This window comes from Culex quinquefasciatus, chromosome 2 (genome assembly GCF_015732765.1).
Source record: "Culex quinquefasciatus strain JHB chromosome 2, VPISU_Cqui_1.0_pri_paternal, whole genome shotgun sequence".
Taxonomy (NCBI): Eukaryota; Metazoa; Arthropoda; class Insecta; order Diptera; family Culicidae; genus Culex; species Culex quinquefasciatus.
Genome location: NC_051862.1, coordinates 112,595,950 through 112,660,709, shown reverse-complemented (window position 1 = coordinate 112,660,709; position 64,760 = coordinate 112,595,950). Strand labels below are relative to the sequence as shown.

General features: G+C 42.8%; 1 protein-coding gene and 1 long non-coding RNA gene across 2 annotated transcripts; both read right to left on the bottom strand.

The window, feature by feature from the left end:
• Positions 1 to 13,010: 13,010 nt before the first annotated feature.
• Positions 13,011 to 14,112, bottom strand: LOC119767971. Its single transcript, XR_005277823.1, has 2 exons — positions 13,668 to 14,112; positions 13,011 to 13,610 (listed from the first exon to the last, which is right to left on the bottom strand). It is a non-coding gene; the product is annotated as an uncharacterized LOC119767971 (long non-coding RNA).
• Positions 14,113 to 20,862: 6,750 nt separating this feature from the next.
• Positions 20,863 to 23,195, bottom strand: LOC119768049. Its single transcript, XM_038258386.1, has 2 exons — positions 23,136 to 23,195; positions 20,863 to 23,069 (listed from the first exon to the last, which is right to left on the bottom strand). The coding sequence occupies exons 1-2, from the start codon at positions 23,174 to 23,176 to the stop codon at positions 22,772 to 22,774; spliced, it is 339 nt and encodes a 112-aa protein (XP_038114314.1). The 5' UTR covers positions 23,177 to 23,195; the 3' UTR covers positions 20,863 to 22,771.
• Positions 23,196 to 64,760: the final 41,565 nt, after the last annotated feature.

Genomic DNA, 64,760 nt, shown 5'->3' with positions numbered 1-64,760 from the left:
TTAAATTCTTAAATTCTTAAATTCTTAAATACTTAAATTCTTAAATTCTTTAAATTCTTAAATTTAAATTCTTAAATTCTTAAATTTTAAATTCTTAAATTCTTAAATTTTAAATTCTTAAATTTTAAATTCTTAAATTCTTAAATTCTTAAATTCTTAAATTCTTAAATTCTTAAATTTTAAATTCTTAAATTCTTAAATTTAAATTCTTAAATTTTTAAATTTTAAATTTTAAATTCTTAAATTCCTTTAAATTCTTAAATTTTTAAATTCTTAAATTTTAAATTCTTAAATTCTTAAATTTAAATTCTTAAATTTTAAATTCTAAATTCTTAAATTCTTAAATTCTTAAATTCTTAATTTTAAATTCTTAAATTCTTAAATTTTAAATTCTTTTTTAAATTTTAAATTCCCAAATTTCTTAAATTCTTAAATTCTTAAATTTAAATTCCCTTAAATTTAAATTTTAAATTCTTAAATTCTTAAATTCTAAATTCTTAAATTTTTAAATTCTTAAATTTAAATTCTTAAATTTTAAATTCTTAAATTTAAATTTTAAATTCTTAAATTCTTAAATTCTTAAATTCTTAAATTCTTAAATTTTAAATTCTTAAATTTAAATTTAAATTCTTAAATTCTTAAATTCTTAAATTTTAAATTTTAAATTCTTAAATTCTTAAATTTAAATTTAAATTCTTAAATTCTTAAATTCTTAAATTCTTAAATTCTTAAATTCTTAAATTCTTAAATTCTTAAATTCTTAAATTCTTAAATTCTTAAATTCTTAAATTCTTAAATTCTTAAATTCTTAAATTCTTAAATTCTTAAATTCTTAAATTCTTAAATTCTTAAATTTAAATTTTTAAATTCTTAAATTCTTAAATTTTAAATTCTTAAATTTTAATTTAAATTCTTAAATTCTTAAATTCTTAAATTCTTAAATTCTTAAATTCTTAAATTCTTAAATTCTTAAATTCTAAATTTTTAAATTCTTAAATTCTAAATTCTTAAATTTTTAAATTCTTAAATTTTAAATTTTAAATTCTTAAATTCTTAAATTTTAAATTCTTAAATTCTTAAATTTTAAATTCTTAAATTTTAAATTCTTAAATTCTTAAATTCTTAAATTTAAATTCTTAAATTCTTAAATTCTTAAATTTTAAATTTTAAATTTAAATTTTAAATTCTTAAATTCTTAAATTCTTAAATTCTTAAATTCTTAAATTCTAAATTCTTAAATTCTTAAATTCTTAAATTCTTAAATTCTAAATTTTAAATTCTTAAATTCTTAAATTCTTAAATTCTTAAATTCTTAAATTCTTAAATTCTTAAATTCTTAAATTCTTAAATTCTTAAATTCTTAAATTCTTAAATTTTAATTTTTAAATTCTTAAATTTAAATTCTTAAATTCTTAAATTCTTAAATTCTTAAATTCTTAAATTCTTAAATTTAAATTCTTAAATTTTTAAATTCTTAAATTCTTAAATTTTAAATTCTTAAATTCTTAAATTCTTAAATTTAAATTCTTAAATTCTTAAATTTTAAATTTAAATTTTAAATTCTTAAATTCTTAAATTCTTAAATTTTAAATTCTTAAATTCTTAAATTCTTAAATTTTAAATTCTTAAATTTAAATTCTTAAATTCTTAAATTCTTAAATTTTAAATTCTTAAATTCTTAAATTCTTAAATTCTTAAATTCTTAAATTTTAAATTCTTAAATTTAAATTCTTAAATTTTAAATTTTAATTTAAATTTAAATTCTTAAATTCTTAAATTCTTAAATTTTAAATTTAAATTTTAAATTTTAAATTCTTAAATTCTTAAATTTTAAATTCTTAAATTCTTAAATTTTAAATTTAAATTCTTAAATTTTAAATTCTTAAATTCTTAAATTCTTAAATTTAAATTCTTAAATTCTTAAATCTTAAATTCTTAAATTCTTAAATTTCTAAATTCTTAAATTCTTAAATTCTTAAATTCTAAATTCTTAAATTCTTAAATTCTTAAATTCTTAAATTTTAAATTCCCTTAAATTTTAAATTCTTAAATTCTTAAATTCTTAAATTCTTAAATTCTTAAATTCTTAAATTCTTAAATTTTAAATTTAAATTCTTAAATTCTTAAATTCTAAATTCTTAAATTCTTAAATTCTTAAATTTTAAATTTTAATTCTTAAATTCTTAAATTTAAATTCTTAAATTCTTAAATTCTTAAATTCTTAAATTCTTAAATTCTTAAATTTTAAATTCTTTAAATTTTAAATTCTTAAATTCTTAAATTCTTAAATTTTAAATTTCTTAAATTCTTAAATTCTTAAATTTAAATTCTTAAATTCTTAAATTTAAATTCTTAAATTTTAAATTTAAATTCTTAAATTCTTAATTTTAAATTCTTAAATTCTTAAATTCTTTTAAATTCTTAAATTCTTAAATTCTTAAATTCTTAAATTTTAAATTCTTAAATTTTAAATTTAAATTTAAATTCTTAAATTTTAAATTCTTAAATTCTTAAATTTAAATTTTAAATTCTTAAATTTTAAATTCTTAAATTCTTAAATTCTTAAATTTAAATTTCTTAAATTCTTAAATTCTTAAATTTAAATTCTTAAATTCTTAAATTTTAAATTTAAATTCTTAAATTTTAAATTTAAATTCTTAAATTTTAAATTCTTAAATTTAAATTTTAAATTTCTTAAATTCTTAATTTAAATTTAAATTCTTAAATTCTTAAATTCTTAAATTCTTAAATTCTTAAATTCTTAAATTCTTAAATTCTTAAATTCTTAAATTCTTAAATTTTAAATTCTTAAATTCTTAAATTTAAATTCTTAAATTCTTAAATTCTTAAATTCTTAAATTCTTAAATTCTTTAAATTCTTAAATTCTTAAATTCTAAATTCTTAAATTTAAATTCTTAAATTCTTAAATTCTTAAATTCTTAAATTTAAATTTAAATTCTTTAAATTCTTAAATTCTTAAATTCTTAAATTTAAATTCTTAAATTCTTAAATTCTTAAATTCTTAAATTCTTAAATTTAAATTCTTAAATTCTTAAATTCTTAAATTTAAATTCTTAAATTTTAAATTCTTAAATTCTTAAATTTAAATTCTTAAATTTTAAATTCTTAAATTTAAATTCTTAAATTCTTAAATTTAAATTCTTAAATTCTTAAATTCTTAAATTCTTAAATTCTTAAATTCTTAAATTTAAATTCTTAAATTCTTAAATTTTAAATTTTAAATTTTTTTAAATTTTAAATTTTAAATTTTTAAATTCTTAAATTTTTAAATTCTTAAATTTTAAATTTAAATTTAAATTCTTAAATTCTAAATTCTTAAATTTAAATTCTTAAATTTTAAATTCTTAAATTCTTAAATTCTTAAATTTAAATTCTTAAATTCTTAAATTCTTAAATTCTTAAATTCTTAAATTCTTAAATTCTTAAATTCTTAAATTCTTAAATTTTAAATTCTTTAAATTTTAAATTCTTAAATTCTTAAATTCTTAAATTTTAAATTTAAATTTTAAATTTTAAATTCTTAAATTTTAAATTCTTAAATTCTTAAATTCTTAAATTCTTAAATTTTAAATTTTAAATTTTAAATTTAAATTCTTAAATTTTTAAATTTAAATTCTTAAATTCTTAAATTCTTAAATTCTTAAATTCTTAAATTCTTAAATTCTTAAATTCTTAAATTCTTAAATTCTTAAATTCTTAAATTTAAATTCTAAATTCTAAATTTTAAATTTTAAATTCTTAAATTCTTAAATTCTTAAATTCTTAAATTCTTAAATTCTAAATTTTAAATTCTTAAATTCTTAAATTCTTAAATTCTTAAATTCTTAAATTTTTAAATTCTTAAATTTTAAATTCTTAAATTTTAAATTCTTAAATTCTTAAATTTTAAATTCTTAAATTTAAATTTTAAATTCTTAAATTTTAAATTCTTAAATTCTTAAATTTTTAAATTTAAATTCTTAAATTTAAATTCTTAAATTCTTAAATTTAAATTCTTAAATTTTAAATTCTTAAATTCTAAAATTCTTAAATTCTTAAATTCTTAAATTCTTAAATTCTTAAATTCTTAAATTCTTAAATTCTTAAATTCTTAAATTTAAATTCTTAAATTCTTAAATTCTTAAATTCTTAAATTTTTTAAATTCTTAAATTCTTAAATTTTAAATTCTTAAATTCTTAAATCTTAAATTCTTAAATTCTTAAATTTAAATTCTTAAATTCTTAAATTCTAAATTCTTAAATTTAAATTCTAAATTCTTAAATTCTTAAATTCTTAAATTTTTAAATTCTTAAATTCTTAAATTTCTTAAATTCTTAAATTTTAAATTTTTAAATTCTTAAATTCTTAAATTCTTAAATTCTTAAATTCTTAAATTTTAAATTCTAAATTTAAATTCTTAAATTCTTAAATTCTTAAATTCTTAAATTCTTAAATTCTTAAATTCTTAAATTCTTAAATTCTTAAATTCTTAAATTCTTAAATTTAAATTTAAATTCTTAAATTCTTAAATTCTTAAATTCTTAAATTCTTAAATTCTTAAATTCTTAAATTTAATTTTAAATTCTTAAATTTTAAATTCTTAAATTTAAATTCTTAAATTTTAAATTCTTAAATTCTTAAATTTAAATTCTTAAATTCTTAAATTTAAATTCTTAAATTTTAAATTTTAAATTCTTAAATTTAAATTTTAAATTCTTTTAAATTCTTAAATTTTAAATTCTTAAATTCTTAAATTCTTAAATTCTTAATTTTAAATTTTAAATTCTTAAATTCTTAAATTCTTAAATTTTAAATTCTTAAATTCTTAAATTTTAAATTCTTAAATTCTTAAATTCTTAAATTCTTAAATTTAAATTCTTAAATTTTAAATTCTTAAATTTTTAAATTTTAAATTCTTAAATTTAAATTTAAATTTTAAATTCTTAAATTTAAATTCTTAAATTTAAATTTTAAATTCTTAAATTTTAAATTCTTAAATTCTTAAATTCTTAAATTCTTAAATTCTTAAATTCTTAAATTCTTAAATTCTTAAATTCTTAAATTCTTAAATTTAAATTCTTAAATTCTTAAATTCTTAAATTCTTAAATTCTTAAATTTTAAATTCTTAAATTTAAATTTAAATTCTTAAATTCTTAAATTTTAAATTCTTAAATTCTTAAATTTTAAATTCTTAAATTCTTAAATTTTAAATTTTAAATTCTTAAATTCTTAAATTTAAATTTAAATTCTTAAATTTTAAATTCTTAAATTCTTAAATTCTTAAATTCTTAAATTTTAAATTTTAAATTCTTAAATTCTTAAATTTAAATTTTAAATTCTTAAATTTTAAATTCTTAAATTTTAAATTCTTAAATTCTTAAATTCTTAAATTCTTAAATTCTTAAATTTTAAATTCTTAAATTTTAAATTCTTAAATTCTTAAATTCTTAAATTTAAATTCTTAAATTTTAAATTCTTAAATTTTAAATTTAAATTCTTAAATTCTTAAATTTTAAATTCTTAAATTTAAATTCTTAAATTTTAAATTTAAATTTTAAATTTTAAATTCTTAAATTCTTAAATTCTTAAATTCTTAAATTCTTAAATTTAAATTCTTAAATTCTTAAATTCTTAAATTCTTAAATTCTTAAATTCTTAAATTCTTAAATTCTTAAATTCTTAAATTCTTAAATTCTTAAATTCTTAAATTTTTAAATTTTTAAATTGTTAAAATTATTAATTTTTTAAATTCTTTATTCTTAAATTTTCATTCTAGATTTTTTAATTTTGGAAGAAATAGAGTTTTCGATTGTTATAATTTCGAGGTTTTCGTAAATTTGTATTTACGAATTTCTATAAATCGATTTTTTAAACTTTTGGAATTTCGACTTGTACATTCGTATCGAATTTTAACATTTTTGATCCTTTGAATTTATAAACAACTTTAATATTAAAATTATTATTCAATTCTGCATATTTTTAATTTTGATTTTCCTAATTTCAGATTTTTGTTGAGATTTTCTTTATTATTTAAAAAAAGGTATTTGAAATTTCTGAAATGTTTGTTTTTTTTTCATTTTTTTGAATTTGTTGTTTGGTTGGATTTCAAAATTTCAGATTATTATTGTATTTTCAGTAAGAATATAGATATTTGTATGATTATTGTCAAGTTTAATTTCACTCTGATTTACTTCATTTTGGTCCCGCGAGTGTGGATAAATCGGACAGTGCAGGGGACTCGTAATCCAGAGGTAGCTGGTTGGTACTAGCAATAAATTGTTGGTGACACGATGGCCGACATCTATAAAGACAACTTCTTTTTTTACTCCATTTCGACCAAAAAACTTAATCTGTCCTTTTAGTTTCGATATTCTGCTTTTTGAGATTCGTCGAGAATTTTAAATATTATTATATCCAATACAAAATTATTAAAACGTTTGTAATTATCAGCTGCTGCTCGGTGCGGACTGTAGATTTTGCACTTCAAACTTCCGGCGGACTTGGGGAACCAGTTCGGGAGGGTCGGAAATTTCGCAAACAAGCAAAAACACTAGAAGTTTCTCTTAATAATCTATTTTACTAAACTAATTTAAAGAATTCTAGCTGTTTCTTCCGACGATCGCGACGAGGTGACTTTACGTCCGACCGGTTCGGCTGCTTGCGATGAACTTGTCTCGACGCGCTCACTTCTGCTCGCTGATCTCCGTTGCGCGCCAAAATCCTTCACGAACGTCTTCGTGCGCCGTTCGTTCTCCCTCTCTTTCTCTCAACGGCGCGATGTTCTTCTTCTCTTCGGGCGTCGTCGTCGACGCGCTGTTGCTAGCCGCGCGCACGTCGTTGCGCGCATTTTTCGCGTTGTTGGCAACGACGCAGACTGGGTTGCCAACTTCTTTCTCGTTTGGTCGCAGCAAGCGCAGTGCTGCCAAATCAAAACCAAAAATTTCTTCGAGCTGACAGATTCAGGCTCGAACAGCTGCATTCAAAAAGAAAAATTACAATTCTTTGATTTTTTCATCAAAACATATTACAAACAAGCACCGCGCGAAGAAACGTCAAACGCAATCTTTCCGTTTCTGTTACTTTTCAGCTGCGTACTGCTTAAGAAAAATCTTGACCGTTTCTTGGGCGTTTTTTTGTATGGAGTTTTGCGTTCCTTCCCATCTGCGTATCAGCCTTCAAGATGGAATGACCCATTTACTATTTTTGAAATTTGCTCGCGTTATCTAAATTGTACAAACAATAAAATATAGTGATAAGTCCAGCCCATAGCACTACTGCTCGGTTGGCACGCGTTCGATTCAAAAACTTTTTAAATAATCAATTATTTATCTTTCCGCAGCCGGCTGCCTAAGATTTAAAAAAATCAACCGATAAACAAAATTATCATGGTCACATCACTGCCACTCGTGAATCCTGACCTCATACCCATCTACTAACCCGCTCAAAACTCATGTGATACTTTGTCGGAGAAGCAGTCGATTGGGCGGTCTCTATCACTCAAGTATCGGACTATCATTCCCATCCACTTCCCCGTGACCCTACCACTGGTCGTGGCCGGCGCCGGTATTGATCAGCATGATAGGGGCCTTTGAGAAGTTGCGAAGCGAGGAAAGATAGCACCCACTCATCTTCCACGGCTCGTGGATGTAACTTCTGAGCAATTCTCTACCAAAACCGGAAATGGATTTTATTTGTATTTTTTTATTTATCTCAAACTTTGTGGGGGCCTTCCCTATGACCAAAGAGGCCATTTTGCATCATTAGTTTGTCCATATAAATTTCCATACAAATTTGGCAGCTGTTCATACAAAAATGGTACGTATATATTCGAAAATCTGTAACTTTTGAAGGAATTTTTGATCAATTTGGTGTCTTCGGCAAAGTTGTAGGTATTGTTAAGGACTATTTAGAAAAAATAGGTACACGGAAAAAAATTTCCCGATTTTTACTAACTTTTTCACAAAACTCAAATTCCCAAAATACGTATTTTCGATTTTCGAGATTTTTGATATGTTTTAGAGGACAAAATCCGCAACTTTTGAGCTATAGAGAAACATGGTCAAAAATCTGCCGCCGAGTTATGATTTTTGAAAAACTGGTGATTTTGGAAAAATCGAAATTTCATACATAAAATTTTTTGACCTCATTTTTTTATGCAAAATTGAATTTGCAATCGAAAATTACTTTACAGATTTTTTGATAAAGGGCCCCGTTTTCAAGATATAGCCACCGAAAGTTTGATTTCAGCGAAATATTTGCAGCTTTTCGATTTTTAAAAATAATGACCATGAGTGACCATTTCTAAAAATATTTTTTTGAAAAGTTCAGAAAATTTGCTATAAAATTGTCCAAGAGACATTGAAGATTGGACCTCTGGTTGTAAAGATACAGCGGCTTAAAGAAAAAGAAACACGAAAATTGAAGTTTTCTAAGTCTCACCCAAACAGCCCACCATTTTCTAATGACGATATCTCAGCAATTAATGGTCCGATTTTCAATGTTAATACATGAAACATTCGTGAAATTTTCCGATCTTTTCGAAAAAAATATTTTGAAAAAGATTAAATCAAGACTAACATTTTAAAATGGCCAAACATTGAATATTATCCCCATTAAAAATGCTAGTATTGATTTAATTTTTTTTAAATATTTTTTTCGAAAAGATCGGAAAATTTCACGAATGTTTCATGTATTAACATTGAAAATCGGACCATTAATTGCTGAGATATCGTCATTAGAAAATCGTGGGCTGTTTGGGTGAGACTTAGAAAACTTCAATTTTCGTGTTTCTTTAAGCCGCTGTATCTCAACAACCAGAGGTCCAATCTTCAATGTCTCTTAGACAATTTTATAGCAAATTTTCTGAACTTTTCAAAAAAATTTTTTTTAGAAATGGTCACTCATGGTCACTATTTTTAAAAATCGAAAAACTGCAAATATTTCGCTGAAATCAAACTTTCGGTGGCTATATCTTGAAAACGGGGCCCTTTATCAAAAAATCTGTAAAGTAACTTTCGATTGCAAATTCAATTTTGCATAAAAAAAATTAAATCAAAAAAATTTTATGTATGAAATTTCGATTTTTTCCAAAAATCACCAGTTTTTCAAAAAATCATAACTCGGCGGCAGATTTTTTGACCATGTTTCTCTATAGCTCAAAAGTTGCGGATTTTGTCCCTAAAACATATCAAAAATCTCGAAAATCAAAAATACGTATTTTGGGAATTTGAGTTTTTGTGAAAAAGTTAATAAAAAATCGGGAAATTTTTTTCCGTGTACCTATTTTTCTAAATAGTCCTTAACAATACCTACAACTTTGCCGAAGACACCAAATTGATCAAAAATTCCTTCAAAAGTTACAGATTTTCGAATATTTACGTACCATTTTTGTATGAACAGCTGCCAAATTTGTATGGAAATTTATATGGACAAACTAATGATGCAAAATGGCTTCTTTGGTCATAGGGAAGGCCCCCACAAAGTTTGAGCCAAATCAAAAAATACAAAAAATAAATATGGTCGAAATCGGCCGGTTTTGTAGAGAATTGCTCTTCTGGAACCTGTGCTTATGTGCTTACAAATCAAAATAGCATTGATACAATTGAACTTAAAAATGGCTGTATGTTTGTCTTTTATGTATCGAATTTAACTCTTCGTTTGTCGCTAATTGGACTATTAATATTTTGATTCAATATTTATAAGTATCAAAATTCCCGGAAGTCTCAACCAAATTTCTCGGGAATCGAGAGGCTTAAAAATGGCCAATGTCCCGGGAATTCCCGCTCGTCACCCTCGGGACTCATTTGTTGGTTTGTTTCACTTGTCTTCATTTGAATCCCACGAGTCGCTAGGGAAATACGGTCCGCTGCGCCAGTGCCCTGCCGTCACGCAGTAAGGGTGAATTACGTGTGGGGTGCGCCCCTGTGCCCCACACGCTCCGTTAGCGACTAGGAATTTGTTGAACCCCCCAGCCATGCATCGCTCGACACGGGTCGCGTCATATCTTGGATTCTACAGTTAGTTGATTAGAATTATCGCTAATCGATTCGTGTATTCCTGCCTTTTCACTTTTATCTTGGGCTGACGAACAAACATCAAAATATCACAACATAGCAAAATTCCTCGTGCTTGTGGCCGTTTGACAAATGTAAGGCAACCAAAGTGGCCAACCTGGTTCTGAAACCTATTGCCCACAGATTGCCAATTGGAGTACGATGGTGTTATCGAGTAGGTGTGCAAACGACTGACGAATTTACAGGGCAGCAGGTTATGCGTAATCGGACCGATCCGGCGGTAAAGTTGCGGCGTGGAAATTTTGAAAAATAGATTCCGTCGCCGGGAACAAAGGAGCCTACGCCAACAGGTGTTTTCCTGAGCATTCTGAGTAGCAGTTTATGTCGGAGGACACGTCCCAATGAAGATCCTCTCGGGGGCGTAGTCGACGCGATCCTCGACGGCGTCGTTACCAGGAGACAGATTATTTGCAGCAGATGACGGTGCAGGTCCTCTAGAAATCTTTCACCTTGAGTAGTAACGTTTGTGAGCACCTTCACGTTCGAGCCAATCGGTGCTCCGTCCTCTTCACGACTGTTCCCCCGCCCAGCACCACATCTCTCAACAATTAGATGTAAATGCAAAAGAAAAGTTTGAGCTCCAGGTGCTCATGGATAATACAGCCAATTAGAAACCAAATCCATCAACTTGTCCAAGCTGACCATGTAGAACGTAAGCTCATCCGCGTATCCCAAACTTGAAACTCCGAATGCTTCGGCTTCACTTTCTGTGGTCATATTGCCGTTCCGCGGTGTTGTGGCCAACCGGATTCCGTTTTGTCTAACGGCTAAGCCTATCGAAAATGTCATCATCAACGCAACGGAAGCATTCAGCCCCCACCCCTACCCCACCTAAGTAAAACACAACCAAAAGAACGGTTTTTATTAAAATTCATCACATAAAGTTTTACAGTACTATTGTGAAAAATTTAAAAAAAAAAACAAGTGAAAATAAATTCTTATAAGAAATCAGTGCGACGAACAGGTCGAACTGGGTCCCCTAGATCAATATTTCGTTAAACCACTTCGACAGGCACATTCCACGTCAACCACCGCATGTTCACTCTCGACACCTGGAATGTTGAGCACCATTGGCCGGCTGACAGCTGGACAATGTCCTTTTCTGACTCACTTGCTGCCACGGATGGGATGTCCGATTGCGTCGATAAGGATTCACTGGCTAGGCGATAGGAACCGGTTCGACATAGGGCGAGCTACTATGTAGTTCCTTCTTCGCAACTTCCGAGGATTGTTCCGGTTCGGCTGATGACACATCCCTAACGGACCACCACAACCTAGGCTGGTACGTCAGCTGGCGGAGGTGAGTCGAAGTGGGCAACGTGGTTTCCCCGTCGATCGAATCTACCCGCTAGATTGGCTTGTCCGATTTTGGCTGAGGTTGATTGCTGTTGTTGTAGAAACTGGGCTCCTGTCGAAACTTTTCCATACCGCTTGCGATCAGTACTTTGCCCTTGCCCGTGTCCTTGACCATCCTGAACCGGATCAATTCCTTCAACTTTTGGGGCGAAATCTTAATCACTCAGGTTTACGGATGAAGTGGTGGGACGGTGAGACGTTAGGAGAGCGCCCTTGGATGTTGCGGACAGTGGCTTGCTTTTCGTTGAATTGAACAAACATTCAGCAGTAGTTCCAAGCTTGGTTCGAAGTCATCGTGGTGTCGAGTTTGCCGCATATTTGGGGAGCACTTTTGTCGCTGTTTCTACTGGTGACGACGATCTGGCCGAAGCAGCTGGCTCGAACGAGTTGTGCCGATCGTTACCCGGATGCAGCCGGGAGGAATCTGGAATTGAAAACATAACCTTACTGTTCTATTTATTAAATTTCATCTGTTCCTCTCAACATCCGACTTTTCGATATCCAGAGGGTCCCTTCACGACAGTATGTAGACTGGACACGAGTTCTTGGCCAGATTGACCAGTTAATGCACACAAATTTTGCCAGCGGTCATCGAGAAAAAAAATAAAAACATTGAACTGACAGAACCAACCGTCTGGCACCACTGTAAATGGCTAGAACGTTTGACAGTCACCAAAACCTCGAAGAGCCCACGTAGTAGTATTAGTGAAGCGCCCAAGTTGTTTATCGTGGGCTCTTCACTAATACTACTGCGTGGGCTCTGTGAATGTAGCAGTATTGGTGTTGTCTGTTTGTTTACACCAAAGCTTCAAGAAACATCACTTTTTGTGTGTGCAAATCTGTTACGAAAAAAGATGAGAACTGTTGCTTCCGATTGACCGGGAAGATTTGCCGGGTAGTACTGGACCGGGGACTGGCCAAGTCCCGCTGTTGATCCTTCCGAACAACTCGCTGCAATCTCCGGCAGGGAGTAACCGATTATGTGCAGAAACATCCGTGATTCCGGCGATTGTGGCGGAGCTGGTCTTTCCGAGCATCCTTCGATAACCTTCTCCGAGGACTGGCCTACTCCCGCTGTCGACTCGCACAGGGAATCTAAAGAATCGCGTGCTTGTGTAGAATCCGACCTTTTGTGGACTCACAAAAAGTTCATCGTGAAGTGGTCCGAACAAATCTGAACTTTGAACTTGCCAAGCCGTCTTCATCGCCACTTCGCGGGGCATTTATCCATAGTCTCTGGCGGATAGGGTCCTTCGGGAACTTGTGTTTGGAAATCCGTCCCGTGTCGTTATTTTTTTATGGAAATCATTTAAAAATTATGAAATTATGCCTTTTTTACCACGCGGTTTGTTTATTTTCAAATTTTGACAGCAAATGCGTTCTTCATCTTCTTGGTTGTCTTCATGTTCGCTCCGAACATTTAGGTTTCATAAACATGGCCATCATGACAGAGGGCCGAACGGAGTTTGTTCACACGTTAAGATCATTTGGTACGAGGTGTGGATACTCTGTCAAATAATCAATTAGCTAATCAACAACAAATCAGCGCTAATTAATTAGCGAAAAAATAATCGATTAGGTGTGTCCTGCCCCTGGATTCAGTGGCTATTTATTAACTTAATGTTAACATGTTAAGGTTAATTTTAACATTCTATAGGTCGCCTTCCCTAATGTGTAGTTGTTTATTGTTGTTTATTTATTTGTATCATCCGACAACTTGGGGTCTGGAGCATAAAACTCTATCGAAATCGAAATCCAGCAGGGAATAGATCTCCAGTTGTGTTGGTCCGAACCGGGATTTGAACCCCGATCTACCACTTACGAGGCGGAAGCGTTACCACTGGGCTACGTGGATCGGTGCCTTTCGTTTGGTAGGTAAAACATAAAGATTGCTTGATTTTGTTTGAAGATATAAATGTTTGAACGATTACACAATTTTGTTGCACTTTCGCTTCGCGAAATTCTGATTTGACACCGTGGGGCGTAGACAGTGCTTGTAGGACACAGTTCATTGTCAATACGTCGGTGCATATTCTTAATTTACCTCTACAATATACAATTGCTATGGTTGGGCTTTCAGTGTGGCTCTCATTCTGTCCTTCTTACCCATTCCCTACGCGCAAGTTGTGTAATTTAGTGTGTCATCCGGGTCATCCTCATCCGACATCCTTGGGTTTCCTATGACGATAGGACCTTTTGAGAGTGTAATCTAGAATTAACCACACTGATGCATACGACTTTTTGTATAATCCATAGGTGCATACGCTCCATCATCAAATTTTCCACAAAGGGCGCAACCAGCTGCCAATATCAATACGGGTTCATTATCATCTTCAAGTGGACTCCACGAATCATCGTCACGCCAATCATTCACTTTTGAACCTGTAAATGCTGAAGATCAACCAGTGGAATCTCCTACAGCTCCATCAGAAAATAACGGGAATGTTACGGTTGATGCTGAATGTTCAAGTGAATTTAGTGGTCTAGTAAGCTATTTTAGTTCTCAACAAAATGAGTTGAATGCATAAATAAAAACATCGGTACAGTTTGTAAAAGTTGGTTAGTTTTTTGGCTTTTGAGAAATCATACAGCAGAGCAACTCTCTACGAAATCGGCCGATTTCGACCATTTATATTTTTGTATTTTTTTTATTTGACTCAAACTTCGTGGGGGCCTTCCCCTTGACCAAATAAGCTATTCTGTGTCATTGGTTCACCCATACAAGTCTCCATACAATTTTGTCAGCTGTCCATACAAAAATGGTAAGTAAATATTCAAACAGCTGTAACTTTTGTGTGAAATTTCTGATCAAAGGCAAAGTTGTAGGTATTGCTGAGGACTTTTGAGAAAAAATAGGTACACGGAAAAAAAATTTTCTTTGAACAAAATTTCCCAAAATACGTATTTTTTGATTTTCGAGATTTTTTGATATGTTTTAGGGGACAAAAATCCGCAACTTTTGAGCCATAGAGAAACATGGTCAAAAAATCTGCCGCCGAGTTATATTTTTAAAAATCGAAAAACTGCAAATATTTCGCTAAAATCAAACTTTCGGTGGCTATATCTTGAAAACGGAGCCCTTTATCAAAAAATCTATAAAGTACTTTTCGATTGCAAATTCAATTTTGCATTAAAAAAAATGATGTCAAACTTGTTTTTGCATAAAACTTCGATTTTTGTTCCAAAAATCACTATTTTTTCAAAATTCATAACTCGGCGGCTGATTCCTTGACCATGTTTTTCTATGGCTCAAAAGTTGCGGATTTTTGTCCCCTAAAACATATCAAAAAATCTCGTAAATCAAAAGTATTTTGAAAAATTGAGTTTTAGTGAAAAACAAGTTGATCAAAAAATCTGCAAATTTTTTTTCCGTGTACCTATTTTTTCTCAAAAGTCCTCAACAATACCTACAACTTTGCGGAAGACACCAAATTGATTAGAAAATTCACTCAAAAGTTGCAGCTGTTTGAATATTTACAGTCATCCCACATATTCGGAACACCCACAAATTCGGAACACTTTTATGATAATTTGTTAAAAGCATGCCAAATGCATCTTTTCTGTGTACCCTACTATTTTTAGGACCTTTATTTGGACATTCTTTTGCTATTTCATTAATATAAGTAGAACTTTTAAACAAAAAACTGCATTTCGAGACCATTTTATTCAGAGCAGCAAAACGCTGCTTCCAAATTGCCTGTTCCATAATTGTGGGATATTATTGTGCCTCCCACAATTGTGGAACACCTGAATTTAACTGATATTTTCACAAAAAAAGTTAGCATACCATTCATAAAACATTACTAAGCATGAGTTTTATTGGTTTCAGAATGTGAAGTCATTTTTTTTAATATGTGCCCCAGGAGCGATAAAAAAGATTGTTTACATCGTAAGAAAAAAGTGTTCCGAATTTGTGGATTTCAAGGGTCAAAGTTTTTCTTCAAAAACTTGATATAAAATGTTAAAATTTGCAGTTGTTCAATACAGCATTCGAAAGATCGCAAAAACAGCTTTCAAATGAAGGTAAAAGCGAATCATTATGTTCAATTATCGATTTTCTATGATTTTTTGAACATTGGCCGATCTGTAAACTGTTCCGAATATAAGGGATGGTACATACCATTTTTGTATGGACAGCTGGCAAAATTGTATGGAGACTTGTATGGGTGAACCAATGACACAAAATAGCTTATTTGGTCATAGGGGAGGCCCCCACAAAGTTTGAGTCAAATAAAAAAATACAAATAAAATCCATTTCCGGTTTTGGTAGAGAATTGCTTAGCAATTCCATTTGAAAAGGGCCTAAACCGAAAAAAAGTTCACCGATCGGGCTCAATTTTGTTCTGGTGGTTCCTTGGCCAAAATAATTAGACCCGTATTTTTTTTTTTGCTTGGCCATTCCCAGTCACGACGTTCTCACAGGATTCTTACAGAATTCTAGCAGAGCGAAAATATTCTTACTAGAACTGTGCCATCATCCTGCCAGAACTTTGCAAGAATTCTCAAAGATGGCATGGCTCGGCGCAGAGGTCTGGAGGACAAGTCTGGCTTCAACGTAGAGAACTGGCTCGACGAAGATCTTAATGCAAAGTGATATGATCGTGCGCGTAAAAGTTAAGAGTGTTACCGCAAAAATGTAATCTTTAAAAAGTGTAATATACAAATAAGTGAAGTTTACTGATCTGTTTTGACTCTGCAAGTAAATATCACAAAAATCCTGAAAGCCTAAACCGCTCGGGCACGTTCAATAGATCATTTTGGTAATAACCAATCATTTTAAAAATATTCAATTTAAATAAACAACACAAAAGAATCAACATCAATTTATTGTACACTCACTTTTAATTAGGTAGGGTAGAGTAGTCATCAATGAGACACGGGGAACAATGATAAAATGGCTCTCACAAGTCGTAGTTTCAACCAATCAGGCTCATAATTTGAGGAAAGGTGTGTCTACTGGATACACTTCTGCCATAATAGTGGCGTTGGTTGTGGACGCTCCCTTGCAAAGTTATTCATAAATGTTTGATTTTGGGGTGTAAAAGTAAATTATGACTGAAAATTAAATTTTCGCTCATAGGATGCCAATAACACAAAAACTAATATTTATCCAAATTTCTTTCGTCATTTCATAGGGCATGAGTTGGGCTACAATGGCCTTTCATTAGATTTGACCAAAATTATGAATATACCCAGAATCCAGGGCTGTCTCATTGTTCCCCACTCTTTTCAGCCCATGGGTAACAATGAGACACTTTGATTTTTCTTCATTAAACTTTTCAAAATCTAGGGAAATCTTTCAAAATATGAATTGGAAGTGATTTTTGGCATATTTATTGAGGTTTGACTTCATTTAGCCAAAAATATAAAGTTATTTGGTATAAATAAATGGATTTTACTAAATTTATTTACTTTTTAGTTTAACTTTTGTTAATTAAAGTTTCAAGTTGGCAAAATTGCTTTAAAATGTTCAAGGTAAGTCACCTGCAATGGAACAATACAAAAACATGATGTTTTACTAGAAAAGTATTGATTTTCGTAGAGTGTCTCATTGTTCCCCACCTGTCTCATTGTTCCTGCCAAGAGCGTCTACAATGAGACAGTTGGATAGCTCTGGCTGTAGAGGTCGGATCGATCTCATATTTTGATCAATGTTAGAACACATTAAAAGAAAGAAAATGCAACAAAAAGCTCATTAAAACATGCTGATGAAAAAAAATACAAAAATCGTTGAAAGTTGAAAACCAAAAGTGTCTCATTGATGACTACCCTACCCTATCTTTGCTTACACTTAAGTCTCTTAATATTAAATTAAACATTTTTGTTGAGTTGAAGACTGCGTGCAATCAAGTAGGCACTGTGTGCCGGCAGCTTGGTTACAATTATTAGTTAAAATAAACTTCTACCGATTGGACGTATTTGTAATCCACTGCGTTTCTCATTACTCTAACAAGAGGTTATAAGCCAGGACGTGCGCGAGCCAGGACTAGCGGAAGATGTCCGATTGGAATTACGGGATCGAACGACTGGTCGTTCGGGAGAACTGGTCCGACTGGAAGTTCGCGGTCCAAACCCACCTCGAAGTTGAAGACCTGTGGGAAGCCGTCGAACCGGAGGTAAAGGCGGATGGAACGGTGGAAGCGGTCGACCCGGCCAAGAGCAAGCTTGCGTGAGGGAAGATCATCCAGTTCTTGGAACCGGTAAACTATTACCATGTACGCGAAGCGAAGACGGCGCAAGAAGCTTGGAAGAACCTGGTCGACGCGTTCGAGGAGAGCGGACTCACGCGGGAGGTCGGATTGCTGCACAAGCTCATCAGGACCGATCTGGACAGCTGCGGAACGATGGAAATCTACGCGAATTAGATCATCTCGGCGTGCCACCCGCTGAAAAGCATTGGATTCCCGATTCCAGACAGGTTCGTTGGTGCGTTGCTGTTGGCGGGGCTGCCGGACCGGTTCAAGCCCATGGTGATGGCGCTCAAGAACTCTGGAATGGCGATCACGGGGGGCTCCGTGAAGACGATTCTACTGCAGGAGGAGGACGAGCTGTTGCCAGGTGAAAAAACTTTCGTTGCTAAGCGGCGAGTCAACAAGCCAGGTGGTTACCGACGCAACACCCAAACAGCGGGCGGTTTCCATGGCGACGACCAAACAGCGAGCGGCTCTCGTAGCAACCACGGTTCGCGAAAAAGTCAGCCGAAGGAACGCGGCCCACGGTGCCGGAAGTGTAACAAAATTGGCCACATTGCGAAGCACTGCCCCGAGAAGGATGCCGTGCGTGGGAAGCAAGCGTTGTGCACGGTGCTGTCAACATTCAAGTCGGCCGGGACGGACGACTGGTACCTGGACTCAGGTGCGACACAGCACATGACGCGGAACCTGGAGCTATTGGAGGACGTGCGGGACAGGAGCGGAACGGTTGTAGCTGCTAACAAGGAGTCGATGGAGATCCAGGCATGCGGAACGGCCACGCTCTTCCCGTCGTGTTTCAATGGGGAGGAACCTGTTCCGGTAAGCGATGTGCATTTTGTCCCGGATCTTTCGACAAATTTGCTGTTGATCGCACAAATCGTACGGAAGGGCAACACGGTGCTGTTCAACGCGGACGGCTGCATTATCCGGAACGCTGATGGCGGCGTCGTTGCGACCGGTGTTATCGAGGATGGCCTGTTCAAGGTGGACCAGCGCAAGAACAAGGCGCTGGCGTGCTCGCGCGTGGATACCCTCGAGACTTGGCACAAGCGCCTGGGTCACCTGAACGTGAGCAGCATCAAGAAACTGGCCAACGGTGTAGCCAGCGGTGTGCAGATCAGCGGAGACGGCATGGACGATTGCCAGATTTGCCCGATGGGGAAACAAGCTCGACTGCCGTTCAGCAAGAGTGGTTCCCGCGCCGAGGAGTTGCTTGATGTAATTCATTCCGATATTGCTGGTCCGATGGAGCGGCCGTCTCTCGGCCACGGTGCTCAAAATACCGTTATTATGAAAAAAAATATGCACTCCGAGATTTTGGGGTCTATCGATTCCTTACACCATAGCGCATCTCTGTGCAAAAAATAAAAACATTCGCTGATGTAGTTTTCGAGATACAGCCCTTTTAAGATGTTACATCCGATTTTTAATAAGAAAACCAAAACAATCAATACAATTTCAGCACTTTAAAGAATATGCATTTCGAAATAATGATGTTTTTTGCATATCATATTCTTTAAAATGCTGAAATTAAATTGATTTCATAGATTTTCTTTGAAAAAGTCGGAAATAACATTTTAAAATGGCTGTATCTCGAGAACTACATCAGCAAACCTTCTGAAACTTGTCCCAGAGATACTTGACAGTCATATGAAGCAAAAAACACCTTTATCTCGAAATGCATATTCTTTAAAGTGCTGAAATTGTATTGATTTTATGGATTTTCTTTGAAAAAATCGGAAATAACATTTTAAAATGGCTGTATCTCGAGAACTACATCAGCAAACCTTCTGAAACTTGACCCAGAGATACTTGACAGTCATATGAAGCAAAAAACATCATTATTTCGAAATGCATATTCTTTAAAATGCTGAAATTAAATTGATTTCATGGATTTTCTTTGAAAAAATCGGAAATAACATTTTAAAATGGCTGTATCTCGAGAACTACATCAGCAAACCTTCTGAAACTTGGCCCAGAGATACTTGACAGTCATATGAAGCAAAAAACATCATTACTTCGAAATGCATATTCTTTAAAATGCTGAAATTAAATTGATTTCATGGATTTTCTTTGAAAAAATCGGAAATAACATTTTAAAATGGCTGTATCTCGAGAACTACATCAGCAAACCTTCTGAAACTTGGCCCAGAGATACTTGACAGTCATATGAAGCAAAAAACATCATTATTTCGAAATGCATATTCTTTAAAATGCTGAAATTAAATTGATTTCATGGATTTTTTTTGAAAAAATCGGAAATAACATTTTAAAATGGCTGTATCTCGAGAACTACATCAGCAAACCTTCTGAAACTTGGCCCAGAGATACTTGACAGTCATATGAAGCAAAAAACACCTTTATCTCGAAATGCATATTCTTTAAAGTGCTGAAATTGTATTGATTGTTTTGGTTTTCTTATTAAAAATCGGATGTAACATCTTAAAAGGGCTGTATCTCGAAAACTACATCAGCGAATGTTTTTATTTTTTGCACAGAGATGCGCTATGGTGTAAGGAATCGATAGACCCCAAAATCTCGGAGTGCATATTTTTTTTCATAATAACGGTATTTTGAGCACCGTGTCGGCGGTTGTCGGTATTACGTTTCGTTTATCGACGACAAGTCCCGGCGAGTATTTGTGTACTTCCTCAAGACCAAGTCGGGGGACGAAGTACTGGCTTGCTTCAAAGAATTCCATGTCCTGGCGGAGCGCCAGACAGGCCGGAAGTTGAAGACGTTACGTACGGACAACGGCAAAGAGTACGTCAACAAGGGATTCCGAGAGTACTTGAAGCGGATGGGCATCCGACGCCAGACCACCAACGACTACACTCCAGACCAGAACGGGATGGCCGAACGCTTCAACCGGACAGCGGTCGAGCGAGGGCGCTGCATGTTGTTCGAGGCCAAGCTGCCGAAACCGTTCTGGGTCGAGGCGGTGAATGCTGCAGTTTACCTCATGAACCGATCGCCAACCAGCGGTCACAGTCTCACACTGGAGGAGATGTGGAGCGGAAAGAAACCGGATCTCTCTCACGTTCGCGTGTTCGGAACGAAGGCGATGGTGCAAGTGCCGAAAGTCGGATTCGAAGTCTCGTGAGTGTGTGCTGATTGGTTTTGAAGAGGACATGAAGGGGTACCGCCTGTACGACCTCGCGAGCAAGACTTTCCTGAAGAGTCGCGAAGTGACTTTCATCAACGACGGCTTGTTTGAGAAAGCGGCTGTCACGAAGAAGAAACCGGAGGTAATTTCCCTTGACTTCGGTACAACTCCGAAGGTTGATGCCGCGCATCAGCCTGGACTGGTTTCGCCGGAACCGGTTGCCGTTGAGGAGGAGCAGCCTCTCGATGTTGATGGTGTCCTCGAAGACGACGGCCACGAAGAGCCTGTGGTGGAAGCTGTGGTCCCTGGGCCTAGGACCGATGCTGTGGTCGATGACCAAGTAGCTGGCAGTAGTTCCACCATGACCAACGTACTCCCTCCGCAAAACATTTCCAAACCACCCGGGTCAGGGGTGTTGGGGCACAGCGGTCGGGAGCACATCCTTCCAGGCAAGTACAAAGACTTTATCGTTCTGGCAAAGGTCTACCCGTGTCCACCATTTCTCAGACACTCGAGGACAATTCGAGCGACTCCAGCGAATACGATGATGCCGACGATGTTCGGAAAGCTGTTGGCTCGAAATGGGTCTACAAAATCAAGCGGGACGCGGATGGTCGCATGTTGCGGTTCAAGGCACGGTTGGTTGCGCAAGGATTCAGCCAACAATACAGGACCGACTACGACGAGGTGTTCGCGCCGGTGGTGCGACAAACGACTTTTCGCGCGCTGATGGCTGTTGCTGCGAAGAAACGCATGACCGTGAAGCAGTACGACATCAAGACCGCCTTCCTATACGGCGATCTTGAGGAGGAGATTTACATGCGTCAGCCACGCGGATTCGAAGGCGCAAAAGGCAAGGTGTGCAAGCTGAAGAAGAGCCTGTACGGACTGAAGCAGGCGGCGCAGTCCAGATTCCAGATCAGAAGCTTCACGATGCCTTGAAGCGGCAAGGATTCGAGCGGTGTGTGGCGGACACGTGCCTGTACCGCAAGCGACGAGCTGGACGTTGATGCTATGTTCTTGTGTACGTGGATGACTTGATTGTTGCGAGCGAAGATTCGAAGATGATCGAGGCCTTGGCCGGAGCGCTGCAGCAAAACTTCGAGATGAGCGTGCTGGGAGACATCCGGTTCTACCTCGGCATGGAGATGGCATCGAGAAGAACGCACAAGGTGATTACTTCCTGAGCCAACGGAGAAGTCGTCGAGTCGAGCGGACTTGCGGACGCGAAGGTGTCCACCGTTCCCCTGGATCCGGGGTACATCAAGCGCGAGTCGGAGGAGGAGCCTCTTCCGGACAACAAGGAGTACCAGAAGTTGGTTGGGAAGCTGCTGTACATTGCCGTCAACACGAGGCCGGACATCTCGGCGGCGGTGTCCATCTTGAGCCGCAAGACCAGCAGGCCAACGCAGGACGACTGGAACGAGCTGAAGCGGGTCGTGAGGTATCTGAAAGGAACCAAAGATTACCGATTGCGACTGAGCCAGAACGGAACCGACAGCGGGATCGTTGGATTCTGCGACGCCGACTGGGCGGAGAACCGAGAGGACAGAAAATCCAACAGCGGGTTCGTGTTCAAGGTCAACGGCGGAACGGTGAGCTGGGCATGCAGGAAGCAGAGCTGTGTGTCGCTATCAACCGCCGAGGCCGAGTTTGTATCGCTTTCCGAAGCGGTGCAGGAGGCGCTGTGGCTGAAGGTGCTTTTGCGAGAGCTGAACAACGAGCAGCAAGTCGTTATCCAGGAAGACAATCAAAGCTGCTTGAAGATGCTGTCTGCCGAGAAGTTCAGCAACAGGACGAAGCACATTGCCACGCGATTCCACTTCACGAAGGACCAGATCGAGAAGGGGGAGGTAAGCTGCGTTTACTGTCCAACGGAGGACATGGTGGCGGACCTTATCACGAAGCCACTAGCCAGGATCAGGACGGAGAAGCTGGCTGGGATGATCGGCTTGACCGCAGCAGTCTAGGAGGATTGTTGAGTTGAAGACTGCGTGCAATCAAGTAGGCACTGTGTGCCGGCAGCTTGGTTACAATTATTAGTTAAAATAAACGTCTACCGATTGGACGTATTTGTAATCCACTGCGTTTCTCATTACTCTAACAAGAATTTTCTTCGACCCATATCCGTAGAATGTCCGCGATTCCGAGTCACGAACCGAACCCGGTGTTCTTGGTAGGAAATCGGGATCCGGGAAAAGTGCCGTCTCAGACGATGTCCAATTAGCGGCCGCCAGAATTGAGGGTGCTTGCTTTGAAGCTTCCCCGTGGGCCATGTGGTTCTTGGTTTTCTTAAAGTTGATCGAGCCTTCCAGGTTTATGCATAGGGACCCGCGCCTGTGGAATCGAAATCGAGGAATTAGGATAACTTTCAAGTAACCTATCTATTAATACTTTGCTTACCATATTCTGGGTGGCCAGGCGAACAACGCACTATGGTACATTGGGTGGCCACGTTTCAAAAAAGTGGCTTCTTCAAATATTTTTTGGTATTTTTTTCTCGAAAGTAAACATTCTAACTAAGAAAACTCCAAATTTTCAAAGCTCTAAGTTTGTTCATTACGGAGATACAAGCTGAAAGTCAAAAAATGGAGTAAAAAACTAGCGTTTTTCGTAAAAAATGCTGATTGTTTAATTTTAACATAGCACAGCCATTTTAAATAATTTTTCAGGACAATTATACATCGTTGGAAAGGTAATGAGATAAGTTTTGAAACTATTAATAGATAAAATGTTGTTTCCAAACCAAAAACTGAAGTTTTCATCGAATAACTGGAGCATTTTTTGACAAAACTTATTTTTTGTGTTTGTTAATCGAGTACTTTTTTTGCTAACCGATGCTAAACATGATCACTTGAAAGATTGGATCATAATCAAACATTGTTGAAATTTCCAGCCTGCGAATTTTTGCGTTTTTGGAGATATGCCATTTTGAACATTTACGTTTTATCAACATTTGATGCAATCTACATATAGTCAAGGCTAAAAACCCAAAAATAGCATGTCTAACGGCAAATCGTGTAACAGGCCACTGCTGAGTCCGAATATCGCGGTCACGAAGCCGGATTTCTTAAGGGAAGCGAGATATTCAAGATGGCGACCAATATGGCGGCTATATAGATAAGTTAACAATATCACAGTATGAAGGTTGTCGACGTGTCGATTTTAATTAATTTGGGGTCGCTGAACCCGAATATGACCATGAAAATCGGTCACGGTGACCCAGGAGCGTGTAATCCAAGATGGCGTCCAATATGGCGAAGAGAGAATCTTCAAGTATTTTTAAACAACATGTAACAGGCTTGTGACCGATCAAATTTACCTAATTTGAAGTCGCTGAACCCGAATATGACCATGAAAATCGGTCACGGCGACCCAGGAGCGTGTAATCCAAGATGGCGTCCAATATGGCGAATAGTGAATCTTCAAGTATTGTTAAACAACATGTAACAGGCTTGTGACCGATCAAATTAACTAATTTGGGGTCGCTGAACCCGAATATGACCATGAAAATCGGTCTCGGCGACCCAGGAGCGTGGAACCCAAGATGGCGTCCAATATGGCGAATAGTGAATCTTCAAGTATTTTTAAACAACATGTAACAGGCTTGTGACCGATCAAATTTAACTAATTCGGGGTCGCTGAACCCAAATATGACCATGAAAATCGGTCACGGCGACCTAGGAGCGTGTTATCCAAGATGGCGTCCAATATGGCGAATAGTGAATCTTAAAGTATTTTTAAACAAGATGTAACAGGCTTGTGACCGATCAAATTTAACTAATTTGGGGTCGCTGAACCAGAATATGACCATGAAAATCGGTCACGGCGACCCAGGAGCGTGTAATCCAAGATGGCGTCCAATATGGCGAATAGTGAATCTTCAAGTATTTTAAACAACATTTAACAGGCTAGTGCCCGATCAAATTTAACTAATTTGGGGTCGCTGAACCCGAATATGACCATGAAAATCGGTCACGGCGTCCCAGGAGCGTGTAATCCAAGATGGCGTCCAATATGGCGAATAGTGAATCTTCAAGTATTTTTAAACAACATGTCACAGGCTAGTGACCGATCAAATTCAAGAATTCAAGAGAGAATCTTCAAGCCTGTTACATGTTGTTTAAAAATACTTGAAGATTCTCTCTTCGCCATATTGGACGCCATCTTGGATAACACGCTCCTGGGTCGCCGTGACCGATTTTCATGGTCATATTCGGGTTCAGCGACCCCAAATTAGGTAAATTTGATCGGTCACAAGCCTGTTACATGTTGTTTAAAAATACTTGAAGATTCACTGGTCATATTCGGGTTCAGCGACCCCGAATTAGTTAAATTTGATCGGTCACAAGCCTGTTACATGATGTATAAAAATACTTGAAGATTCACTATTCGCCATATTGGACGCCATCTTGGTTAACACGCTCCTGGGTCGCCGTGACCGATTTTCATGGTCATATTCGGGTTCAGCGACCCCAAATTAGGTAAATTTGATCGGTCACAAGCCTGTTACATCTTGTTTAAAAATATTTGAAGATTCACTATTCGCCATATTGGACGCCATCTTGGATTACACGCTGCTGGGTCACCGTGAACGATTTTCATGGTTATATTCGGGTTCAGCGACCCCAAATTAGTTAAATTTTATCGGTCACAAACCTGTTACATCTTGTTTAAAAATACTTGAAGATTCGCTCTTCGCCATATTGGACGCCATCTTGGATAACACGCTCCTGGGTCGCCGTGACCGATTTTCATGGTCATATTCGGGTTCAGCGACCCCAAATTAGTTAAATTTTATCGGTCACAAGCCTGTTACATGTTGTTTAAAAATACTTGAAGATTCTCTCTTCGCCATATTGGACGCCATCTTGGATTACACGCTCCTGGGTCACCGTGACCGATTTTCATTGTCATATTCGGGTTCAGCGACCCCGAATTAGTTAAATTTGATCGGTCACAAGCCTGTTACATCGTGTTTAAAAATATTTGAAGATTCACTATTCGCCATATTGGACGCCATCTTGGATAACACGCTCCTGGGTTGCCGTGACTGATTTTCATGGTCATATTCGGGTTCAGCGACCCCAAATTAGTTAAATTTGATCGGTCACAATCCTGTTACATGTTGTTTAAAAATACTTGAAGATTCACTATTCGCCATATTGGACGCCATCTTGGATAACACGCTGCTGGATCGCCGTGACCGATTTTCATGGTCATATTCGGGTTCAGCGATCCCAAATTAGTTAAATTTGATCGGTCACAAGCCTGTTACATCTTGTTTAAAAATACTTTAAGATTCACTATTCGCCATATTGGACGCCATCTTGGATTACACGCAGCTGGGTCACCGGGACCGATTTTCATGGTCATATTCGGGTTCAGCGACCCCAAATTAGTTAAAATCGACACGTCGACAACCTTCATACTATGATATTGTTAACTTCTCTATATAGCAGCCATATTGGTCGCCATCTTGAATATCTCGCTTCCCTTTAGGAATCCGGCTTCGTGACCGCGATATTCGGACTCAGCAGGGTCGATTTAGCCTAGATCCATCAAAACCTGGTCTGTTACATGATTTGCCGTTAGACACAAGAAAATGAGCCCTTTTTCGATTTCGTGCCTTGACTATTCACTAACATTTCAGTCGAAATTTGTGCGATTCATAAGCAACATCGAGTGCCCGGAATTCGAAACAAAAGTGTCCAGATTTCGAATCAGCTTTTATCAGTGTCCGGGATTCGAAGCACAACAAGCCATTTTGCTTTTTAAATATTTTGCATGAATTATTCTCTTAAAACTGACTGTTTATACTACATCCTGATGATATTTCTACATTTCCAACTTATTACACGATTTTTTGCCAACTATAACAAAAATGATATGCTACTAAGTGTTATTTAGACGGACGCGGTTGTTGATGTTCAACAGCACTGGTTGAAAAGATTTGAATCGCTAGATTGCTGATACGTACGATCAGTTATGCTGCTAGCTAGCTATCAACTGAGGGGGAACCGGGGGAACCATGGATGGTCTCTAAACTTTGAGCTTTAACAGGAGTGTTCAAACTTTTTTCTTTTTAGCTGGATCCTTAAAAAAACAGTTTATTAGCATTTTTTAAAAAGACAATGTTAATCATCAATTGATATCGTTTACAAATTACAACTATTTATAGGAATAATGTCTGTCGCAAACGAATTGGTTCTACTGTAAAGACACTAATCAACTTGAATAGAAAAATAATTATACAGCGCTTAAAAATAAGTTAAAAAAAAATTATTGTTGCTCCAAATATCGACCAGCACTGCATCTCGTAGAATTTTTTATTTTAACTGAAGACTTTGGTGCAATGCTACTGTTGTTATTCGTCACAACCACTGAACTGCTTGAACTGTTGTGCATATGAACTGAATTCTCTGGCACTGCAGCGGCGTTTAACCAATCGTTTAGACGATTTTCTTTAACTTGCGACAGATTTTCTACAGCGGAAAGCGTTATACGATTATACGATTTGCAAACTTCTGGACATAAGAAATTCAGTTGCCTGGAATCCACTTCATTGAAATGATCATTACGTCCTGGGATGTGTTCATTGTTCCCAGTGCAACCCTGCTCTGTTTTACTAAAGTCTGATAAGCATTCCTCTTCATCTGAGGAACACAGATCGATGCAATCTATAACTACGTGTTCTTCACTAGTGGCGATGTTCAAGACCGCTTGAGCAGGACTACCAGCTGCATTCAGAATATTGATATTTCTGTTTTCGATTTCTCGTTCGGTCAGTCTTTCCAAAATAATAGCGCATGGCTTGCATCTTTTAAGTAGCAACTTGTTGAAAAATTTGAAATTTTTTCTTTTGCATTTCTTTGACAGTTGACGCCTGGGAAACTTGTAAGAGTGACAGGATTTCTGATCCTCCAGACTTCTTTTGTGTGAAATCGTTACGTTGGCATTCATTTTATTTTTAAGCATCCATTTTGGTCTGTTCGTCACTACCACACCATCCTTTACAAGAGGTGGAGCGTAACAAAACCGTTCAATTCGCTCGAGGCGTTCTATTTGATAATCTTTAGACATAATAGTCTTAATACTTTTCAAAAGAAATTGACCACAAGGAGATGACAGAGGAATTGAGGTGCATTTTGACAGGGTTATGGTTCCACGTGTCCGTCTTGTGATACGCCGAAGCTTTCCTGTCGAATCTTCAAATAGATTGACGTTTGTATTACTTGAGGCTTCCGTAGTGGCTTCTGCTGTCCTTGTTGGCATGGGATTGTTCCGATTCAGCAAATTAAAGTTTAACAGAAATGCAGACATGTTTCTTTCGCGAGCATCTGCAGTATTGGTATCCGTTATAATAGGAAACGGTAATGTATCGTCTCCACAGAATATAACATCGTCATCGTCATCGTCCTCCTCCGGAGCCATCTTGGAAATACGACACGTTTTCTCGTGTTCCTGGAAAAAATATAATAGCTATGATACACATCGATTGGAACTCTAGCTTCTTGTCAGTTGATTAGTTATGAGTTGTTTTAGTAAAAATATACAGACGAAATTTTTTTAAAAGGAAATCGTTGAAGGATTGCTTCTAAATTCTTTCTGGAGATCTTTATCGGTCGGGCAGCATAAACGATTGCTTAACCCGGGCATGGTCTTCGGGTCTATATGACCCAAGAGCATGATAAAAGTTATCGTAACTGTTGACATTTGGTACTTACAGAGCTGAAATTTTATGACTTTGTATATCTTACCAAGACACACATTTGAGCCAAAAATGGACTTCCGGTGGCCACCGGAAGTGCCCCCCAGAAAAAAAAGTCACACTTATGGTACTCGGGTCTATATGACCCAGAAATGTTTTGGCTGCCAAAATTCGGAAACTTGACCGATTTTGGATGTCTTGGCCGCAAATGAAAGGTTAGAATGTCTACTTTGCGATTCCGACTGGCAGAACCGGTTTTGGGCACTGTGGTCACGGGAACCTGCTACAACCGAAAAAAGTCCTTTTTGAGGCCCCGACTTTGAGGACCTGTATCTCCGGAACGATAACACATAGCGGGTTGCTTCCAGTTGCATTTGACGGATAATAACCTCAACTTTAAGCTCCCGTAGAGATTTGTCAAAAGTGGACACCGGTTCCGTTTGTTATAAAATCAACACATTAGTCAATTTTTAAACCGGATTTTTTGTAAATCATTACATACGTACACTACATACTACCCCTGACTGTTTGGGATCATTCCGGCCAACTGTGGCCAATCCGGAACCGGTTCCAGGGTACCACCAAAACGGTTTCAATAATGGTATCGCTAGAAACCCTTCATGTTGCATATCAATCTTCATGAAATTGAAAATTATGACCATCTAAGGTCATGCCGATATCCTCTGACCCAACCTGGTAACGCCGGAACCGGTTACCGGTGGCCACTAGGGGACAATTCTGGAGTATGCAAGGAAGCATATCATGCAACATATCAAACGTCATGAAATTGCAAATTATGACCACCAAACGTCTTGCCCACGACTTTTAATCCAACCTGGCCACTGGGAGACAATTGCTGATGGCGATGTCCTCCGGCTTAAAAAGCAAAACAATCCAGTTTAACGACCCCCGGGTCTTTTGTGGTCTCTGTTGCAAGTTTCTGCTCATTTCTAGGTGTCCGAAGGTTATGTCTGGTGAGTCACTCAAAACCTCTTTTACGCTAATGGACCGACGTTTTACTTCCCCATCCGATAGAAGGCGTGATCAGGCAAATCTCGTCTCGAAAAATGACACCGGGTCCGTCTGGGATTGAACCCAGGCCATACTGGGGTGAGAGGCTACCACGCTAACCACTGCGCCACCGGACCCGGCTCGTCCTTTAATTTGGAACTGAATATGGGTTGGGAATGGAGGAAATTTGTGGAATATGCAAAGAACCAAGTTTGAAGTTTCTTCTCGAACCTAAGATTTTAACGGTTTTAATGGGGAGAGCTCCAAATCCTTTTTATTTTCCAAGGAACCTTCCATCCCAGGGTTCGGACTGACGACCTTTGGATTGGGAGTCCAACCGCCGCTAGCGACTCCACCGGAGCAGGCTTGGTACACCTGGAATGATCAAATGACCGTACAACAACTGAGGCTGGAACCGACGTTCTACTTCCCCATCCGATAGAAGGCGTGATGACACATTACTCGTCACAAGTAATGTGGACGGGGTCGGGGACTGGGATCGAACCCAGGCCGGCTGGGTGAGAGCAATCACACTAGCAGCTACACAACCGACCCCGATTACCATTCCGGAACCATTTAATTGATGGCGGTTTGAATTTTCTGTAGTAGATAAATTTAGTTGAACCTACCAAAATTACCTAACTTACAGACCCTCCGGAAGTGTCCCCCAGTGGTAACCCGTAACCGGTTCCGGAGTGACCAAGTTGGGTCAGAGGATATCGGCATGACCTTAGATGGTGATAATTTTTAATTTCATGATGTTTGATACGTCGCGTGATATGTTTCCTTGAATTCTCCGGAAGTGTCCCACACTGGCCACCGGTAACCGGTTACGGAGTGACCAGGTTGGGTCAGAGGATATCGGCATGACCTTAGATCAGTGGTCCTCAGCCAGCTGATCATCGCGGGCTAATTTGGAAATTTGCCCCAGAGTCGCGGCCAATATGTAAAATATAAATAAAAAATAAGTTGTAAAGTTGAATGGTTTGCGAGTTAAATTTTGACAAACAACTTAATTTCTGACAAATTAGAAGTTGTCACCAATTATACATAATCCTTTGAACAAAATTTAACATTCTTCATAAATCTTTCTCATCATATTTCATGTTTTAAAATATAATTGTTGTTCAATTCGACAATATTTCTCTTTAAAAATAATATTTTTTGTTATATCTATACAGCAATTCCCCACGAAAACAGCATGGAAAAAAACAAAAGTGCTCGGATCGGGCTCAAAATTTTTCTGGGGGTTCCCTGGCCGAAATAATTAGACCCGTATTTTTTTTGTTTGGCCATTAGGGTGACCTACGCCGTGTTAGGGTGGTCTGAAAAATGGCCATTTTCGTCGATTTTCGCAAAAACCACTTTTTTTGAAAAATCATAACTCCTCGCCATTTCAACCGATTTCAATTGTCTTATACGCAAATGAAAGGTGATAAGTCGGCCTTTGAAAGAAAAATAGTAAGAAGTTTCTAAAATCTAGCCTAACATATGAAAAGGGCGTATGAAACTTTAAAATGCCGTTTTGACGGTGTCTGGACCAAAGAGCCTTTGTCTGGAAATATTTTTATTGGATTCCCCGGATATTTTTACATAACATACTAAAAAATGGGAGGAGTTCATTAACAGGATTCCGAGATATGATTTTTTGAAAAAAAAAAATCCGTGTTTTTTGACGCGCCGCGCGCAAAAACCGGAGAATTACGAAATCTGCAAAAAAACAACTGCGATAACTTTAAAATTTCAGCGATGACCTATAGATGTTTGGGTACCATTATTTTAGTAATTAAAAGACGCAACTTTTGGTACCCAGACATGTATAGGTCATCGCTAAAATTTTAAAGTTATCGCAGTTTTAGTGAAAAAAGTTGATTTTTTGCCGATTTCGTCATTTTCCGGTTCTTGCGCGCGGCGCGTCGAAAAACACGGATTTTATTTTCAAAAAATCATATCTCGGAATCCTGTTAATGAACTCCTCCCTTTTTGTAGTATGTTATGTAAAAATGTCCGGGGAATCCGATAAAAATATTTCCAGACAAAGGCTCTTTGGTCCAGACACCGTCAAAACGGCATTTTAAAGTTTCATACGCCCTTTTTATATGTTAGGCTAGATTTTTGAAACTATTTATTATTATTTTTTTAAAAGCCAACTTATCACCTTTCATTTGCGTATAAGACAACTGAAATCGGTTAAAATGGCGAGGAGTTATGATTTTTCGAAAAATGTGGTTTTTGCGAAAATCGACGAAAATGGCCATTTTTCAGACCACCCTAACACGGCGTAGGTCACCCTAATGGCCAAACAAAAAATACGGGTCTAATTATTTCGGCCAGGACACCCCCAGAAAAATTTTGAGCCCGATCCGAGCACTTTTGTTTTTTCCATGCTGTTTTCGTGGGGAATTGCTGTATAATAACTTTTTTTGTTGATAATTATTTTCTTGGTATTGCGTACACATTTGGTTTGATTGTTCTATTTAAGCTTCGAATATTTTGCTCATTTTTTCAATGATTTTTTGAGTGAATTTTGAAGTAACAGTAATAAGTTTTGAATTTTTCGTATGTTATAGGAAAAAATCATATTTATTGAAATTTGGAAGTTAATTTTGCTTCGGAAAATTTGTATTATTGAACAAGGTTTAAAAGTGTTCAATGATTTACAATTTACTTGCATATTCCGGAATTGTCCCCCAGTGGCCACCGGAAACCTGTTCCGGCGTGACCAGGTTGGGTCAGAGGATATCGGCATGACCCTAGATGGTCATAATTTTCAATTTCATGAAGTTTGATACGTCGCATGATATGCTTATGACTTGCACGTTTAAAAGTATTCATAAAATAAACTGTGACTTGAATCAAATCATTATGGTCTTCAATTTTGTTTTGCCTTTCTTACAAAAGAAAGGTTTAAGGTTTGCTTTTGGAAAAACGCTTGCGCGCGCGCGTGTGTGTGTGTGTGTTTTTTTTTTTACAAGGTCGGAATCTGCTACCAGACACCTGAGAATTAATTTCTCAGGTAGTGTGGGGTTGGGAAAACGAATTTCCCGACCCACTAAACCAGTCCTTGAACGCCATGCCCTTTTCCCCCCGGGACCACCTTTCGGTATGACTTCGGGGGGAGGCGTTGCATTTTCTGCACTAGTCTACATACAGGATCCATGCCGGGTACAAGAACCATTTCCTGTTCCACATACATATGAGTCCATGCGAGGGTTTAACCGCGCCCAAGAATCGCGTTGCTTTTGATCGGCAAGTCATATGCAGCCCTCTCCTTGGACCATCGAGACGTATACCGATTTGGTAGAGCCAACCGTCTTAACGTACTCTCCTTCACAGCCACTTTCGTGGGTTCTCGACTCCTGTGACCATCGAGACGTGTACCGATTTGGTAGAGCCGACCATCATAACGTGCTCTCCTTCACAGCCACACTCGTGGGTTTTCGACTAGGCTCCTAGTCGTTCCTCCTCTGATCGTCTCTCCATTTCCGCTGGAGAGCCGAAGTGATCTGCGTCACTGCTCCGACGACCGCATTCCACTTGGCAATGTCGCTGCACATTCTTTGCACCACATTATCCGGGCTGCTGTCTGCTCCTATAATTGCCAGCATTTCGCTTCGCGCTGCCTCGAAGCGAAAGCAGGCAAACACCACGTGCTCCGGTGTTTCCTCGCACTCGTCACAATCCGGACAGAGAGGAGACTCTGAATGTCCGAACCTGTGCAGGTACTTCCTGAAGCAGCCATGGCCCGACAGGAACTGTGTGAGGTGGAAGGTGGCCTCTCCGTGCCTTCTGCTCACCCACGTGGATACGGACGGGATAAGCCGATGCGTCCATCTGCCTTTCTCCGTAGTGTCCTACTCACGTTGCCACCTTGCCAGCGATTCGGCTCTCGCAGCTTCCCGGATACCTCTCGTGCCTCTTCGGGTGTATCGCACGGTGTCCTCCTCCAGTGTGATGCCGATGGGGATCATTCCGGCTATGACGCCAACTGCTTCCGACGAGATGGTCCTGTATGCGCTTGCAACCCGCATGGCCATCAGTCTCTGCGTTCTGTCGAGCAGCGCTCGATTTCGCTTCGTCCCCAGCGCCGTCCACCATACCGGTCCGCCGTACCTAAGTATGGACGTCGCGACACTTGCCAAGAGGCGGCGCCTACTGCTCCATGATCGCCTTAGCCGCCTTCTCGCAGGCGTAATCGACGTGACTGTTGAAGTTCAGCCGGTCATCCACCATCACCCCGAGGTACTTGAGCGCTCTCTTCGAGTGCACTACGTGTCCCCCAACTTGTATCTGGGCCTGCTGCACCTTCTTGTGGTTACTAACCAGTACCATCTCCGTCGTGTGGTGAGCGATCCGCAGCTTCACCTCGAGCATCCAGTTCTCGATCATTGCAATGGCCTCCGTAACCTTCGACCTCCGCGACATTTTCGCCGGTTACCGTCAGCACTATGTCGTCTGCAAAGCCAACGATCTCCACGCCGTTGGGTAGCCCCAGTGTCAACACTCCGTCATACATTCCGTTCCACAGTGCTGAACCCAGAATAGAACCCTGTGGAACTCCCGCGGTAACAACAACGGTTTTTTGTCCATCGGCAGTGTCGTAGACCAGCACGCGGTTCTCGAAGTAGCTCTTCAAGATCATGCACAAATAGTCAGGCACCTTCATTTTGTGCAGCGCTGCTGCTATGGCCGCCCAGCTCGCACTGTTGAACGCGTTCTTAACGTCAATCGTGACTATTGCGCAGCAACGGTTCCCTCTGCGTTTTTTCTTCCGCGCTTCGTCGGCTTTCTCGACCACTTTCCGGATGGCGTCCACCGTGGATCTCCCTTTACAGAAGCCGAACTGCCTCGCTGCTAAGCCATGCTCGCTCTCCGTGTACTTGGTCAGCCGGTTAAGGATGATCCGTTCCAGAAGCTTTCCGAGGGTGTGTGTGTGTGTGTGTGTGTGTGTGTGTGTGTGTGTGTGTGTGTGTGTGTGTGTGTGTGTGTGTGTGTGTGTGTGTGTGTGTGTGTGTGTGTGTGTGTGTGTGTGTGTGTGTGTGTGTGTGTGTGTGTGTGTGTGTGTGTGAACCAAACGGGACCACGCGGTCGCTTCTTACAAATTGAGTTGTTTCCATGTATTTTTAGATCTTCATTCTATACATGCAAATAACTCGCATTGGTATTTGGGAGGTGTTAGCTCTGCCGAGCTTCGGTGATCCATTTCTACGCTGGCTAGCCAAGCGCGAGGTCCCTCAGCTTTTATCGACAAGCCCTGCCCTAAAGAACGTTTGCATCAATCGGGTTCAAACGTTATTTAGAACTTCCGAACCCTTGTGAAATGGACAAGGACCCAGCGCGTATATAGTTTGAGTAACAGTATTCCTAATTCCAGGCATCGCTCGGATGATCGTGTTTCTGCACCAAATCGTCCAGCGAATTTGGTGCGAAGAACAGCTTCCGACCGACTGGTTAGACGGGCTCATCACCCCAATCTACAAGAAAGGGCAAAGACTCGATTGTGCCAACTATCGAGGCATCACAATCCTCAACTCAGCGTACAAAGTACTATCCCGAATCCTGTGGAGCAAGCTGAGACCGTTGACCGAGACCTTTGTCGGCTAATACCAGTGCGGTTTTCGAGCGGGTCGGTCAACGACGGACCAGATGTTCACTCTGCGACAAATCCTCGACAAGTTCCGGGAGTACAACCTGCAAACACACCATTTGTTCATCGACTTCAAGGCGGCGTACGATTCAGTCAAAAGAAACGAACTTTGGAAAATTATGCTAGAACACGGCTTTCCGGCTAAGCTAATAAGACTGATTCGTGCAACGCTCGACGGAGCAAAATCAAGCGTGCGGATAGCTAACGAGACATCAGAAGCTTTCGTTACGTTGGATGGATTGAAGCAGGGCGATGCTCTCTCAAACTTACTGTTCATCATAGCGTTGGAAGGTGCTGCTCGAAGGGCAGGCGTGCAAAGAAACGGAACACTCATCACTAAATCGCACATGCTGCTTGGATACGCTGACGACATCGACATCATTGGTATCGACCGTCGTTCAGTGGAGGAGGCGTTCGTCCCTTTCAAGCGGGAAGCTACGAAGATCGGATTGACCATCAACACTGCCAAGACCAAGTATCTGGTTGCTGGCAGAGCGCGTGGCAGTGCAGGTGATGGTGTTTCGGAGGTGGAAATAGATGGAGAAAGATATGAGGTGGTGGATGAGTTTGTATATCTTGGTACACTTGTGACGTGCGACAACGATGTGAGCTGCGAAGTGAAACGGCGGATTAGTGCTGCAAACAGGGCCTTCTACGGTCTTCGTAGCCAGCTAAGGTCCCGCAGCCTAAGGACGCCTACGAAAATCACGCTGTACAGGACCTTGATACTCCCTGTAGCTCTTTACGGTCACGAGTCGTGGACGCTAAAGGAGGCTGACCAGAGAGCACTTGGGGTCTTTGAGCGGAGAATCCTGCGTTCTATCTTCGGCGGCAAGCAAGTAGGAGACCGGTGGCGCAGGCGCATGAATTTCGAGTTGTACCAAGACTACAAACATGCTGATATCGTAAAAGTCATCAAGCACGACAGGCTGAAGTGGGCTGGACATGTAGCCAGAATGTCGGACGAGCGGGCGGCTAAAACGATATTCAGCAGCGAACCTGGACGCGGTCGTCGACTTCGTGGAAGGCCTCGTACGCGTTGGCTGTGTGCAGTCGACGAAGATGCAAGAGCGGCCAACATTGTAGGCGACTGGAGACGAGCGGCCCAAGATCGAGCATCCTGGAAATCTTCGATTAGTTCAGCGTTGGATCGATAGACCTGTTGCTGATAAAGTAAAGTAAGTAAGTATACTTTCTCGTTGGGAGCAGATGGGAATCGAACCCAGGACCATACGCTTAGAAAGCGAACACCGTAACCAGTCAGCCACGGCCGCTCCTTTGCTTTTGGAAAAACGCTTTTCTCATAAATTTTTAAAAAATCGTGCACGGCGAGGATTCGTCCCAGGAAAAAATCCTATTACTAAATTGAAGATTTAGATGCGCTCTTTCGATTGAATTTTGGCACGAAACCCGGAACTCAAAGTCTGATTTTTGAGAGCTCTTTTTCTGAAATACTTGAGCGATGTCTGTATCCGCTCTTAAAAATTTGTGTCTTCGATCATTGGAAAACCGCTCGTGAAACCCACAATTTTTATATTTTAGATTTGTAGCCGTGGGGTCGGAGACTAACATTTTATTTTTCGATTCACATTTTATCATATACTGAACATCAAATTTGACGGGACTTCTCGTTCTCGCTCGTCAAGTCGTCAAGTCGAAGCATAAACGCCAGCTTTTTTACGCTTGCGCGTTTTACGCTGCGCGTGAAAGTGTTCTTTCTAGCTTCTCATAATAGCGGTATACGCACTTCGGAAGGAACCGGTCAAGAAAAAAATCAAATGGGCAGCAGCGGCAGCGCAAGCAAGTCAGAGAGGGTGAAGAAAAGCCCCAAGAAATAGCTCCCTCTCCTTTGTTCCGCTGTCCGTAAAGCTGTTTCTTGACCCCCTCCCTTCCGATCTGCATACTAGCCTAATAGATCGACAAAGTGCAATAGCGATACATTTTTTGTTAAGTTAATCATAGACTTACATTAAAGACTGAGTATTGCTTTTTTTCTAATAATGTGAGAAGCTGGAGCTGTGCGGTCCGCGGAATTTCAATTATTTGAACGTTTATTTTATAGTCATGACCTTGACAAGAAGTGGAAAGATTGTGGAATGTGTGGATTTACTTGTGGAAAGTGAAGATTTCCTTTAGTTTTATAAATTTGACCAGTTTTCGCGATTTTAATTTCTACGACGCCTGGTTTGACGGGTTTGACAGTTCAAGCAAATCGTCGCGGTGGCTTTGGTCTTGCCATTGTATTAGTGAGATGTGAGCTAGCTAGCTCTAAGGGTGGTATTCAACCTGTTTTTTTTCTACGCCTAAAATAACAAAAATCAAATAGTGCGAAAGAAAATAAAAGTAGTGTGCAAAGGAAGGTTTTTGGAAGCAGCGCTCTAGCAGTTTTATCTACTACTGGAGAAGGTGTTGCAGATGAAGAGAAAGTACTTGGAAGATCAGTGAAGCTACACTAAGTTCTACGATCGGGTGAAGTCGGTCGGAAATTGTGGATATTGCGCTTAAGCCGCAGTATCTAATCTGCAGCTGACCAAGAATTGCCAGAGAATCTGTACTCCAGGATGTGATCAAGCTCCGCGCAGATTGAATTCCAGGCGCTTGCGAACAAAACAGGAAACAAAGTCCGGGTGCTTCAAAGCTGCCTAGAAATTGGACAACCAGTCGATCCAGAATCTTGGTGAGATCTATCCGAACTGAGAATTTAAAATTTTGCCTTCTTTTCAACAATAATTAAATACGCGCTGATCCCTGTTTGCCTGATGGGATTGGAAGTTTAAAGATAGTTCAAGAACCCGTCTGGTTTTTGTTCTATGTTTAGGCGGGGCCGGACAATGGCCAACGACCTCGGAATTGGACCGCAAGGAGCTCTGTCATTCTGAAATGGGTCGTTGGAAGCAGCGCGAGGGCTATCACCACCTAATACCCGGGATTGAGATAAGTTGTATCAGCATAACCCAAGTCTGATACAAACTATACTTTCCCATAATTTCGCTACCGGCTAGCGGGTATTGGATTGGACCAATACACACACACACACACACACACACACACACACACACACACACACACACACACACACACACACACACACACACACACACACACACACACACACACACACACACACACACACACACACACACACACACACACACACACACACACACACACACACACACACACACACACACACACACACACACACACACACACACACACACACACACACACACACACACACACACACACACACACACACACACACACACACACACACACACACACACACACACACACACACACACACACACACACACACACACACACACACACACACACACACACACACACACACACACACACACACACACACACACACACACACACACACACACACACACACACACACACACACACACACACACACACACACACACACACACACACACACACACACACACACACACACACACACACACACACACACACACACACACACACACACACACACACACACACACACACACACACACACACACACACACACACACACACACACACACACACACACACACACACACACACACACACACACACACACACACACACACACACACACACACACACACACACACACACACACACACACACACACACACACACACACACACACACACACACACACACACACACACACACACACACACACACACACACACACACACACACACACACACACACACACACACACACACACACACACACACACACACACACACACACACACACACACACACACACACACACACACACACACACACACACACACACACACACACACACACACACACACACACACACACACACACACACACACACACACACACACACACACACGTGAACCGTGGGGACAGGTGAGGGTCCCTGCGGAGCTTAGCTGCCAGCTACCGGGCGGGTTGCAGTAGGCGGATAGCTGTCGGCGATTGCATACATTCATTGCATCGCCCCGGACCAGCAGCGGGAGGATGTCTAGGACGTGGCGGAATTGAACAAGGGCACTGTTTAATTTCTTCGAAAAACCACATGGGTCCGTAAACACCTCTGTCAAGCGATCGAACGCCGCTATAAGTGTTTTAGCCCAAAACCTCACCAAACCCCGAATCCAAGATGTGATGCGACCCGTGTCGAGGATGCATGGCTGGGGGTTCAACAAATTCCCAGTCGATAACGGAGCCTGTGGGGCACAGGGCGAACCCCACACGTAATTTGCCCTTACTGCGTCACGGCAGGGCACTGGCGCAGCGGACCGTATTTCCCTAGCGACTCGTGGGATTCAAAATGAAGACAAGTGAAACAAACCAACAAAGGGTCCCGATGCGCCCCAAGCATCGGAAAACACGGAGGTAGAAGAGGACGCAAACGTCGAAATGGCAGGAGGCGAGTCAAACGGCGGCGACACAGCAGGCGGAGTGGCGAGCGCGTTCCGTGGAAGCGGGAAGGTGTTGAGATCCCCAGTGTTGAACCAGGCGGCTGCTTCGAGTCAGCAGATAGGAGTAATTGGAGAGGAGACTCCCAAGTCATCCTTGTTGAACTTCGCCGGCAGTACCCCTCAGGACGGAGTCCTGCTTGGAAGGACCGCGTTACAGGAGGTCAGGAGGAGGGTCAACGAACTCTTTGATTTCATCAAGGACAAAAACAACGTCCACACCAGAATCAAGCAGATGGTGAATGGAGTCAAGGCAGCCATGAATGCCGCAGAGCGCGAAAACAACTCGCTGGTGGTGACGCGAAATTCACTGAAGCTCAGAGCTGAAAGAGCCGAAGAAACGCTGAATGCAAAACTGGAGGAGGAAGCGCTACGGGAGAAAGAACCGAAAACGCCGCCCGGCCCAAGCTCTAAAAGGGACAGGGAAACGCCTGGAGAGGAGGAGGACGCAAAGAAGCAGAAGCAGGGAAATGGAGACAGTCCGGACCCGGCGAAGGAACCAGAACCAACCCCAGGAAGGAGAAGGAATGGGAGAAGGTCAAGAAGAAGAAGCGGAAGAAAAAGGGAAGCAGAACGAGGACACCAAAAACCCAAGTTTCGCAGGGAGCGTAACAAAGGCGAGGCTTTGGTGGTCGAGGTGAAGGAAGGTGTTTCGTACGCAGACCTCCTCCGGAAAGTACGAACCGATCCGGAACTCAAGGAGCTTGGCGAGAACGTGGTTAAAACCAGGCGCACCCAAACCGGAGCGATGCTTTTGAGCTGAAGAAGGATCCCGCGGTCAAGAGCTCAGCTTTTAAGTCCTCGTCGAGAAAGCCGTAGGCTACGAGTCGAAGGTACGAGCGCTATCACCGGAGACAACGATCGAGTGCAGGAACCTGGACGAGATCACGACGGAGGAAGAGCTAGAAGATGCGCTGATCGTTCTTCTGGATGACCGTACGACACCGATGGCAATCCGGTTGAGGAAAGCCTACGGCGGCACGCAAATTGCGTCGATCCGATAGCCATGCGACGGGTGGCTTTAATTGCCCGGTGTACAAGAAGCTGGCCTCGGGCAAAAAGTAATGGAGGTGTCCCAGGTGAACCTCAATCACTGCGACACTGCACAGCAACTGCTGTGGCAGTCGACCGCGGAGACGGGGTGTGACGTGGCAATTATTGCAGAACCGTACCGAGTTCCACACGACAACGGAAACTGGGCCGCGGATACAGCAAGAATGGCGGCGATACACGTGATGGGGCGGTACCCCATACAGGAAGTGGTCTCGAGGGCGTTTGAAGGATTCGTGATAGCCAAAGTAAACGGGACCTTCTTCTGTAGCTGCTTTGCTCCCCCCAAGATGGACCTTGGAGCAGTTTCAGCAGATGCTGGATAGTCTGACCGATGAACTGATCGGACGAAGCCCGATCGTTATCGGAGGTGACTTCAACGCGTGGGCGGTCGAGTGGGGTAGCAGATGCACCAATGCTAGGGGGGCATAGCCTAATGGAAGCTCTGGCAAAGCTAGACGTTAGGCTGGCGAATCGCGGAACCAGCAGTACCTTCCGCAAAGACGGTCGTGAGTCCATTATCGACGTTACGTTCTGTAGCCCGCGACTGGCGGCCGACATGAACTGGAGGGTGAGTGAGGACTATACCCATAGCGATCACCAAGCGATCCGGTACAGCATCGGGAGACGAGCCCCTGTACCAGATAGGAGCAGCCGGTCCTACGGAAGGAAATGGAAGCTGCAGTACTTCGACGAGGGTCTCTTCGTGGAAGCGCTCCATTGGTGTGATGGTCCCCAAGACTTGAGTGCCGACGTGCTAACAGCACAACTGGTGACAGCATGCGACACAACCATGCCGCGGAGACTGGAGCCAAGGAACTGTCGTCGTCCAGCCTACTGGTGGAATGAAGAACTCGGTACCCTTCGGGCAAGTTGCCTCAGCGCCAGAAGACGAGTCCAGAGAGCAAGATCCGAAGCAACTAGAGAGGAGTGCAGAGAGGAGTACCGGTCTGCAAAGGCCGCGCTCAAGAAAGCGATCAAATGCAGCAAGACAAACTGCTTCAAGGAGTTATGCCAAGACGCTGATGCAAACCCTTGGGGAGCGCATATCGTGTCGCGATGGCGAAGATCAGAGGCCCATCGATGGTGGCTGAAACGTGTCCCGACAAGCTGAAGGTCATTGTGGAAGGGCTCTTCCCAAGACATGACCCAACGACATGGCCTCCTACACCGTACAACGACGAAGGGGGTAGCAACGCCGAAGGTCATCTGATCACCAACGAAGAACTTGTGGCAGTAGCGAAGAGATTGAAGGTGAAGAAAGCTCCCGGCCCGGATGGAATCCCGAATTTCGCCCTGAAATCGGCGGTTCAAGCATTCCCGGACAGGTTTCGAACAGTCCTGCAGAAATGCCTGGACGAAGGACACTTCCCGACCCGTGGAAGGTTCAAAAGCTCGTGTTGCTGCCGAAGCCAGGCAAACCACCGGGGACCCATCATCGTATAGGCCTATATGTTTGCTGGACACCCTCGGAAAGCTTCTGGAACGGATCATCCTTAACCGGCTGACCAAGTACACGGAGAGCGAGCATGGCTTAGCAGCGAGGCAGTTCGGCTTCCGTAAAGGGAGATCCACGGTGGACGCCATCCGGAAAGTGGTCGAGAAAGCCGACGAAGCGCGGAGGAAAAACGCAGGGGAACCGTTGCTGCGCAATAGTCACGATTGACGTCAAGAACGCGTTCAACAGTGCGAGCTGGGCGGCCATAGCAGCAGCGCTGCACAAAATGAAGGTGCCTGACTATTTGTGCAGGATCTTGAAGAGCTACTTCGAGAACCGCGTGCTGGTCTACGACACTGCCGATGGACAAAAACCGTTGTTGTTACCGCGGGAGTTCCGCAGGGATCCATTCTGGGTTCAGCACTGTGGAACGGAATGTATGACGGAGTGTTGACACTGGGACTACCCAACGGCGTAGAGATTGTTGGCTTTGCAGACGACATAGTGCTGACGGTAACCGGCGAAAATGTCGAGGAGGTCGAAGTGCTGGCTATGGAGGCAATCGCAATGATCGAGAACTGGATGCTCGAGGTGAAGCTGCGGATCGCTCACCACAAGACGGAGATGGTGCTGGTTAGTAACCACAAGAAGGTGCAGCAGGCCCAGATACACGTTGGAGAACACGTCGTGCACTCGAAGAGAGCGCTCAAGTATCTCGGGGTGATGGTGGATGACCGGCTGAACTTCAACAGCCACGTCGATTACACACACACACACACACACACACACACACACACACACACACACACACACACACACACACACACACACACACACACACACACACACACACACACACACACACACACACACACACACACACACACACACACACACACACACACACACACACACACACACACACACACACACACACACACACACACACACACACACACACACACACACACACACACACACACACACACACACACACACACACACACACACACACACACACACACACACACACACACACACACACACACACACACACACACACACACACACACACACACACACACACACACACACACACACACACACACACACACACACACACACACACACACACACACACACACACACACACACACACACACACACACACACACACACACACACACACACACACACACACACACACACACACACACACACACACACACACACACACACACACACACACACACACACACACACACACACACACACACACACACACACACACACACACACACACACACACACACACACACACACACACACACACACACACACACACACACACACACACACACACACACACACACACACACACACACACACACACACACACACACACACACACACACACACACACACACACACACACACACACACACACACACACACACACACACACACACACACACACACACACACACACACACACACACACACACACACACACACACACACACACACGTGAACCGTGGGGACAGGTGAGGGTCCCTGCGGAGCTTAGCTGCCAGCTACCGGGCGGGTTGCAGTAGGCGGATAGCTGTCGGCGATTGCATACATTCATTGCATCGCCCCGGACCAGCAGCGGGAGGATGTCTAGGACGTGGCGGAATTGAACAAGGGCACTGTTTAATTTCTTCGAAAAACCACATGGGTCCGTAAACACCTCTGTCAAGCGATCGAACGCCGCTATAAGTGTTTTAGCCCAAAACCTCACCAAACCCCGAATCCAAGATGTGATGCGACCCGTGTCGAGGATGCATGGCTGGGGGTTCAACAAATTCCCAGTCGATAACGGAGCCTGTGGGGCACAGGGGCGAACCCCACACGTAATTTGCCCTTACTGCGTCACGGCAGGGCACTGGCGCAGCGGACCGTATTTCCCTAGCGACTCGTGGGATTCAAAATGAAGACAAGTGAAACAAACCAACAAAAGGGTCCCGATGCGCCCCAAGCATCGGAAAACACGGAGGTAGAAGAGGACGCAAACGTCGAAATGGCAGGAGGCGAGTCAAACGGCGGCGACACAGCAGGCGGAGTGGCGAGCGCGTTCCGTGGAAGCGGGAAGGTGTTGAGATCCCCAGTGTTGAACCAGGCGGCTGCTTCGAGTCAGCAGATAGGAGTAATTGGAGAGGAGACTCCCAAGTCATCCTTGTTGAACTTCGCCGGCAGTACCCCTCAGGACGGAGTCCTGCTTGGAAGGACCGCGTTACAGGAGGTCAGGAGGAGGGTCAACGAACTCTTTGATTTCATCAAGGACAAAAACAACGTCCACACCAGAATCAAGCAGATGGTGAATGGAGTCAAGGCAGCCATGAATGCCGCAGAGCGCGAAAACAACTCGCTGGTGGTGACGCGGAATTCACTGAAGCTCAGAGCTGAAAGAGCCGAAGAAACGCTGAATGCAAAACTGGAGGAGGAAGCGCTACGGGAGAAAGAACCGAAAACGCCGCCCGGCCCAAGCTCTAAAAGGGACAGGGAAACGCCTGGAGAGGAGGAGGACGCAAAGAAGCAGAAGCAGGGGAATGGAGACAGTCCGGACCCGGCGAAGGAACCAGAACCAACCCCAGGGAAGGAGAAGGAATGGGAGAAGGTCAAGAAGAAGAAGCGGAAGAAAAAGGGAAGCAGAACGAGGACACCCAAAACCCAAGTTTCGCAGGGAGCGTAACAAAGGCGAGGCTTTGGTGGTCGAGGTGAAGGAAGGTGTTTCGTACGCAGACCTCCTCCGGAAAGTACGAACCGATCCGGAACTCAAGGAGCTTGGCGAGAACGTGGTTAAAACCAGGCGCACCCAAACCGGAGCGATGCTTTTGAGCTGAAGAAGGATCCCGCGGTCAAGAGCTCAGCTTTTAAGTCCCTCGTCGAGAAAGCCGTAGGCTACGAGTCGAAGGTAAGAGCGCTATCACCGGAGACAACGATCGAGTGCAGGAACTTGGACGAGATCACGACGGAGGAAGAGCTAGAAGATGCGCTGATCGTTCTTCTGGATGACCGTACGACACCGATGGCAATCCGGTTGAGGAAAGCCTACGGCGGCACGCAAATTGCGTCGATCCGACTATCGACGCCTTCGGCGTCTAAGCTGCTGGAAACCGGCAAGGTCAAAGTAGGGTGGTCGGTGTGCCCACTGAGGCCTGTTCCTCGAGTGACCCAGCAGATGACGAGGTGTTTCCGCTGTATGGGCTTCGGCCACCAGGCGAGAAATTGCGACGGTCCCGATCGAACCAACAGTTGCAGAAGGTGTGGTAGAGAAGGCCACATGGCAAGAGACTGCAAAAATCAGCCGAAGTGCGTGCTCTGTAAAGAAGGCGACGGCAATAGCCATGCGACGGGTGGCTTTAATTGCCCGGTGTACAAGAAGCTGGCCTCGGGCAAAAGTAATGGAGGTGTCCCAGGTGAACCTCAATCACTGCGACACTGCACAGCAACTGCTGTGGCAGTCGACCGCGGAGACGGGGTGTGACGTGGCAATTATTGCAGAACCGTACCGAGTTCCACACGACAACGGAAACTGGGCCGCGGATACAGCAAGAATGGCGGCGATACACGTGATGGGGCGGTACCCCATACAGGAAGTGGTCTCGAGGGCGTTTGAAGGATTCGTGATCGCCAAAGTAAACGGAACCTTCTTCTGTAGCTGCTATGCTCCCCAAGATGGACCTTGGAGCAGTTTCAGCAGATGCTGGATAGTCTGACCGATGAACTGATCGGACGAAGCCCGATCGTTATCGGAGGTGACTTCAACGCGTGGGCGGTCGAGTGGGGTAGCAGATGCACCAATGCTAGGGGCATAGCCTAATGGAAGCTCTGGCAAAGCTAGACGTTAGGCTGGCGAATCGCGGAACCAGCAGTACCTTCCGCAAAGACGGTCGTGAGTCCATTATCGACGTTACGTTCTGTAGCCCGCGACTGGCGGCCGACATGAACTGGAGGGTGAGTGAGGACTATACCCATAGCGATCACCAAGCGATCCGGTACAGCATCGGGAGACGAGCCCCTGTACCAGATAGGAGCAGCCGGTCCTACGGAAGGAAATGGAAGCTGCAGTACTTCGACGAGGGTCTCTTCGTGGAAGCGCTCCATTGGTGTGATGGTCCCCAAGACTTGAGTGCCGACGTGCTAACAGCACAACTGGTGACAGCATGCGACACAACCATGCCGCGGAGACTGGAGCCAAGGAACTGTCGTCGTCCAGCCTACTGGTGGAATGAAGAACTCGGTACCCTTCGGGCAAGTTGCCTCAGCGCCAGAAGACGAGTCCAGAGAGCAAGATCCGAAGCAACTAGAGAGGAGTGCAGAGAGGAGTACCGGTCTGCAAAGGCCGCGCTCAAGAAAGCGATCAAATGCAGCAAGACAAACTGCTTCAAGGAGTTATGCCAAGACGCTGATGCAAACCCTTGGGGAGCGCATATCGTGTAGCGATGGCGAAGATCAGAGGCCCATCGATGGTGGCTGAAACGTGTCCCGACAAGCTGAAGGTCATTGTGGAAGGGCTCTTCCCAAGACATGACCCAACGACATGGCCTCCTACACCGTACAACGACGAAGGGGTAGCAACGCCGAAGGTCATCTGATCACCAACGAGGAACTTGTGGCAGTAGCGAAGAGATTGAAGGTGAAGAAAGCTCCCGGTCCGGATGGAATCCCGAATTTCGCCCTGAAATCGGCGGTTCTAGCATTCCCGGACAGGTTTCGAACAGTCCTGCAGGAATGCCTGGACGAAGGACACTTCCCCGACCCGTGGAAGATTCAAAAGCTCGTGTTGCTGCCGAAGCCAGGCAAACCACCGGGGGACCCATCATCGTATAGGCCTATATGTTTGCTGGACACCCTCGGAAAGCTTCTGGAACGGATCATCCTTAACCGGCTGACCAAGTACACGGAGAGCGAGCATGGCTTAGCAGCGAGGCAGTTCGGCTTCCGTAAAGGGAGATCCACGGTGGACGCCATCCGGAAAGTGGTCGAGAAAGCCGACGAAGCGCGGAGGAAAAACGCAGGGGAACCGTTGCTGCGCAATAGTCACGATTGACGTCAAGAACGCGTTCAACAGTGCGAGCTGGGCGGCCATAGCAGCAGCGCTGCACAAAATGAAGGTGCCTGACTATTTGTGCATGATCTTGAAGAGCTACTTCGAGAACCGCGTGCTGGTCTACGACACTGCCGATGGACAAAAACCGTTGTTGTTACCGCGGGAGTTCCACAGGGATCCATTCTGGGTTCAGCACTGTGGAATGGAATGTATGACGGAGTGTTGACACTGGGACTACCCAACGGCGTAGAGATTGTGGGCTTTGCAGACGACATAGTGCTGACGGTAACCGGCGAAAATGTCGAGGAGGTCGAAGTGCTGGCTATGGAGGCAATCGCAATGATCGAGAACTGGATGCTCGAGGTGAAGCTGCGGATCGCTCACCACAAGACGGAGATGGTGCTGGTTAGTAACCACAAGAAGGTGCAGCAGGCCCAAATTCACGTTGGAGAACACGTCGTGCACTCGAAGAGAGCGCTCAAGTACCTCGGGGTGATGGTGGATGACCGGCTGAACTTCAACAGCCACGTCGATTACGCCTGCGAGAAGGCGGCTAAGGCGATCATGGCACTGTCGAGGATGATGCCGAACAACGCTGGACCCAGGAGCAGTAGGCGCCGCCTCTTGGCAAGTGTCGCGACGTCCATACTTAGGTACGGCGGACCGGTATGGTGGACGGCGCTGGGGACGAAGCGAAATCGAGCGCTGCTCGACAGAACGCAGAGACTGATGGCCATGCGGGTTGCAAGCGCGTACAGGACCATTTCGTCGGAAGCAGTTGGCGTCATAGCCGGAATGATCCCCATCGGCATCACACTGGAGGAGGACACCGTGCGCTACACCCGGAGAGGCACGAGAGGTATCCGGGAAGCTGCGAAAGCCGAATCGCTGGCAAGGTGGCAACGTGAGTGGGACACCACGGAGAAAGGCAGATGGACGCATCGGCTTATCCCGTCCGTATCCACGTGGGTGAGCAGAAGGCATGGAGAGGTCACCTTCCACCTCACACAGTTCCTGTCGGGCCATGGCTGCTTCAGGAAGTACCTGCACAGGTTTGGACATGCAGAGTCTCCTCTCTGTCCGGACTGCGTCGATTGCGAGGAAACACCGGAGCACGTGGTGTTCGCCTGCCCTCGCTTCGAGGCAGCGCGAAGCGAAATGCTGGCCATTATCGGAGCGGACACCAGCCCGGATAATGTGGTGCGAAGAATGTGCAGCGACATCGCCAAGTGGAATGCGGTCGTCGGAGCGGTGACGCAGATCACTTCGGCTCTCCAGCGGAAATGGAGAGACGATCAGAGGAGGAACGACTAGGAGCCTAGTCGAAAACCCACGAGTGTGGCTGTGAAGGAGAGCACGTTATGATGGTCGGCTCTACCAAATCGGTACACGTCTCGATGGTCACAGGAGTCGAGAACCCACGAGTGTGGCTGTGAAGGAGAGCACGTTATGACGGTTGGCTCTACCAAATCGGTACACGTCTCGATGGTCCAAGGAGAGGGCTGCATATGACTAGCCGATCAAAAGCAACGCGATTCTTGGGCGCGGTTAAACCCTCGCATGGACTCATATGTATGTAGGACAGGAAATGGTTCTAGCACCCGGCATGGATCCTGTAAGTAGACTAGTGCAGAAAATGCAACGCCTCCCCGAAGTTATACCGAAAGGTGGTCCGGGGGACAAGGGCACGGCGTTCAAGGACTGGTTTAGTGGGTCGGGAAAACTCTTTTTTTGTTTTCCCAACCCCACACTACCTGAGGAATGAATTCTCAGGTGTCTGGTAGCAGATTCCGACCTTGTAAAAAAAAAAAAAAAAAAAAAACACACACACACACACACACACACACACACACACACACACACACACACACACACACACACACACACACACACACACACACACACACACACACACACACACACACACACACACACACACACACACACACACACGCGCGTGAACCGTGGGGACAGGTGAGGGTCCCTGCGGAGCTTAGCTGCCAGCTACCGGGCGGGTTGCAGTAGGCGGATAGCTGTCGGCGATTGCATACATTCATTGCATCGCCCCGGACCAGCAGCGGGAGGATGTCTAGGACGTGGCGGAATTGAACAAGGGCACTGTTTAATTTCTTCGAAAAACCACATGGGTCCGTAAACACCTCTGTCAAGCGATCGAACGCCGCTATAAGTGTTTTAGCCCAAAACCTCACCAAACCCCGAATCCAAGATGTGATGCGACCCGTGTCGAGGATGCATGGCTGGGGGTTCAACAAATTCCCAGTCGATAACGGAGCCTGTGGGGCACAGGGGCGAACCCACACGTAATTTGCCCTTACTGCGTCACGGCAGGGCACTGGCGCAGCGGACCGTATTTCCTAGCGACTCGTGGGATTCAAAATGAAGACAAGTGAAACAAACCAACAAAGGGTCCCGATGCGCCCCAAGCATCGGAAAACACGGAGGTAGAAGAGGACGCAAACGTCGAAATGGCAGGAGGCGAGTCAAACGGCGGCGACACAGCAGGCGGAGTGGCGAGCGCGTTCCGTGGAAGCGGGAAGGTGTTGAGATCCCCAGTGTTGAACCAGGCGGCTGCTTCGAGTCAGCAGATAGGAGTAATTGGAGAGGAGACTCCCAAGTCATCCTTGTTGAACTTCGCCGGCAGTACCCCTCAGGACGGAGTCCTGCTTGGAAGGACCGCGTTACAGGAGGTCAGGAGGAGGGTCAACGAACTCTTTGATTTCATCAAGGACAAAAACAACGTCCACACCAGAATCAAGCAGATGGTGAATGGAGTCAAGGCAGCCATGAATGCCGCAGAGCGCGAAAACAACTCGCTGGTGGTGACGCGAAATTCACTGAAGCTCAGAGCTGAAAGAGCCGAAGAAACGCTGAATGCAAAACTGGAGGAGGAAGCGCTACGGGAGAAAGAACCGAAAACGCCGCCCGGCCCAAGCTCTAAAAGGGACAGGGAAACGCCTGGAGAGGAGGAGGACGCAAAGAAGCAGAAGCAGGGAAATGGAGACAGTCCGGACCCGGCGAAGGAACCAGAACCAACCCCAGGGAAGGAGAAGGAATGGGAGAAGGTCAAGAAGAAGAAGCGGAAGAAAAAAGGGAAGCAGAACGAGGACACCCAAAAACCCAAGTTTCGCAGGGAGCGTAACAAAGGCGAGGCTTTGGTGGTCGAGGTGAAGGAAGGTGTTTCGTACGCAGACCTCCTCCGGAAAGTACGAACCGATCCGGAACTCAAGGAGCTTGGCGAGAACGTGGTTAAAACCAGGCGCACCCAAACCGGAGCGATGCTTTTTGAGCTGAAGAAGGATCCCGCGGTCAAGAGCTCAGCTTTTAAGTCCCTCGTCGAGAAAGCCGTAGGCTACGAGTCGAAGGTACGAGCGCTATCACCGGAGACAACGATCGAGTGCAGGAACCTGGACGAGATCACGACGGAGGAAGAGCTAGAAGATGCGCTGATCGTTCTTCTGGATGACCGTACGACACCGATGGCAATCCGGTTGAGGAAAGCCTACGGCGGCACGCAAATTGCGTCGATCCGATAGCCATGCGACGGGTGGCTTTAATTGCCCGGTGTACAAGAAGCTGGCCTCGGGCAAAAAGTAATGGAGGTGTCCCAGGTGAACCTCAATCACTGCGACACTGCACAGCAACTGCTGTGGCAGTCGACCGCGGAGACGGGGTGTGACGTGGCAATTATTGCAGAACCGTACCGAGTTCCACACGACAACGGAAACTGGGCCGCGGATACAGCAAGAATGGCGGCGATACACGTGATGGGGCGGTACCCCATACAGGAAGTGGTCTCGAGGGCGTTTGAAGGATTCGTGATAGCCAAAGTAAACGGACCTTCTTCTGTAGCTGCTTTGCTCCCCAAGATGGACCTTGGAGCAGTTTCAGCAGATGCTGGATAGTCTGACCGATGAACTGATCGGACGAAGCCCGATCGTTATCGGAGGTGACTTCAACGCGTGGGCGGTCGAGTGGGGTAGCAGATGCACCAATGCTAGGGGCATAGCCTAATGGAAGCTCTGGCAAAGCTAGACGTTAGGCTGGCGAATCGCGGAACCAGCAGTACCTTCCGCAAAGACGGTCGTGAGTCCATTATCGACGTTACGTTCTGTAGCCCGCGACTGGCGGCCGACATGAACTGGAGGGTGAGTGAGGACTATACCCATAGCGATCACCAAGCGATCCGGTACAGCATCGGGAGACGAGCCCCTGTACCAGATAGGAGCAGCCGGTCCTACGGAAGGAAATGGAAGCTGCAGTACTTCGACGAGGGTCTCTTCGTGGAAGCGCTCCATTGGTGTGATGGTCCCCAAGACTTGAGTGCCGACGTGCTAACAGCACAACTGGTGACAGCATGCGACACAACCATGCCGCGGAGACTGGAGCCAAGGAACTGTCGTCGTCCAGCCTACTGGTGGAATGAAGAACTCGGTACCCTTCGGGCAAGTTGCCTCAGCGCCAGAAGACGAGTCCAGAGAGCAAGATCCGAAGCAACTAGAGAGGAGTGCAGAGAGGAGTACCGGTCTGCAAAGGCCGCGCTCAAGAAAGCGATCAAATGCAGCAAGACAAACTGCTTCAAGGAGTTATGCCAAGACGCTGATGCAAACCCTTGGGGAGCGCATATCGTGTCGCGATGGCGAAGATCAGAGGCCCATCGATGGTGGCTGAAACGTGTCCCGACAAGCTGAAGGTCATTGTGGAAGGGCTCTTCCCAAGACATGACCCAACGACATGGCCTCCTACACCGTACAACGACGAAGGGGTAGCAACGCCGAAGGTCATCTGATCACCAACGAAGAACTTGTGGCAGTAGCGAAGAGATTGAAGGTGAAGAAAGCTCCCGGCCCGGATGGAATCCCGAATTTCGCCCTGAAATCGGCGGTTCAAGCATTCCCGGACAGGTTTCGAACAGTCCTGCAGAAATGCCTGGACGAAGGACACTTCCCCGACCCGTGGAAGGTTCAAAAGCTCGTGTTGCTGCCGAAGCCAGGCAAACCACCGGGGGACCCATCATCGTATAGGCCTATATGTTTGCTGGACACCCTCGGAAAGCTTCTGGAACGGATCATCCTTAACCGGCTGACCAAGTACACGGAGAGCGAGCATGGCTTAGCAGCGAGGCAGTTCGGCTTCCGTAAAGGGAGATCCACGGTGGACGCCATCCGGAAAGTGGTCGAGAAAGCCGACGAAGCGCGGAGGAAAAAACGCAGGGGGAACCGTTGCTGCGCAATAGTCACGATTGACGTCAAGAACGCGTTCAACAGTGCGAGCTGGGCGGCCATAGCAGCAGCGCTGCACAAAATGAAGGTGCCTGACTATTTGTGCAGGATCTTGAAGAGCTACTTCGAGAACCGCGTGCTGGTCTACGACACTGCCGATGGACAAAAAACCGTTGTTGTTACCGCGGGAGTTCCGCAGGGATCCATTCTGGGTTCAGCACTGTGGAACGGAATGTATGACGGAGTGTTGACACTGGGACTACCCAACGGCGTAGAGATTGTTGGCTTTGCAGACGACATAGTGCTGACGGTAACCGGCGAAAATGTCGAGGAGGTCGAAGTGCTGGCTATGGAGGCAATCGCAATGATCGAGAACTGGATGCTCGAGGTGAAGCTGCGGATCGCTCACCACAAGACGGAGATGGTGCTGGTTAGTAACCACAAGAAGGTGCAGCAGGCCCAGATACACGTTGGAGAACACGTCGTGCACTCGAAGAGAGCGCTCAAGTATCTCGGGGTGATGGTGGATGACCGGCTGAACTTCAACAGCCACGTCGATTACGCCTGCGAGAAGGCGGCGAAGGCGATCATGGCACTGTCGAGGATGATGCCGAACAACGTTGGACCCAGGAGCAGTAGGCGCCGCCTCTTGGCAAGTGTCGCGACGTCCATACTTAGGTACGGCGGACCGGTATGGTGGACGGCGTTGGGGACGAAGCGAAATCGAGCGCTGCTCGACAGAACGCAGAGACTGATGGCCATGCGGGTTGCAAGCGCGTACAGGACCATTTCGTCGGAAGCAGTTGGCGTCATAGCCGGAATGATCCCCATCGGCATCACACTGGAGGAGGACACCGTGCGCTACACCCGGAGAGGCACGAGAGGTATCCGGGAAGCTGCGAGAGCCGAATCGCTGGCAAGGTGGCAACGTGAGTGGGACACCACGGAGAAAGGCAGATGGACGCATCGGCTTATCCCGTCCGTATCCACGTGGGTGAGCAGAAGGCATGGAGAGGTCACCTTCCACCTCACACAGTTCCTGTCGGGCCATGGCTGCTTCAGGAAGTACCTGCACAGGTTTGGACATGCAGAGTCTCCTCTCTGTCCGGACTGCGTCGATTGCGAGGAAACACCGGAGCACGTGGTGTTCGCCTGCCCTCGCTTCGAGGCAGCGCGAAGCGAAATGCTGGCCATTATCGGAGCGGACACCAGCCCGGATAATGTGGTGCGAAGAATGTGCAGCGACATCGCCAAGTGGAATGCGGTCGTCGGAGCGGTGACGCAGATCACTTCGGCTCTCCAGCGGAAATGGAGAGACGATCAGAGGAGGAACGACTAGGAGCCTAGTCGAAAACCCACGAGTGTGGCTGTGAAGGAGAGCACGTTATGATGGTCGGCTCTACCAAATCGGTACACGTCTCGATGGTCACAGGAGTCGAGAACCCACGAGTGTGGCTGTGAAGGAGAGCACGTTATGACGGTTGGCTCTACCAAATCGGTACACGTCTCGATGGTCCAAGGAGAGGGCTGCATATGACTAGCCGATCAAAAGCAACGCGATTCTTGGGCGCGGTTAAACCCTCGCATGGACTCAAAACACAGACACACACACACACACACACACACACACACACACACACACACACACACACACACACACACACACACACACACACACACACACACACACACACACACACACACACACACACACACACACACACACACACACACACACACACACACACACACACACACACACACACACACACACACACACACACACACACACACACACACACACACACACACACACACACACACACACACACACACACACACACACACACACACACACACACACACACACACACACACACACACACACACACACACACACACACACACACACACACACACACACACACACACACACACACACACACACACACACACACACACACACACACACACACACACACACACACACACACACACACACACACACACACACACACACACACACACACACACACACACACACACACACACACACACACACACACACACACACACACACACACACACACACACACACACACACACACACACACACACACACACACACACACACACACACACACACACACACACACACACACACACACACACACACACACACACACACACACACACACACACACACACACACACACACACACACACACACACACACACAGTATTGCTTTTTTCTAATAATGTCAATCCAATATGTTTTTCTTAATTAACTTTAAGTATCTTGCGACCCATAATGTACCTCTGAAATTAAAAAAAAATGGCATTCGAGGTTTAGCCTTAAAAGATACGCAGCTTTAGGCCAAATTCTGAAAAATTAATTGCACCAATATATTTGTCGGAGTTTCATTTTGTAAGAAAGGCTCTATTCCACCTCTATTGATATTAAATCGGGGTTTTTGTAAAACGTTTAAAAGTTTACGAAATGTCAAGTTTGGCTTTAAGAATGATATCGTTCTCAGTGTTTTCACGAACACTTTTCCAGAGTTTTTTTTATTGATAAGGTCCTATAACATGTGAAACACAACAATTTATAGAACCTTTAAAAAACTCTAGATTTGTTAATTCAAATGTTCAAAGGTTTTCACAAGATTTAGAAAGCCTTTGGATCTTTTAAGGGATAGATATATTGAGTGAGGAATGTCTAAAAGAACAATTCTAGAGTTTTTTTAAAGGTCCTATTAACATATGAAAAAAAAATAAAAAAAATAATCAAGTTTGAATTGAGAAAACCTAGAAAACTCTCACTTTTTGAATCAAACTCAGTTAAATCAAAATGTCTAACAAACAAAATCTTTAATCAAATCAAAAAAGCAATTCAATGTTCCAAAATTGTTGAAATTCCATACAAATCCGTATTATGCGTGAAATTCCCTACAAAAATTCCGGCCTGTTAAAAATCCGCGAAGAGGAAAAAAATCCGTACAGTTGCTAGCCTTAAGTGTACTTATGAAATGATTTACAAAAAATCCGGTTGAAAAAATTGACTAATGTGTTGATTTTATAACAAAAACTGTAAACATCATGTTTTTCGGATGTTCCGGGTTAACGGAACCGGTGTCCACTTTTGACAAATCTCTACGGGAGCTTAAAGTTGAGGTTATTATCCGTCAAATGCAACTGGAAGCAACCCGCTATGTGTTATCGTTCCGGAGATACAGGTCCTCAAAGTCGGGGCCTCAAAAAGGACTTTTTTCGGTTGTAGCTGGTCCCCGGTGGCCACAGTGCCCAAAACCGGTTCTGCCAGTTGGAATCGCAATAAAGACATTCTAATCTTTCATTTGCGGCCAAGACATCCAAAATCGGTCAAGATTTCGAATTTTGGCAGCCAATTCTCTCAGATTTCGGTCATTCGATTTTTTTTTTTGTATTTTTTAATCCAACTGAAACTTTTTTGTTGCCTTCGGTATGGCCATATAAGCCATTTTGCATCATTAGTTTGTCCATATAATTTTCCATACAAATTTGGCAGCTGTCCATACAAAAATTATGTATGAAAATTCAAAAATCTGTATCTTTTGAAGAAATTTTTTGATCGATTTGGTGTCTTCGGCAAAGTTGTAGGTATGGATAAGGACTACACTGGAAAAAATGATACACAGGTAAAAAAAATTGGTGAATTTTTATGCAACTTGATTTTCAAAAACACACTATTTTTATTTTTTTTATTTTTTGATATGTTTTAGCGGACATTAAATGCCAACTTTTCAGAAATTTCCAGGTTGTGCAAAAAATCTTTGACCGGGTTATGATTTTTCTAATCAATACTGATTTAAAAAAAACGAAATATTGGTCGGAAAAATTTTCAATTTAATTTTTCGATGTAAAATCAAATTTGCAATCCAAAAGTACTCAAGTGAAATTTAGATAAAGTGCCCCGTTTTCAAGTTGTAGCCAATTTTAAGTAACTTTTTTGAAAGTAGCCGCAGTTTTTCATGTTTTTAAATTAGTGCACATGTTTGCTCATTTCTGAAAAAAATATTTTTGAAAAGCTGAGAAAATTCTCTATATTTTGCTTTTTTGAACTTTGTTGATACGACCCTTAGCTGCTGAGGTATTGGCATTCAAGTGTATGTATGTATGTATGATCCCCATACCCGCAGGCAACTTGGTCCTGGAACACATGTGAGCGCTAGGTGAACAATTCGATCATCTTTTACTCCATGATCTGTACACCCACGTGCATAAGTTTTTTTTGCACGAATTTTAATGCTACAAATACCGGCGCATAGATCAAAATTGTTTCCCGCTTCCCTCCCCAAGCGCCGGAAATTTGTAGCGGGTGTAGGGACACTTCGCATAGACGCCCTTGCTCCCATCACGTCACTGAGGGTATGGAGCGACGAGAAATTAATAAGCATGCCCCCCTAGTCGAACCTTCATTAGAGAAGCAGGCAATCCACAACTCACAGCGAACGACCAAGGGAACACCCTACCGCGTATATAGTTAAATTGGCGTGGTTTGTCTTTATTGATCTGAATGAATGTTAGTACAAGTGAAAGAATATTTTGATATTTATATAGGAAAGATCTCACCAAATAAGAAAAACTTCACGGGTTGGTCCATCCCGACCGATTCGCCACGAGTCTTCCAGCTTCCAGCATAGAAACAGATCTCGCCTGAACGGATACTGCTGGGGTGTTGATGTGCTGCTGCAAGCCTTGATGAATTTCTTTAGAAGTCGATCCTTGGTCCGAATCCAACAGCTCGCTGGTATTGATGAGAGCTCGCAGTTCCCGGCACCTTCTGGGGTAGCAATCGCCCCGACGAATCGCGGCAACCGTATTTTCAATGGCACCATCCCGTAATTTGCCTTCAAATTCCACTACACCACACTTTTTTTTCAAATTCTAGATTTTTTTTCACAAAATGACAGCGAGAAAAATTTTGAACGTCCGAACCCGCGCACAGCTTGCTTCGATCGATTGAACTAAATTTCCTGCTGAGGTATTGGCATTCAAGTGTTTAAAAACAGGAAAATTGATGTTTTCTAAGTCTCGCCCAAGCAACCCACCATTTTCTAATGTCGATATCTCAGCAATTAATGGTCCGATTTACAATGTTAAAACATGAAACATTGGTGAAATTTTTCGATCTTTTCGAAAACAATACCACCCAGCTTAGCAGCTTCGACGACACTCCTCCTCGACCTCGTGAAAAGCGGCCACTGTCAACTTCCTCACCAAACGCCTCATCGATAGTGGAACCTACACCGAAGAAAGTAATGTGATGTCTATCCATACAACCAACTCAACTAGACTAAGCTATGTATATTTATATTTATTTATCATCTTTGCAGACTTTAGGGTTTCTTACTAACTAAGCAACAAAATTCTACTTCTAAACACAGATTTACACACATTAAAGTCAAAATTTTCCAAAATAGTCGAGTGATTGAACTTTCTACAGCAGGCGTCAAGAGGGTTGTGGTGTCCGTAGTTCGTCGTGTGTCTTGGTATGTCGAGAAGCTGATGGTTCCGAAGTTCTCTTGAGGGAACTCGGATGTGGACTTCTTCGAGTAGGTCACTGCAGTCGATGTTGCCTTCAACGAGATGATTGAGACAGGAGTTTACCCGGACTTCCTGAAAGAAGCTCGAGTGGTTCCCATTTTTAAATCTGGTGACCCAACGGACGTGAACAACTACAGACCTATTTCAACTCTATCCATGCTTAACAAACTGTTGGAGCAAATGGTTGCAGCGCGCTTAAGTAGCTTTCTGGATACCCACAAACATCTATACAACCAGCAATATGGATTTAGAAAAGGCTCCAGTACACTAACAGCCACCTGCGAGCTACTCAAGGACATCTACGACAGCTTGGACGAGAGAAAATTTTGTGGCGCACTGTTTCTGGATCTGCAAAAGGCGTTTGACACGATTAACCACGAGCTGTTATTACAAAAACTAGAATTCTATGGAATTCGCGGAAAAGCAAACAGTCTTCTTAGGAGTTACCTGACGAACCGAATGCAGCACGTGAGTGTCAATGGCACAAGAAGCGAATCTCGACGTATATCGACCGGAGTTCCGCAGGGGAGCAATCTCGGCCCATTGTTGTTTTTGGTGTTTATCAACGACCTGTCTCGCTTACAGTTGACTGGAAAAATACGTCTCTTCGCTGATGACACGCTCCTACTTTATAGTAGTCGAGACTGTCGCACCATAAGGAACAACATGCTGGAAGACCTGACCATACTTAACCAGTACTTTGCAACGAACCTGCTGTCGCTGAACGTAAGCAAAACAAAATTTGTTATGTTCCATACATGTCAACGAAGAGTTCCAGAGCTGAGTCCCATAAGGTTTGGGAACCAAGTGGTCGAGCGAGTCTCCCACTTCAAGTACCTTGGACTTGTCTTGGACGAAACCTTGTCATGGGAAGCGCACATCCAGCACTTAAAACGTTGTATAGCGCCAATCTGCGGAGTCATCAGGAAACTAGCTTCTTTTATTCCATCTGTTTGGTTGTTGAAATTGTACTTCGCCCTTGTACAATCTAGATTGCAGTATCTCGCACTGAACTGGGGTACAGCTGCCGCTTTCAGACTACGTGAACTCCAGACACTGCAAAACCGTTGCCTGAAGTCAATTCTTGCAAAACCCTACCTCTACCCAACACGCCAACTCTATATTGACGCTCCGGAAACTGTCCTTCCGGTTCGGGGACTACACATGCAGCAAACACTAGTTCACATGTGGAACATGTTGAAGGATGATGCCACCCACCACAATTTGGAGTTCGAAATAATTAACTCTATGACAAGACAAAACGGGGATATTCGGATTCCCCGGTCAAACACAGAACTCTGCAAGAACCGGGTTACCTACGTTGGAAGCAAATTGTTCAACGAACTCCCCAATGACCTGAAGGAACTAAACTCCAAAGTAGTATTCAAAAAGAACTTACGCCGACATATAAAAAACAATCTACTGAACGCTTTGTCCTGATCCTCCACTAACCAATATGAAAAAAATCTGCTCTTGTCGATTCCGCCGCCACCGACCGCCCGCCGCCCGCCACCAACCGCCCACCGCCAACCGCCGATCGCCACCGCCCACTGCCAACTACCCATCGCCCACCGCCCACCACCAGCCGTTACCCTACAATGCCCATCACACACACTTTCGTCTGAACACCACCAAATTTAAATTCCACACACTATTTATTAACATTTGAACGCCAAGATTAGCATTCTCTTAAAAGAGCAAACTTTGCTCACTGAGATGTGCAAATAATGTAAATGTTAAATGTATTTTTTTTTTGAAAAGATAGTAGGTTTTATGCCCTAGTGCTTTTGTCCTACCAAAAAAAATGTACTGCAGAAAAAAATATAACTGCAAATAAAGAAAAGAACCACAGAGTAATCCAGAGGGACCAGTCCGAACTAAAGTCATCAAATTTTGTGGCTGCGTTACAGTTGTTGTTGTTGGACTTCGTAACGGTAGCAGGCGTTTCTATTCTCGATGCAGGCGTTACGAAAAAAATCCAAACGATCTAGTAGCAACTTTTAGGTTTCCGTTGTCAACACAAACAAAATCAATTTTCTTTTTGAAACCAGCTCTGATGGTGAGTTGCTTTGCAGTAAATATATATTTTTTTCTAAATTGATTCAAATTCATGTTTCTAGGACACATGATAATTGTGATTTGTGCGACTCCTTTGCATTTTAAACGGAGATTCTAATGGTGGCAATGCCAAATCGAAAATCGACAGTCCGGAAAAGCTCCGCTAGAAAAAAAATGTTTATTTGTTTGTAAAGAGTGTACGCTGCCTAAAGAAAGGGGACAAGAAAATTTAAATTCGCAGCAGTGGTAGCGGAAGCGAGCCAGAGAGAAGCACGAAGAAAAGCCCAAAAATTGGTTACCTTTCTGTTGTTCTGCTGTTTGAAAAGCAATTTCTTGACCCCTTTTTTGGGAGGTATGAGTGGCACTTTATGTTAAGAGTGGAAATAAAAAATGAATGTGACTTTCATGGCTGCAAGTCCATGTGCTAAAAATGATTTAATTTCAAAGATTTAAATAAAAAAGAATGTGTTGAGATCTGAAGCCCCGACTCCGGTGGAGGCACGGGACCTTGTCATCTCTCCCCCACTTTCTAAATTTAGACCCTTTCTCTTAGCGAGATAGAGTGCCTCCATGTGCCCCCACAAATGCCCCCTCATACTCAGTCGGATAACGCAATCTTGCTTCATATGACGCCCACTTTTTTAATAAAAATATTGATTCTTTGCAATGGGAAATAAATACTATTATTTTGTTGCTCCACATGACAAAGCCAGAATCAAAGTTGAAAAAAAACCAGCGCAAACATACCTACCTTTGAAAATTCTATGCAAGCTGTTATATTTTCATGAAAAGAAACTTACTTTCTTTAGAAGTTCAATGAAAACGGATTGAAAAACTCTGGAAACAGTGCGAGGGCAGCAACAAGAATTATAAATTTCAAATTTTCTTGTTGAGTTTGTTGATACGGCAACAACTGTCAAGAAGCTTGGAAACGTAACGCCTCGAATCCAGTGAACTGAGATTTAATGGTGTCCTACAGACAGTTTTCCTGAAGGGGGGATGTACCACGATGTACCGCGTAACGCAACCATAAATTAAAGGGCAGTGCGTCCTCTGGATTACTCTGTGAAAGAACTATCGAGCCTAACCTCAATACCTTGAGGTAGGTGAAAAATTCCAGTATAGTAAGCTGTGAAATTGCGTAATTCGATCTTTTCAAAATTAAAAAAAAAAAAAAATTAAGACTAACATTTCAAAAGGGCTAAACATTCAATATTACGCCCTTTTAAAATGTTAGTCTTGGTTTACCATTAATTGCTGAGATATCGACATTAGAAAATGGTGGGTTGTTTGGGCGAGACTTAGAAAACATCAATTTTCCTGTTTTTAAACACTTGCATGCCAATATCTCAGCAATTAAGAGTCGTATCAACTAAGTTCAAAAAAGCATAATATAGAGAATTTTCTCAGCTCTTCAAAAATATTTTTTTTTCAGAAATGGGCAAACATGTGCACTAATTTAAAAATATGAAAAACTGCGACTATTTTTAAAAAAGCAAAAAATTTCTATAACTTAAAAACGGTGCACTCTATCAAAATTTCACTTAAGTACTTTTTGATTGCAAATTTCATTTTACATCGAAAAACGAAATTGAAAAATTTTTGCGACCAGTATTTCGATTTTTTGAAAAAAATAGTATTGATTAAAAAAATCATTACTCGGTCAAAGATTTTTTGCACAACCTGGAAATTTCTGAAAAATTGGTATTTTATGTCTCCTAGAACATATAAAAAAAATTGTGTTTTTTTGTAAATCAAGTTTTAGTGACACAAAGTTAAATAAAAAATCACCAAATTTTTTTTACCGTGTATCATTTTTTTCAGTGTAGTCCTCATCCATACCTACAACTTTGCAGAAGACACCAAATCGATCAAAAAATTCCTTCAAAAGATACAGATTTTTGAATTTTCATACATAATTTTTGTATGGACAGCTGCCAAATTTGTATGGAAAATTATATGGACAAACTATTGATGCAAAATGGCTTCTTTGGGCATTCCGAAAGCACCACAAAAGTTTCAGCCGGATAAAAAAATACAAAAATGAAAATTCTAAAAAAATTATCGATTTCGTAGAGAATTGCTCAATTTTTTTGTTAAAGCGGTATACGCACTTCGGAAGGAACCGGTCAAGAAAAAAATCAAATGGGCAGCAGCGTAAGCGCAAGCAAGTCAGAGAGGGTGAAGAAAAGCCCCAAGAAATCGCTCCTTCTCCTTTGTTCTGCTGTTCGTAAAGCTGTTTCTTGACCCCTTTCCTTCCGAACTCCATACTAGCCTTAATCCGAGATCGGTTATCGCGACGTGAGTAACGGTTCGTCGCTGCGACACTTCTTGTGCTGACAGCTCGCGCATTAGTGCGGTAGTGTTAGTGGGGCAGCCGAGGGGTGCGCCGATGCCACAAGTGCCCCCCAGTTACACCAGGAATCACACACGATGACCGGATGATGTAACTAGAGATTTTGGTGTCTGCTGGTACGCGGGTTTCACATGGTCGATTGAGATGCCAAGGGTAAGAGTCAAGACATCGACGTCCATAAACTTGTCGTGTTTCTACAGCACGGCGTAAAAGCCATCATACGGGCTTTGAAAAGGTTTCTTGACAGCGTCGAATCGTACGAAAAAGTGTTTGCAGTCCTTGAGGCGCTTTCTGACGAAAACATTTTCCTTGGCGTGATGCTGCGGTCCGATCCAGGTCAATGTGTATGTGACTGAAACGGCACTTCGGTGAATCTAACGAGCCCAGAGATGCCACCGTGTGACGACGTCACGTTCTTGCTGCCGCTTTTGTGGCGAACGTCGGTCGTGAACTGCGAAATGTATGTAAGGCACGGTATTCGTGGGCAAGGCGACTTGGAGGGTTTGACGTGAAAGAGTGTATCATCGCCAGCAACTCACGGCCAAAGGTTGAGTTGTTCCGTTGAGCATGGTTGAACTTCTCCGAGAAGAACCCTAGCGGCTGCCGGGTCCTCTCTGAGAATTGCTATAACACTGCTCCGGCGGCCGTGTTCGAGGCGTCCACCATCAGTCCCAAGTTGGGACAATTCTCAGAGGACTTCCAACGGCTTGGAAGAGTCTGGATAGTAGAGGAGTGCTGCTTCAGCTAAGGCCGTTTTGCAATCGTCAAAAGCTCGTTCCAGTTCTCGTAGCGCCACTTGCATATCCGTGGCTTGCCGTACGCATCGTTTGTACCCGTTCACGAGTGCCAAGAATCGTCGCAGCTCCCGAACGGTGTTTGGGCGCTGGTAGTTGAGGACTGCTTCGACGCGACTGGAGAGCGGCCGCACGCCGTCTTTTCCAATGACGTAGCCGAGAAACTCGACCTCACGTTGGGCGAACTTACACTTAGGTAGGTTGATGACCAGCCCATTTGCTTGGAGCCGTTCAAACACAGTTCGAACGTGGTAGCGGTGCTCCTCGGAAGACAACAAAGCAATACAAATGTCGTCCATAAAAATCACCACAAATTCGAGGTTTCCGAATAGTTTGTGCATGAATCTCTGGATGGTTAGTCCAGCGTTGCACAGCCCAAATTGCATCCTCGTAAACTCAAATAAGCCAAACGGGGTGATCACAGCCGTCTTGGCGACGTCCTCTTCGTGCACCGGGATTTGATGCTTAGCTCTTTCTAAATCGATAGTAGTGAAGATGCACTTACCATGGAACTAGTTCAGGAGGTCGTGAATGTGTGGAACAGGATACTTGTCGGGGACGGTGACGTGGTTCAGGCGGCGGTAGTCCCTCTCGAATCGGAGCTGTCCGTTCTTCTTGGGTACGCAGTGCAACGGACTCGCCCAGCAGCTACTCGATCGACGGCAAATCCCAAGCTCCATCATCAGTTGAAACTCCCGCTTTGCCGCATCGAGCTTGTCCGGAGCTAACCTTCTTGCCTTGCTTGCAACTGGCGGACCTTTGGTCACGATATGGTGTTGGACATCATGCCGGATATCCGCTCGCAGTGTCGATGAAACTCGGCAAGAAGCTCTTTGAACGTGTGGTCCGAGTTGATTGTTGTCACTCCGCACAAAGGCGAGCACTCAATGCCCCCCAAAGCCTTGAGTTTCGTTGTCGAATCGATGAGGTGCCGATTTTTAAGATCGCGATTGTACCGTTGTGGATGGTCAGGATCGGTTGAATGTTCGGCGGTAGCCGGTTCAGGAATAGCATCACCATGAGGTTTTCGTTTCGTTGAGCCCCAATGCCAGGTCTTGCATCTTGGCAAGCAGGTGCGTTTCATGTCGCCAAAATCGCACGCGTTCAACAGCTTTTCCAGCTCTTGCGCGGACAATTCGAAGCGGCTCAAGAGTCTGACCTTGATGGCGTCTTATTTGCCGTTTACCGGAGGGTCCACCACGATGTCCGAGACATGGCGCAGGGCGGTTTGATCCACTTTGGCAATAATGTGGTCACCTTAGCCATAGCGAACTGGGCCTCGGCTTGAGCAAACCACATTGCTGGATCGCTTCTCCAAAATTCCGGTAGCTGGACCGACCCGGATGCCACTGCCGCTTGGCTCTCTTCCGCGTCGAAAAAAAGCATCTGCGTCCGGGTTGGTGGCCAACTTGTTCGTTTCCAGAACGTCGAAACGTTGGTCAACGCCGAATTCTCTAGAGCGCTCTCCTAGCGTCCATCAAGCGCTTCCGGCCGTATAAATAAGCGAACACAACACGTAATTAACACCGAACAGTAAAAGAACATTGATTCCGTAACAC

What these genes read in the sequence shown, in the direction of transcription:
- LOC119768049 (XM_038258386.1), bottom strand. Translation starts at nt 23,176, where the DNA reads ATGTACCATAGTGCGTTGTTCGCCTGGCCACCCAGAATATG. An exon ending in GCCTGGCCACCCAGAATATG is followed by an intron (nt 23,070 to 23,135) that starts GTAAGCAAAGTA and finishes TCGATTCCACAG; the next exon opens with GCGCGGGTCCCTATGCATAA.